The following is a 72,089-nucleotide window of genomic DNA, read 5'->3' as shown; positions in this document are numbered from 1 at the left end:
CAGCTTTCACAGGCATATGATGCAATTGAAAATACCATGGATTGGGTCAGGTGCACCTTACTATTCAAGGTGACATCTTTGCTTTTCAACACTTTAAAGCAGATTTGTCCAATGCAATGTGTCTTTCGATTTCTTGACTGCTGCTTCCATGGGTGTTGATTATGGATCCAAGTAAAATGAAATTCTTGATAACTTCAATCTTTTCTCTGTTTATAATGATGTGGCTTATTGGTCCGGTTGTGAAGATTTTTGTTTTCTTTATGTTGAGGTAGAATCCATGCTGATGGCTGTGGTCTTTGATCTTCATTAGTAAGTGCTTCAAGTCCTCTTCACTTTCAGCAAGCAAGGTTGTTCTATCTGCATAATGCAGGTTAATGAGTCTTCCTCCAATTCTGATGCCTTGTTCTTCTTCATATAGTCCAGCTTCTCAGATTATTTGCTCAGCATACAGATTGAATAGGTATGGTGAAAGGATACAACCCTGATGCACACCTTTCTTGACTTTAAACCACTCAGTATCCTCCTGTTCTGTCCAAACAACTGCCTCTTGATCTGTGTACAGGCTCCTTATGAGCACAATTAAGTGTTCTGGAATTCCCATTCTTCACAATGTTATCCATAATTTGTTATGATCCACACAGTTGAATGCCTTTGCATAGTCAATAAAACACAGGTAAATATCCTTTTGGTATTCTCTGCTTTCAGCTAGGATCCACCTGACATCAGCAATAATATCCCTGGTTCCACATCCTCTTCTGAATTTTGGCCTGAATTTCTGGAAGTTCCCTGTTGATATACTGCTTCAGCTGCTTCTGAATGATCTTCAGCAAAATTTTGCTTGCATGTGATAGTAATGATATTGTTCGATAATTTCCGCATTTGGTTGGATCACCTTTCTTGGGAATAGGCATAAATATGGATCTCTTCCAGTTTTTTGGCCAGGTAACTGTTTCCAAATTTCTTGGCATAGACAAGTGAGCACTTCCAGCACTGCATCTGTTTGTTGAGACATCTCAAATGATATTCCGTCAATTCCTGGAGCCTTTTTCACCAATGTCTTCAATGTAGCTTGGACTTCTTCCTTAGCACCATCAGTTCCTGATCATATGCTCTCTCTTGAAATGGTTCATTATCAACTAATTCTTTTTGGCATAATGACTCTGTGTATTCCTTCCATCTTCTTTTGATGCTTCCTGCCCCATTAAATATTTTCCCCATAGAATCCTTCACTATTGCAACTCGAGGCTTGAATTTTTTCTTCAGTTCTTTCAGCTTGAGAAAAGCCAAGCAAGTTCTTCCCTTTTGGTTTCCTATCTCTAGATCTTTGCATATATCATTATAATACTTTACTTTGTCTTCTTGAACCACCCTTTGAAATCTTTTGTTCAGTTCTTCTACTTCATCATTTCTTCCTTTCACTTTAGCTGCTCAATGTTCGACAGCAAGTTTCAGAGTCTTCTCTGACATCCATCTTGGTCTTTTTTTTTTTCTTTCCTTTCTTTTCAATGACCTCTTGCTTTCTTCATGTATGATGTCCTCAGTGTTATCCACAACTCATCTGGTCTTCAGTCGTTAGTGTTCAAGGCATCAAATCTATTCTTGAGATGGTCTCTAAGCTCAGGTGTGATATACTCCATGTCGTGTTTTGGCTCTCGTGGACTTGCTCTGATTTTCTTCAGTTTCAGCTTGAACCTGAATAGGAGTAATTGATGGTCTGTTCTACAGCCGGCCCCTGGCCTTGTTCTGACTGATAATATTGAGCTTTTCCATTGTCTCTTTCCACAGGTGTAGTTGACTTGATTCCTGTGTATTCCATCTGGTGAGATCCATGTATGCAGTCGCCGTTTATGTTGTTGAAAACAGGTATTTGCAATGAAGAAGCAGTTGGTCTTGCAAAATTCTATGATGCGATCTCCAGCAGCATTTTTATCACCGAGGCCATATTTTCCAACTACCGATCCTTTTTTTCTTTCCAATCTCCACATTCCAATCACGAGTAATTATCAGTGCATCCTGATTTCATGTTTGATCAATTTCAGACCACAGAAGCTGATAAAAATCTTCTATTTCGTCATCTTTGACCTTAGTGGATGGTGAATAAATTTGAATAATAGTCATATTAACTGGTCTTCCTTGTAGGCGTATGGATATTATCCCATCACTGACAGCGTTGTACTTCAGGATGGACCTTGAAATGTTCTTTTTGACAATGAATGCAACACCATTCTCCTTCAAGGTATCATTCCCAGCATAGTAGACTATATGATTGTCTGATTCAAAATGGTCAATACCAGTCCATTTCAGCTCACTAATGCCTAGGATATCGATGTTTATGACAATTTCATTTTTGATGGTTTCTAATTTTCCTAGATTCATAGTTCGTACATTCCAGGTTCCAATTATAAATGGATGTTTGCAGCTGTTTCTTCTCATTTTCAGTCATGCCACTTCAGTAAATGAAGGTCCCGAAAGCTCTTCTCCTTCCATGTCATTAAGGTCAACTCTACTTTGAGGAGGCAGCTCTTCCCCAGTAGTCTTTTGAGTGCCTTCCAACCTGGGGGGCTAATCTCCCGGCACTGTATCAGACAGTGTTCCACTGTTATTCATACGGTTTTCACTGGCTAATTCTTTTCAGAAGTAGACTGCCAGGGTGCTTCCTCCTAGTCTGTCTTAGTCTGGAAGCTCAGCTGAAACCTGTCCTCCATTGGTGACCCTGCTGGTATCTGAATACCAGTGGTATAGCTCCCAGCATCGCCGCAACACACAAGCCCCCACAGTACAACAAACTGACAGACATGTGCGGGTATTAGCAATTAGAGAGACAGAAATCAAAACCACAATGAGATACTATCTCACTCCAACATTACTGGCACTAATCAAAAAAAACAGAAAATAACAAATGTTAGCAAGGATGTGAGGAGATTGGAACTCTTATACGCTGCTGGTGGGAATGTAAAATGGTACAACCATTATGAAAAATGGTATGGTGCTTCCTCAAAAAGCTAGAAATACTATATGATCCAGCAATCCCACTCCTAGGCATATACCCTAAAGAAATAAGAGCCGTGACATGAATAGACACCCATGTTCATTGCAGCATAATTCACAATAGCAAAAAGGTGGAAGCAACCTAAGTGCCCATTAACAGATGAATGGACTAACAAACTGTGGTATATACAAACCATGTAATACTATGCAAGGATAAAGAATAGTGACTAATCAGTGAAACATCTCACAACATGGATAAATCTGGAGGACGTTATGCTGAGTGAAATAACTCAATCACAAAAGAATATATATATATATATATATATATATGGTGTGAGACCACTTTTATAAAGTAACAATAAAATGTTTACATATAGGAAAACACAGGGAAAAAAAGACTCTTTGACCAGGGATTGGTGGAGAAGGAGGGAAAATTATCAAATAGCAGACACGAGTTAATACTGGTGAAGGGAAATGCAATACACAGTAAGTCAAAAGTCAGCACAACATGACCAAAGCAAGAGAGGACACTGAGAGGAACACAGTAATAAAGGACTATTATGGAAGCCCTGGTGGCGCAGTGATTAAGAGTCCAAGTTGCTAATGAAAAAGTTGACAGTTGGAATCTACCAGCCACTCCTTGGAAACCCCATGGGGCAGTTCTACTCTGTCCTATAGAGTCGCTATGAGTCGGAATTGACTCTATGGCAATGGGTTTTCATAGGACTGATGTAAAGATTAAATGAATTCACATCAAAATAGCTCCTGGCACATGGTAAAGGCTCAGTAAATGTTATCTATGGTTTTTATTTGTTTGTGTGTTCTATGGTAACTATTAAAGCATAGACAATCCTGCAACAATAGAATTAACAAACAGTAATCTACAAATTGATACATAGATAGATATGCCAAGAGGTGAGGGAGAGGTTAAGGGGATACACCACTGGGCGATATAGATTCAGAAGTGGAAATTTCTAAATACATGACTTCAGGTGCTCATATATTAATATAGACAATAGAGCACACGAGTGGCACAGTCAGAGAAACCTCTTAGACATAACTAAACACCTCATGGGATGAAGTTTCCAGGCTTGAAGGCAAAGGACCATAGACTCCAGGGACATCTACATCAATTGGTACAATATAGTAGTTCTTAAAGACAGTGTTGTACATCCTACTTTGGTGAGTAGCATCTGGGGTTTTAAAATCTAGTGAGTGGTTGCCTAAGATCTAACTATCAGGTAGGGAAGAATACTGAACACTCAAGAGAGCAATTCATTCAAAGGACTAATATGCCACATGAACCATAACCTCTAAGACTCCTAGGCCAGAAAACTAGATGGTACCTTGCTACCACTACCTACCACTCTAACTGGGGTTACAATAGAGAGTTCCAAACAGAGTGGGAGAAAAATGTAGAACAAATTATCAGATTCACGAAAAAGACCAGACTTAACCGGTCTCGCAGAGACTGGAGAAACCCCCTAGACTCTGGCCTCCAGACACCCTAATTCAGACTTAAAGCCACTCTCGAAGTTCATCTTCAATCAACCAAAGACTGTTGTTGTTGTCAGGTGCTGTCCAGTCAGTTCCGACTCAAAGATACCCTATATACAGAAGGAAACACTGTCTGGTCCTATGCCATCCTCAAGATTGTTGTTATGCTTGAGCCCATTGTTGCAGCTACTGTGTCAATCCATCTTGTTGAGGGTCTTCCTCTTTTTCACTGACCCTCTACGTCCTTCTCCAGGGACTGATTCCTCCTGATATCATGTCCAAAGTAAGATGGAATCTGGCCATCCTAGCTTCTAAGGAGCATTCTGGCTGTATTCTTCCAAGGTGGATTTGTTCATTCTTCTGGAAGTCCACAGTATACTCAATATTCTTCCCCAACACCACAATTCAAAGATGTCAATTCTTCTTCAGTCTTCCTTATTCATTGTTCAGCTTTCACATGCATATGAGGTGATTGAAAACACCATGACTTGGGTCAGGTGCACCTTAGTCCTCAAAGTGACATCTTTGCTTTTTAACACTTTAAAGAGGTCTTTTGCAGCAGATTTGCCCAATGCAATATGCTGTTCAATTTCTTGACTGCTGCTTCCATAGGTGTTGATTGTGGATCCAAGCAAAATGAAATCCTTGACAATTTCAGTCTTTTCTCCATTTATCATGATATTGGAAACCCTGGTGGTGTAGCAGTTAAATGCTACAGCTGCTAACCATAGGGTTGGCAGTTCGAATCCGCCAACTCCTTGGAAACTCTATAGGACAGTTCTACTCTGTCCTTTAGGGTCGCTATGAGTCAGAATCGACTCGATGGCACTGGGTGTGGGGGTAGTATCATGATATTGCTTATTGAGGTGTAATCCATACTGAAGGCTGTAGTCTTTGATCTTCATCAGTAAGTCCTTCAACTCCTCTTCACTTTCAGCAACTAAGGTTGTGTCATCTGCATATCACAGGTTATTAATGAGTCTTCCTCCAATCCTGATGCCCCATTCTTCTTCAGATAGTCCAGCTTCTCAAATTATTTGCTTAGCATACAGACTGAATTAAGTATAGTGAAAGGACACAAACCTAACGCACGTCTTCTCTGACCATGCAGTATCCCCTTGTTCTGTTCAAATGACTGCCTCTTGATCTATGTACAGGTTTCTTATGAGCGTGGTTAAATGCTCTGGAATTTCCATTCTTCACTATGTTACCCATAATCTGTTAGGATCCACACAGTCAAATGCCTTTGCATAGTCAATAAAACACAGGTAAACATCTTTCTGCTATTCTCTGCTTTTAGCCAAGATCCATTTGACATCAGCAATAATGTGCCAAAGATTAGACAGGCCTATAGAACAAACAATAACACACATGCTTCTTAGATCAATCAAGTATACAAAATCAAGTGGGCAACATCTGCCCAGGAACAAAGATGAGAAATAAGAAGGGGACAGGAAAACCGGACAGATGGTCATGGTGAACCCAGATTAGAAAGAGAAAGGAGGAGAGTGCTGACAAAATGTGAGATTGCAGCCAATGCCATGAAAGAATTTGTATATAAATTTTTGAATGAAAAACGAATTTGCTTTGTAAACTTTCAACTAAATCACAATTAAAAAAAAAAAAATACTCGGAGGTCATGGTCCCCGGACCTTCTGTTAGCCCAAGACAGAACCATTCCTAAAGCTAACTCTTCAAACAGGGATTAGACTAGACTATGAGATAGACAACGATACTGCTGAAGAATGAGACTCTTGGATCAAGTAGACACATGAGACTATGTTGGCATCTCCTGTCTGAAGGGGAGATGAGAGGGTAGAGAGGGTCAGAAGCTGGCCGAATGGACTCGAAAAGAAATAGAGGAGGAAAGGAGTGTGCTTCTCATTAGGGGGAGAGCAATTAGGAGTATATAGCACGTGTTTATAAATTTTTGTATGAAAGTCCGACTTGATTTGTAAACTTTCACTTAAAGCACAATAAAGTAAATAAAATAAAGAAATCAAAGACATACTGCATTGGGCAAATCTGCTGCAAAAGACCTCTTTAAGGTGTTGAAAAGCAAAGAAGAGGTCACTTTGAGGACTAAGTTCTGCCTGACCCAAGCCATGGTATTTTCAATTGCCTCATATGAATGTGAAAGCTGGACAATGAGTAAGGAAGACCGAAGAAGAATTGATGCCTTTAAATTATGGTGTTGGGGAAGAACATTGACTATTCCATGGACTTCCAGAAGAACAAACAAATCTCTCTTTGAAGTACAGCCAGAGTGCTCCTTGGAAGCAAGGATGGCAAAACTTTGTCTCACACACTTTGGACGTGTTATCAGGAGAGGCCAGTCCCTGGAGAAGGACATCAGGCTTGGTAAGGTGGAGGGTCAGCGAAAAAAAGAAAGACCCTCAATGAGATGAATTGACACAGTGGCTGCAACACTGGGCTCAAACATAGCAACCATTGTGAGGATGGCACAGGACAGGGCAGTGTTTCATTCTGTTGTACATGAGGTCTTCATGCAGAACTGACTCAATGGCACCTAACAATACCTGAATCACAATTCATAGATCTTTCCATCCTTTTATCATAAATCTGTGATAACAGTTCTTCCTGTGAGATTTATAAAAATAAATAAACTATGTCTTTCTAAAGGGCTCTAAATCCATGGAAAGTTTAAATCATTGCCTGGCTCTAGTCACACCTGGCTCTCATTCTCAAACCCTTGTTTGCTTTGGAATCCAGAGACTGGAGTAATCTACTCAAAGTAAAGGAAGGAAACCACAGAGTGTTTATAAGCCAAAGGGCAAAAGGAGTTTTTCCTTCACTTAGTTTAAATGTTAAAATAAAATTCTCTGTTATCCTGCATACTGAAGTATTGTCAGCAACTTTAGAAGGGAAGCAGACACTTTGATTACATATTTAAAATTAAAAATTGAAAGTAATTACCAGAAAGAGAAGAGAAATAAGCTTTATCATCTACAACCAATGGCTGCTATTAAGCCATATTCCTTAGGATTGTTTTTTTATTGATATTTTGCTCTCGTTTATGACATTTAAGTGAATTTCTGTATACCCAAATCTATACCAAAGCCAATTATTTCCCTCTGATCTCTTAAGACCCTAAGAACCCACCCAAAAATGCCAGAAAAATTCAAGTGATCCTCAGGTATATAGTGAAATTAATATTCCACAGAAAAATCTCATTAATGTTAAAAAAAAAAATTGCCAAGTCAACTTCAATTCATGGTAACTTGATAAGTGTCAGAGTAGAACTGTGCTGTATAGGGTTTTCATGGCTGATTTATCAGAAGTAGATCTCCAGGTCTTTCTTCCTAGGCCCCTTTGGTTGGACTGAAACTGCCAAATTTTCCGCTAGCAGCCGAGTGTGTAAAACATTTGCACCGCTCAGAGACACCAATGCCAAAATAATTCATTAAACCTTTTCCTGGCAAAACATATTGAAAAAGAATGATTTTGTGTGCATACCAGGACTGACATAAGCCGAATATAACTGCTGATGTTTCTAGATGAGCAACTGGTTAACTGGTGAAGAAAGAGAAAACACATTATCACTATTGAAAAAGCAGGTTTGTGGATTTCAGTTCAATACACTTCCGTGATACAAATGCTCTGCAAGTCATTTTGCACCATCCGCAGAAGGAAGAAAGTCCTCACGTTTCTGGTCAACAAAACTGGAAGTTGATTTCCAATCTGTTTCCAAGCTGTAATCCTATCTTCCATGAAAAACAATTTTTACTTTAAAGAGCTCAGGGTGATAGTTCCTTTTGGAGAAAATTTAGCTCTGTGGCTGGCTTGCTGTTTTAGGTACAAACCATCTTAGATATCAGCAATAAGCTGAGGAACCTTATTCCTGTTTGGCTTACAGAGAAGGAAACAATAAAAGCATCTCCACAGATCTTACAACTCTCTGAGTTCCAAAGAGCAGCAAATGTGATTCCCAGGACTATAGTCTTACAAAGCTCGCCTTCCCTGACAGATTTAACTTTTCAGTTTTCTTGGATATTAGCAATAAAAGCATTACGTGTAAACGTCCTTAAGATTTGGGCAAAGCTGTCACAGGATTCAAAATATACAGTCCCTATGGGCAAATGGCTTTTCATGTGGTTGAACTGGGCAAGCAGTTACGGGAGTGTGCAGGAAATAAAGAAAAAAGACTCAGAATAATAGAGGTAAGGCAGAATCATCAAGAAACGAATTTAAGTTTTAAACACATGATTCCTTAGGCAGGCAGTTTCAAGTTGGGTAATTCAAGCTGAGGTGTTTTTTGACTTTGGGCCTCTTCAGGGAAAAACACAACAGCAGCAAAGGACAAAGGAAAGGGCTTGGGGCTAGGGGTGAATACAGAAAGTCTGCAGTTTTAATACCCAGCTTCACCACTCCCTGGCCGGGAAACTTGGGCAATAATACTAAATGGGTAATAATAATAGCTAAGAGTCACGGAAGCTTAAAGTGTGTCAGTCACTATTCTAATTGTTTTACATATAAAACTTATTTAATTCTTTGAGGTAGTGAAGTATTTAAAAGGATGTTCTGGAGCCACATTGCTTAGGTTAAAAAAGCTGTCTTCCATTCAAGCAGCTAATAGACACAGGAGGAAACGCTCGTGATTACTAGCCATTAGAGAAATGCAAATCAAAACCACAATGAGATACCATCTCACCCCCGGCACTACTGGCACAAATCAAAAAAAAACAGAAAATAAAAAATGTTGGAGAGGCTGTGGGAAGACTGGAACTCTTAGCACTGCTGGTAGGAATGCATAATGGTAGAACCATTTTGGAAAATGATATGGTGCTTCCTTAGAAAGCTATAAATAGAAATCCCACTCCTAGGAATAGATCCTAGAGAAATAAGAGCCATCACACAAATAGACATATGCATACCCATGTTCATTGCAGCTTTGTTCACAATAGCAAAAAGATGGAAACAACCTAGATGCCCAACAACAGATGAATGGATAAACAAACTATGGTACATACACACAATGGAGTACCACGCAATGGTAAAGAACAATGATGAATCTGCAAAGCATCTCACAACGTGGATGAATCTGGAGGGCATTATGCTGAGTGAAATAAGTCAATCACAGAAGGACAAACACAGGACTACTATAAAAAACTGACGAAAAGGTTTACACACAAAAAGAAATAATCTTTGATGGTTATGAGGGAGGGCAGGAATGAGAATGGAAAAACACTAAATAGACAAGAGGTAAGCAGTAACTTTGGTGAAGGGTAAGACAATACACAATACTGGGGAAGCCGGCACACCTTGTACAAATCAAGGTCATGGAAGCTCCATAGACACATCCAAACTCCTTGAGGGATGGAATTGCTGGGCCGAGGGCTATGGGGACCATGGTCTCAGGGAACATCTAGCTCATTTGGCATAACATAGTTTATAAAGAAAATGTTCTACATTCGACTGTGATGAGTAGCGTCTGGGGTCTTAAAAGCCTGTGAGAGGCCCTCTAAGACACTCCACTGGCCTCACCCCTTTGGGAGCAAGGGAGAATGGAGAAAACTAAAGACACAGGGAATAGATAAGTCTGAAGGACTAATGGACCACAACTACCATGTCCTCCACCAGACTGAGTCCAGTACAACTAGATGGTGCCCGGCTACCAACACTGACTGCTCTGACAGGGATCACAATAGAGGCCCCCCAGACAGAGCTGGAGAAAAATGTAGAACAAAATTCTATCTCACAAAAAAAGACCAGACTTGCTGGCCTGACAGAGACTGGAGAAACCCTGAAAGTACGGCCCCAGACACTCTTTTAGCACAGTAATAAGGCCACTCCCGAGGTTCACCCTTCAGCCAAGGATTAGACAGACCAATAAAACAAAACGAGGCTAAAGGGGCACACCAGATCAGGGGCAAGGACTAGAAAGCAGAAGGGGACAGGAAAGCTGGAAATAGGGAACCCAAGGTCAAGAAGGAAGAGTGTTGACATGTCATGGGGTCGTTAACCAATGTCATAAAACAATATGTGTACCTACTATTTAAAGAGAAGCTAGTTTGTTCTGTAAATCTTCACCTAAAGTACAATAAAAAAACAAAGAAAGAAAGTCAGACCAAAAAAAAAAAACCTCTGGCTTATACCTACTAGTTATATGATCCTAAGCAAGTTCCTCTTCTGTATAACAATCAAACAGTGGTATATAGCTCCTAAAGTTATGCACTTAGAACAGTGTTCGGTACAAAGTAGGCACTCCATAAATGTTTGCTGTTCTTATTCTGGAGCCCTAGGGGGTCAGTGGTTAAGAGTTCAGCTACTAACCAAAAGGTTGGTAGTTCCAATCCACCAGCTGCTCCTTGGAAACCCCATGGGGCAGTTCTACTGTCCTACAGGGTCACTATGAGTCAACAGCAATGGGTTTAGTTTTTTGAGTTTATTCTTATTCCAATTCTACAGATAGGAAACTCAGGCACAGAGAGTCTGCTTGCTAAAGTTGAGATGATTAATAGCTAACTAATGAGCCTATGGAACTAGCCCTGGTGGCACAGTGGTTAAGCACTCAGCTGCTAACTGAAAGATCAATGGTTCAAATACACCAGTTGCTCTGAGGAAGAAAGATGTGGCAGTCGGCTTCCATAAAAGTCACAGCTTTAGAAACTCTGTGGGGCAGCTCTACCCTGTCCTGTAGGGTTGCTATGAGTCAAAATTACTCTACGGCAATGGCTTTTTGTTTATTTGTTTGGTTTAATGAGCCTATAATATCTGGCACTTGTTAATATTTATACACAATTAAAAAAACCAAACCTACTGCCCGAGTCAATCCCAACTCATAGTGACCTGTAGACATGAGAGCTATTGTTTTTTATTCTATAATGAACAAAGAGATGACTGTGAAAACAACACTCTCCCTTTTTATTCAAAATTGCACTTTGCCTAAACTGAATATACTTCCTTCCACAGATTTCCAATATAAAACATTTAGATAGCTGTCAACTGTTACCTTTTCCTTCCTCTTGCATTCCTGGTCATAAATCCAGACCACACAGCAGAATTGAATTGAGACCCACAATCTGAAACAGCTATTATATTAAAGCATCTTTCCAATAACAATCCGTTTACTGATCTATAAAATGGGCAACCCAAACAGGTCCCCATATGGGGTCCACTTAGAGGATGAATTCTCTGCTGTCCAGATTTTCTGGCTCTCTGGTTAGGCAGCCTCAGAAGCTTGGCATTGAGCAAAGAAGAAAGCCATCTCTTAGAGACAGACTCCCCTTAACCAGGCTTATCACTAAGGCCCATGTATGAAACCATAATGCCAGTTGGTTAATTTACACCAACTGATCACTTTACAAGGAGGAATATCACACAAAGTAGGCCCAAATGTGGACCAATCTGCATGGAAAACCAGCTGATAATTAGAAGGCTAATTTGTGAATGTAGAATTAGATGGAAGGCAAATAGAACCATCCCAGAGTAATTAGAATCAAGGCTTGCATCCCTGTTGGCATGGTGGTTAAGTGCTCAGCTGCTAACTGAAAGGTCAGCTGTTCAAACCCACCAGCTGTTCCCCAGGAGAAAGATGTTGCAGTTTTGCTCCCATAAAGATTACAGCCTTAAAAATTTTATGGGGGCAGTTCTACTCTGCTCTATGGGGTGGCTGTGAGTCAGAATTCACTCAATGGCTCAATTGATATTAAGACTAGATGTGTCAAGTCCTTTGCTTGGCAGACAGCCCCTCTGAAACATAGTTTACCTTACTCCAAGGCTAATTAGCTTCCTTTCTGAAGGACGCATTCTTTGTCTCTGCAATTAACTTCAATCCTATTAGAGCCACGTCGTTGGGGCCTAGAAGTCATTCCATCCTTTACAAAAATTTGCCTCTATAATCCAACTTCTTAATATACTGGTTTCACAATTCAGTTCTCTTAGAAGACAATCTGCTTCCCAAGGTTCTAAGTTCATAGGAGGTGTTATGGATTGAATTGTGTCCTCCCAAAAATGTGTATCAACTTGGCTAGGCCAGGATTCCCAGTATTGTGTGGTTGTCCACTATTTTGTCATCTGATGTAATTATCCTGTTTTCCAAATCCTAAATGCAAGATTATATCTTGAGTCGATCTCTTTTGACATATAAAAGAGAGAATCGAGCAGAGAGGACGGGGACCTCATACCACCAAGAAAGAAGGACTGGGAGAATAGCGTGTCCTTTGGACCCAGGGTCCTTGTGCTGAGAAACAACTTAATTGGGGAAGACTGATGACAAGTACCTTCCCCTAGAGCCAACAGAGAGAGAAAGCCTTGCCCTGGAGCTGGCGCCCTGAATTTGGACTTCTAGCCTCCTAAACTATGAGAGAATAAATTTCTGCTTCTTAAAGCCATCCACTTGTGGTATTTCTGTTATAGAAGCACTAGACGGGAAGGTACATCCCCATTTCTCCCAAATGCTACCTACAATAAGATAATCACCTATGCTAACACAAAACAAACCCTCCAATAATGTATCCCCCTTTTTAATGCTCATCTTCTAGAGGTCAACAGCACTCTTACCTACCTGTGACACCTACCTGGATGTAGCATTTATACACAGGTGTATGAGAGGTATTCTAAGTGGCACACAATCGAGCCTTTACTGTATTGCTTTTACTATATTAATTGTTGTTGCTAGCTGCCATCAAATTGAGTTGGGCCCTGACTCATAGGGACCCCATGCACAACAGAACCCAACCTGCCCAGTCCTGTACCATCCCCATGATCAGTTACAGATCAGACCATTGTTATCCACAGGGTTTTCATTAGCTGATTTTTGCAAGGAGAGTGCCAGGCCTTTCTTCCTGGTCCTTCTTAGTCTGGAAGCTCTGCCAAAACCTGTTCAACATCATAGCGACACACAAGCCTCCACTGACAGACGGCTGGTGGCTATGCATAAGGTGCGTTGGCAAGGAACAAAACCCAGGTATCCAGCATGGAAGGTAAGAATTATACCACTAAACCACCACTGTTCTGGTTGCATTCCATTTATGTCAAGGGATAGTGGTTTTTCATTTATAGCAGTGAATTAAATTTCCTTTTTAAATAAGTTTATTAAAATTTTAAAAAATAAGTCAAATTAGAGAAAGCTAATTTTTTTTTTTTTTTTTTTAATCAGCAGTACAAGAGCTCCTTGGATAAGTCAAAAATTGTGAAAATGATTTTGAGGTGACTAAAGCTTGAGAAGGTCTGGACCAGCCCAAGCAGAGTGGTGCTAAGGCCCCAAGATCCCAAGAAGGAGGTCCTGGAAGTCAGAGAGGATTCAGGCTGGTTTTTAAAGCTTGAGAAGGTCTGGACCAGCCCAAGCAGAGTGGTGCTAAGGCCCCAAGATCCCAAGAGGAGGTCCTGGAAGTCAGAGAGGATTCAGGCTGGTGCTTCAGTGAGTTCAGGTGGCTTGAGATGAGGATTTATGCTCGTGTCACTATTGTCTCCCTTTTGAGTGGCTTCAAGACCTCTAGGGACAAACCGGATCCCTGGAAAAGGAATAAAGATGGAGGAGGAGACGGTTGTGGGCAGAGGGGAGGGGACAAGATATGAAAGAAACTTGAGCAAATGACACAGAGTATCTCTCAATGGCAATCTGGGCACCAATGGTATCCTCTGTTCACCCCAACTAAGACCGCTCTTTGGGGAAAGCCAAAACAGCCCAGTGCTTTTCTTAGAGTCTCATTTTTCTCTAAGAACTAAGGAGAATCCGGCTGTAAAATGATCATTTTGAGAAACAAAAGAATTAAAATAATGAATCTCCTTGTACTTGCAACTTTGCTCAGTCACTGTCACAGGTGGCTTTTGGAGATGAGGCACAACAATAGAGTAATTGTTCCTAGAAAAAGACAGCGACACTCTGCAAACTTAAACCCAATACTTCTCACTCCAGGCACTGTGTTTTTCTAAGCAAAATCTTTGCAGTGCAGCTGGATGGCACAGATGATATATTCTTCTTATAAACCAGAATGGGTTTATTTCCTTCCCCATCCTCCCTCCCCAGTCTCATATTCAAACTAACCCTTAGGAGATTTTAAAACGCTTATGGAATTTATTCTATGCCATGTTTTCTCTCCTGTTTCTCTCAATAGTCCCAGTGTGTTGTAGCTTAGGATTTGGTCAAACTAACTTCTAAGTAAAGCCCCTAAATTCAACTCCTGGTACCCTCACTACAGACTCCTCCTTTAATATACACATTGTCTGTGCCCAAGCTCTCAAGAGAGGCCTCCTGCAAAATTCCTAGATTCATTAAAAGAGTGAGGAGAAGGGAGAGAAGTCAAGCCTCTTTAGACCTGCAAATCAGTCTGAACAATGGAAGGGCAAAAGAATAGAGATTCAGACAGTGAGAGGTGGCCAGACCCCCGTGTTAGACAAAGATGGGTATGGGGGAGAAAGGACCGACAAACCTGCACACTATGGGTAGAGCCTTGGGCAGATGAAGAAAAGGATTCTAAACCAGGAACTTGCAGGGTCACAAGAGGTGGCTCTGGAGAGCACGTGGTTCAAATGGGCACTGAATGAAAGTTTGTGATGGAATAGATCAATAAATGGTTACCTAAAATGAAGGGGCCACAGCAGGCCCAGGAGAGAGAAGATAGGGTGCTAGCTGCCCAGAAGCTTAGTCTTATGCTTCCCCAGCCTCAGTCAAAATTGGGTTGAAGGATAGAAGACACATGCAGGTATCTCAGGGACCCTTTGTCCAGATCCGTGTATTAGACCAATCTGAGAAAAACCTCTCCTCCTACATTTTACGATAGAACCCAGAAACCCAGTGGTCTCTATTGTGTTGAATTTTGTAAGAATGTGATATATGATAACTTCATCTGAACTAGTAAAAATCCCATAAGAATTAGTTTGGTTATTATCGTAGCATTCATTGCTTCAGGGAACATTTACTGAGAAACTACTACACACCCCATGGTACTTGGTCCTGCATTGTGATGTGGCAGACAGAGAGTGATGGGTGAAAGGCCAGGAAATATGAATCCTAGTCCTGGCTCAGAAACTAACTGACTTTGAGAAAGGGCATTCCAAGCAGAGAATAACTCATGAGCCATCAGAGAGAGACAAGAAACACTGTATGAGTTCATGAAACTATAAGCAGCACGGTGATGTTTCAGTAAAAGTACCAGGGAGGGGTGGCAAGACTTTAGGCTAATACATACTAAGTGCTCAGTAAATATTTGTTGAATGAATGAATGAATGAGAGATAGGCAAGAACAGGTCACAAAGAATCTTATAGTCTGTGCTAAGGAACTTGGATTTGTCTCACAGGCAATGGAGAGCCACTGATGGGTTTATAAAAGTTTGTTCAGACTTAGATTTTAGCTAAGTGCTATGCTGGAAATGGAAAATTAATTTGGAGGGTGTCATGGATTGAATTATGTCCCCCCCCCCCAAAAAAATGCGTGTAACAATTTGGCTGGCCATGATTCCGGGTATTGTGTGATTTTCCTATATGTTGTAAATCCTGCCTCTATGATGTTAACGAGGGAGGATGGGTGGGTGTTGTATTAGTGAGGCAGACTCAACCTACAGGATTGGATTGTGTCTTGAGGCAATCTCTTGAGATATAAAAGACAGAAGCGAGCAGAGAGACAGGGGGACCCCATACCACCAAGACAGTGGTACCGGGAGCAGAGGGCGTCCTTTGGACCCGGGGTCCCTGTGCAGAGAAGCTCCTAGTCCAGAGGAAGATTGATGAGAAGTCCTGACACCCTGAATTTGGACTTCTAGACTATTTTACTGTGAAGAAATAAATTTCTCTTTGTTAAAGCCATCCACTTGTGGTATTTCCATTATAGCAGCACTAGATGACTAAGACAGAGGGGCAAGAAATGATACATAAGGGCCAGTCAAGTGACAATGGTCCTAGAGAGGGAGAAGAGAAAATGGCTTAGAGAAATCAGGGCTGAAACAGACAGCACCTGGTGAGAGATTAGATGAGGGGAGTTAGTGGAAGAATAAGTCAAAGTTGAATCACAGGCTTCTTGGGTAATAAAGTGCCTGGTAGGGACACCCTCTTATATAAAGGGTGCATAAAGAGCAAGTGCAGAAGAGAGCCTGGTAAGTTTTGGACACATTGAGTTTGAGGGGCCTGTGGAACATCCAGGTGGAAATAAACCATAGATAACACTCACTGACCCTTTACCATGTGCCAGGAGCTATTTTAACCCCCCTAAATTTTTTATATGTGTGAATTCATTTAATCTGCACATCCATCCTATGAAAACCCTTTGCCGTAGAGTCAATTCCAACACACAGCGACTCTATAGGACAGGGTAGAACTGCCCCATGGGTTTCCAAGGAGTGGCTGGTAGATCTGAACTTTCAAACTTTGGGTTAGCAGTCAAGCTCTTAACAACTGTACCACCAGGGCTCCTCAATCCCATGAGGTAGGGGCTATTCTTAACCTCTATGTTTAGACATTGAAAACGAGGTACAGCTTAAGTACTGCAAGGTCATAGAGCTGATAAGTGGCAGAGTCAGATTCAAACCTAGCCAGCCTGGCTCCAAATTCCCCACTCTTGACCTCTGTGCAAATGGGTATATCCTATGCTTAGAGAGGCTAAACAGGTATAAACTTGGTAATAACCGATGTGGAAGTAGTGGGATAGAAGGCAGTTTGAGAAGAGCTGTGAGCCTGGAAGGAGCCTTGGTTGTGCAGTGGTTAAGAGCTTGGCTGCTAATCAAAATGTCTGCAGTTCCAATCCACCAGCCACTCCTCGGAAACCCTATGGGGCAGTTCTACTCTGTCCTATAAGGCTGAGATGAGTCGGAATTGACTTGATGGCAACAGGTTTGGTTTTGGTTTTGGTGAGCCTAGGAAGGAATCTTGGAGGACACCAGTGTTTAAAGACAGGACTGATAAAAACAGACTAACAAGAGGTTTGAGAACCGAGAAAAAGTCGTGTCACGGGAGATAACAGAAGTTTTCAGGAAAAAGGTACAATCAACAACCTCAATCAGATAAGATCCAGTGAGACAAGGGCTGAAAACCATTCACTGGATTTGGCAAAACAAAGGTCACTGGTGGTCCCAGGAAGTGAGTTTCTGTGAAGATATGGGGCAGAAAGAGTCTAGTAATGAATGGAGGATGGAAATGGAGACAGCAAATGTCAACCCCTGCTCTCTTGGGAAACTTGGATAAGAAGGGGAAAAGAGAAATTGGATGTGGGTACTGGTAGTCAGCCCATCACCCTGTGGTCTACTAGTAAAGCAATTCTTTGTTTTCAAGAATGTTGCTTCCAATCTTAAAAGTCAATTGTGTCATAACTTGATCCAAATAACAGGTTTTTAGAAGTAATAAGCTTAGAAATCTGATTACAAAATTATACATATTGCTGTAGAAAATTTGGGGGATAGGGAAAAGAAGAAAATTGAAATCACGTATTGTTGTTGTTAGGTGTCGCCAAGTCGTTCCAACTCATACTGACCCCGTGTACAACAGAACAAACACTGCCTGGTCCTTCACCATCCTCACAATTGTTGTTATGCTTGAGCTCGTTGTTGCAGACATTGCGTCAATCCATCTCATGGAGGTTCTTCCTCTTTTTCGCTGACCCTCTACCAAGCATGATGTCCTTCTCCAGGGACTGTCCTTTCTGATAACAAATATGGAAGGTATTTGTGCCCATTCCAAAGAAAGGTGATCCAACAGAATGTGGAAATTATCTATCATTAATATCACAAGCAAGAAAAATCACCTATAAAAAACCCCGTTGCCGTCCAGTTGATTCTGACTCATAGCGACCCTATAGGGTAGAGTAGAACTGCCCCATAGGGTTTCCAAGGAGTGCCTGGTGGATTCGAACTGCTGACCATTTGGTTAGCAGCCAAACTCTTAACCACTACACCACCAGTTACCTATAGGTAACTACTGTTAACTATTAACAAATTGATATGTTTACCAGAAGTTTCTTTTTGTTAATTTATTCATAGATAAAACACTTTATTAGTCAGGACAAAAACCCACTTCAAATTATCTTAAGAAAAAAATACAATCTATCCACTCATATAACTGAGAAATCTGGTGAAGTGGGGGTGGGGAAAGATCTTACTTTAGACATAAATGGATCCAGAAGTTAAACAAGGTCACGCAAGGTCAAACAAAGTTATCATGACTTTTCTACTGCTCTGTGACTTGGTCTCATTCTCTCCTGATGAAGATAAGCTTCTTTCACACAGAGATGCTCTCAGGCAGCCCCCAGTCCATACCCTTCTAGCTCAGGGCCCCAAAAAGAAAGGCCTTTTCCCCTTCAGCTTCAGTATGGCCCAAAAACGTAAACAATTTGGCTTTTCGTATATTGGGAATGACAATCATCCTTATCCACAATGTGTTATGTGTAAAAATGTATCTGTCATATAGTGAGGACCCAGAGCCCTCATTCTATGTCTTCCAGTGGAAATAAAACACAAAAAAATAACCAAATTAATGGGTAGTTTAATTTTTTTAAGCCCACAAAAATGCAAGGATTCCATCAGATCTTGAATGCTGTTATTGTTTGGTGTTTTAACACATAGCTAGGGGCAGTAGTGTTTCTGCGGTAGAATTTTCACTTTCCACGTGGGAGACCCAGGTTTGACTTCCAGCCAATGCACTTCATATGCAGCCACCATCTATCTGTCTGTGGAGGCTTGCACATTGCTACGATGCTGAACAGGATTCAGTGGAGCTTCCAGACTGAGAAGGACTAGGAAGAAAGACCTGGTAATCTACGTCCAAAAATCAGCCAATGGATCACAACAATCTAATTCAAAACCGACCACAGGGATGGCATGGGACCGGGCAGCATTTTGTTCCATTGTGCGTGGGGTCACCAGGAGCCAGAGGCCAACTCAACAGCAGCTAACAATAACATAATACACAGTTAAATCCCAATCTATATTTTAATATATATCTGGCCTCCAAGCCAAACAAGATATACTACTTTTTATACTCATTTGTTGTCATACTTTTTTATATAATTTATTTAAAGTCAATTAAATAGCATATGTCACTTAAAGAGGGAAAAATTAAAACTGGTCTTTTATACTTTATAAATATTATTACAGAACATATTAAAATATATTTTGGTATAATCTTTAATAATATACCTCTCTTAAATTGATTTTTCTTTAACTTAACATCACTTCTTTATCAATTACTTTGCAAAAATAACACAATGAATTTTCTAATGCCTAAGAGGGTTATGAGATTACTACTGTGAAATGGGTTTGAGTTTTAAAAAATTAGAAACTACTTCTTGACACCAGGGTATAATTTCTGCCACTTCAAGACAAGTTCCATAACCTGGAGACCCCTATGAACAACTACAAGAATAAATCTGAGATTTTTCCATTCTGAGCTCTGACTCAGACCCCTTGCTGTATGACCAGCCAGTACAGGGACACAGCTCATGGCCTCACAGACGTGCTCAGCTGATGAGCCACTCTTTTAGGAGCTCAATGCCGTTTTCATTTGACTTTAATCCTTCATGGGTCTAGCACAGCCTACTTTGAAAAGCCAGGTTTGGTAAGATGTCTATGTGACTCATTCTCAGAAAGGGAAGAAAACATTTTAGCTTCCTACTTTGGTTACCTAGGACTCTAGAACTTACTGTAAACTCAACAACATCCAAAAGGAAGGTCTTTTCTCTCAATCCTTGGCTGACCCTGTCTTTCAGGTCCATGAATTTTCTCCCTCTTTCTGGCTTTGCATAGCTTTGGCTCTCCTTGAGATTCAGCCCTCAGTGGAACACTGAATTCAGGCAGGATAGTGGAGTGGCCTAGAGAGCTGTGGTGTCCAATGTGGCAGCCATTAGCCAAGTGTGACTATTGAGAACTTGAAACATGGCAACTGGGAAACTGAATTCTTTATTGTATTTGATATTAATTTAAAATTTATCTTAAAACTGATCCTTGATTCCATTATTGGAGAACTTCTGAGTGGGTTTGGAATACCTTGGGTATGTGAATCTACTTTTTCAACTGTAAATTTTATGAAATCTAAATACAGATCAATTGCTTCCAATGAAAATTCAGTATCCAAATTCAGATGTGTGGTAAGTGTGAAATACACGTCATATTTTGAAGACAGTACAAAAAGAATGTAAAATGTCTCATTAGTTATTTTTTATTTTAACAAGGCTAGCTCTAATCCAAAAAACACAAAATAATAAATGTTGGAGAGGTTGTGGAGAGACTGGAACACTTATGCACCGCTGGTGGGAATGTAAAATGGTGGAATCACTTTGGAAATCGATTTGACATTTCCTTAAAAAGCTAGGAATAGAAGTACCACATGATCCAGCAATCCCACTCCTTGGAATATATCCTAGAGAACTAAGAGCCCTCACACAAATAGATATATGCACACCCATGTTCACTGCAACACTGTTCACAGTAGCAAAAAGACAGAAACAACCTAGGTGCCCATCAACAGACAAATGTATAAATAAATCATGGTACATACATGCAATGGAATACTACTCAACATTAAAGAACAATGATGAATCCTCAAAACATTTTGCAACGTGGATGACTCTGGAAGGCATTATGCTGAGTGAAATTAGTTGCAAAAGGAAAAATTTTATACGAGACAACTATTATAAGAACTCAAGAAAGGGTTTAAACACAGAAGAAACCATTCTTTGATGGTTACGAGGGTAGGGAGGGAGGGAGAGGGGAATTCACTAACTAGACAGTAGACAAGAATCATCTTAGGTGAAGGGAATGACAACACACAATACAGGGGAAGTCAGCACAATTGGACTAAAGCAAAAGCTAAGACGTTTCCTGAACACAACCAAACACTTGAGCGACAGATTAGCTGGACTGGGGTCTGAGGACCACGGTTTTTGGGGACATTTAGGTCAACTGGCCTAACAAAGTTTATTAAGAAAATGTTCTGCATCCCACTTTAGTGAGTGGCATCTTGGGTCTTAAAACCTTGTGAGTGGCCATCTAAGATGCATCAGTTGGTCTCAACCCACTTGGAACAAAGGAAAATGAAGAACACCAAAGACACAAGGAAAATATTAGCTCCAGAGACAAAAGGGCCACATAAACCAGAGACTCCATCATCCTGAGACCAGAAAAACTAGATGGTGCCTGGCTACCACCAATGGCTGCCCTGATAGGGAACACAACACAGAGTCTCTGACAGAGCAGGAGAAAAGTGTGGAGCAGCACTCAAATTCACATAAAAAGACCAGATTTAACGGTCTGACTGAGACTGGAGGAACCTCAGAAGCCATAGCTCCCGGATGCTCTGTTAACACAGAACTAAAACCATTCCTGAAGCCTACTCTCGAGACAAAGGTTAGACTGGACTATAAAACATAAAATAATATTCTTGAAGAGTGTGCTTCTTAGTTCAAGCAGATACACGAGACCAAATGGGCAGCTCCCGTCCAGAGGCAGGATGAGAAGGCAAGAAGTGACAGGAGCTGCTTGAAGGGACCCGGGAAACCCAGGGTGGAAGGGGGAGTGTGCTGTCACATTATAGGAACTGCAACTAGTGTCCATAGCAATATGTGTATAAATTTTTGTATGAGAACTTGAGCTGTAAACTTTCACCTAAAGCACAATAAAAAATAATAATCATAATTTTTCTTTTGACAACAGTTTGGAATGACAATATTTTGGTTATACTGGGTTAAATAAGATATATCATTAAAATTAATTTCACGTGTTTCTTTTTAAATTTTCAATGTGGCTACTAAAACATTTTAAACTACATATGTGGTTTACGTTATATTTCTATCAAATGGTGCCAGTCTTCGGCATGGGTGACGGCATCAGAGACACTTGGGTCCAAACTCCAGCTCCATCATTTGCTAGTTGTGTGACCTTAAGCAATTTATTTAACCTCTCTAAGCCTCTGTGTACTCACCCGTAAACTGGAGAAAATATTACTGTCTTCTGAATAGGTCTGCAATGAATAAAAAGCTTACCACAGTGCCTGGTTAATAGTAAAATATTGTTGTTGTTGTTATTCTCTAACAGTCATCCAGATGCTTAGTAAAAGAATGCATCAAAATAAATGTTAGTTGTGTATTGTTTGGCTCTGATATTTCATGACCAGATAAAGTGACCTCAATTTCCAAAATATAAATAGGGACTTAAGGTCAGTTATAGAAATTTTTATCAAACTTGTGAATTTATTTACATGGAAAATTGCATGTTTTAGTTGATGAAATGTTAAAACATTAAAATTATTTGAACCCAGACTGCCCTGGAAAACGGTTTACTCCTAAAAAAATATTGGTACCCAATATCCCAAGGAACCAATGACAAACTCAACAATTCTCATTTAGATTTTATTTTGAAAGCTAAATATTTAATTATATCCACATTTTGGGGAGGTGGAAGGACTAAAAGTACTTATAGATAAATAGGGTGGATCTACATTAGGGACTTCTGTTTCCAGAAAGATTAAAAAATACTTTTCTCTATTCCTCCTGCTGAGTACAACTGAAAACACTGCACATTATATATAAAACAAAAATAAGAAGACTCTGAGAGGTGGAAAGAAGAAGGTAGACTGGCTAGGGACCTCAGTACCCAAAGAACAACATGGCAGTGAATTCCCTGGGTTTCCTTTTTGCCGCATATATCCTAGACTTGGAGCTGGAGAAGTTAGCCACACAGAAAAGCCAATGGGTGCAGACAAAGACAGCCCCAACCAAAACCTGCTCTCTCAATAAAAGCACCAAGAAAGGAGAAGCCTAGCAAGATAAAAAAAATTTAGACAATAACCACTCTACCCAAATACCAGAGAAAAAATGGTAGCCCCCACATCTACCCACACCAGCAAAGGCCAAGCAGGGATCCTAGACCACCACCCCTACACAGGAGTAATGAGGCACCTCTTCTCTTCCCCACTGGAGTGATATCAGAGGAAGCCTAGTGGAGAGGCAAGAATTCTGACAGAAGCAACAAGGACGCTACAACCCCAGTGGTATCAGTGGAGGCCACACGGAGGCTAGAACTCCTACCCCCACTGTCCTGGTTATCTAATACTACTACAACAGAAATACCACAAGTGAATGGCCTCAACAAAGAGAAGTTCACTCTCCCACAGTCCAGCAGACCAGAAGTCCAAATTTAGGGCACCAGCTCCAGTGGAAGGCCCTGTCTCTCTGTTGGCTCTGGAGGAAGGGTCCCCCCGACCCCTGCCACCAGTCCTCCCCTGGGCCGGGAGCATTGAAGGGTAGGAACCTCAGCTCCAAAGGTTGAGCTCCACTCCTAGCACTGCTCTCCAGGTAGTATGAGGTCCTCACGTCTCTTTGCTCACTTCTCTCTTACATATTTCAAAAGAGATTGGCTCAAGACTCTCTTATCTGGTAGATCTCATCAATATAACTGCTATTAATCCATCTCATTACATCATAGTGATAGGATTTACAACACATAGAGAAATCATATCAGATAACAAAATGGTAGACAATCACACAATACTCAGAATCATGACCTAGCCAAGTTGACAGATATTTTGGGGGGACACAATTCAATCCATGACACCCACCCAGCAGTAACAAGGAGGCTTTCTCCCCCCAGGTGTCAGTGGAGGTTGCCTGGAGAACCTAGACTTCTACCCCACCTGGCATTAACAAGGCAGTAACCTCCCTTACCCTAGTCAAAGTGGTATCAGAGGAAGCCAGATAAAAAAAGGTTGAAATAACACCCAGAGTCCATAACATAATACTCAGAATGACCACGTTTCAATAAAAAATCATCCTACTAAGAACCAGGATAACATCAACTTGAACAGAAAGACAATTAACAGATACCAACACTGAGATGTTAGAATTATTTAACCAAGATCTTAAAGCAACCATCATAGAAACAACTCAATGAGAAATTACCAACAAGTTTAAAACGAATTTAAAAATAGAAAGCCTCAGCAAAGAAACAAAAGATAGAAAGAACAAATGGAAATAATAGAAATGAAAAATACAATAACTGAAACAAAAAAACTTAGCAGATGAGTTGAACAACAGAATGGAAGGGACAGAGGAAAGAAAACAATGAACTTGAAGATAGAACAACAGAAATTACTCAATCTGAAAACCAAACACATAATAGATGAAAAGCATATGAACAAAGCCTCAGGGACCTGTGGGCTATATAACAAAAAACCCTAACATTTATGTCATCGTAGTCTGAGAAGGAGTGGAAAAAGAACACAAACTACTTCAAAAGCAAAAACTACCACAATTCGCCCAAAATAAAATCAATAATTTGAATAGCCCTCGAACTATTAAAGAGTAGTTCAGTGACAAAATTCTCAATTGCCATGTGGGAAACCTGGGTTTGACCCCCAGACAATACATCTCATGTACGACAACCACCCATCTGTCAGTGGAGGTTTGCATGTTGTTATGATGCTGAACAGGTTTCAGAGGAGCTTCCAGAAGAAGACAGGCTAGTAAGAAAAGGTTGCCAATCCACTTCCAAAAATCAGCCAGTGAAAACCCTATAGATCACAACAGTCTAATCCACAACTGATCGTGGGGATGGTGAAGGACCACGAAGAGTTTTTTTCTTCTGTGCACAAGGTTGGCATGAGTTGGGGTCCAAGTCAATGGCTACTAACAACAACGCAACAATTAAGAAAATTGCATTTGTAATTTAAAAAGAAAATCTCTAGGCCCACGTGGTTTCACTGGAGAAGTTTACCAAAGAAAAATTAACACCAATTCTACACAATCTCTTCAAGCAAATAGAAAGGGTGGGAGGACAAATGGATTATTTATTAGCTTATTAGTCCCCTTTGCTCATCCACAGCTGCCTTCTTTTGGTTCTGAAACATACAGCTTCCCCACTCAGGGCCTGAACCCACGCTGCCTCCTTTGCCCAGGACACTTCCCAATCACGTTGCCTCTCACCACACTAGTTCCCCCTCACCCGGTGGTCTGACTTAATGCAGCTCACAGGTTCTTCCTTGGGAAAGCACAAAATGAGGGAGGGCCCTTGTCTTGTTCATTTCTAACCTCTTGAAGCTTTCTCTGTGGCACTTATCACAATCTAAATTAATTATTTACAGTGACATGTCTAAGGTCTGCCTCTGCCTCTAGTCTAGCTGTAAACTATAAACTCCATGAGGGCAGGAACCTGGACTGCTATTTATTTACTCTCTATCTCTGGCTCTGAGCCCAGTACTTGGGACCCAGACATCGTCAGTCAGTATTTATAGAGTTACCAATAAATGAACATAGAAAAAGATTTGCAAAATTCACACCAACTTGTGAAATCGATCTATCAAGTGTCATAGACTGTGGTCAAAGCCTACTTTTATCTTTTGGCTGAATAGTATATAGCAGCTAATTCATCAATGATTTTATAGTCATTAGCTCAGGTTTAGAGCCCTGGTGGTACAGTGGTTAAAAACTCAGCTGCTAACCAAAAGGTCAGTTGCTGGAATTGACTCCTTGGAAACCTTATGGGGCAGTTCTCCTCCAGCCTGTATGGTTGCTATGAGTCGGAATCGACTCGACGGCAAAAGGTTTGATATGTAATAATAGCAGCTACCATTAACTATTTTCCTTTGTGTCTATTATCTCTAATCTTTACGACAACCTGCCAGGCTCAGAGAGGTTATGTAAAGTGTCCAAGACCACACAGTAAAGTCAAGACAGAAGCCCAAGTTTGCTTCTCTTCAGAGCTCAAGGTTTTACCTACTAAAGTGTTTCCCGTTAAGCAAATAAAATTTCTCAGAATCGAGAAACAATTTTGCAGCTGCAAAACTTGAGCAAGTTATTTAACCTCTTCAAGCCTCAGTTTCCTTATTTGTTACAAAGAGGTAAAAACGGCCTCCTCAGGGTGTTGCTAAAATATTAACAGCTAATGACCATAACAAGTTTACCAGGGAGCCTGGAACACAGTAGGTGAATGTTAACTCATAACAGCTCTTGCTCAATTCCATTGCCTTTTACTCACATCTGCTTTTGCAGGACTTCCAAGATGCCTATAAAAATCCTCTTCAAATATTTCTGCACCCCACACCACCACACCAGGGTTGGAAGGGTTCCAGGGAGGGGCAGTTCACATGTGTTCACAATTCAGTCCACTTGCCACAACCCTCCCCCTCCCCACCCTCCACTACACCCACGGTGCTCTTTCCCCCAAGCTTCGTTCCCTCACACCATTCACATATACTGTACTGCTCATCAAAACAGACTTTACTGCTCCTGGAGTCCCTGGGGCTTGGCCAGGAACATGTTATCTGAGATTGCTACTAGGCTGGCTGTTTTTCCCCCGTCTTCGTCCACTGAGCAGACCCTTCCAATGCAGACAAATCAATTCATGCTAATAGATGTGTGCAGGTTACCAGGCCCACCAGCTCTCTGGACATGCCCAAACATGACTGAATCCCAGCTTGGGCCCAACTTAGACACAAAACTGGGCACAATAGCAGAATTTGTCCTCACTTTATACTCTAGCTAAGTGCTTCTCTGGAACATATTCCTATTCCAGATATCAACTTCCGCTTGTCCTATTATTTCTCATTCTTATTTTATTAACATGTTTTGTTTTTCTCGTGGATATGTATTTTTAAAGGTTAATTTATTAAAACATTAATAAAATTTTTTAATTACCTAAATTCTATCACCCCGATATATTTTTACTTTTAGCAAATTGTCCCTTCCAAGTATACAAGCATTTTATATACACCTTATATTGATAACAGGTAGATAGACAGACAGACAGATAGATAGATACACATATGCTAACTAACCTAAAGGTTGGCAGTTCGAATCCACCAGCCCCTCCTTGGAAACCCTATGAGGCAGTCCTACTCTGTCCTATACGGTCGCTATGAGTCAGGATCAACTCAACTGCAATGGATTTGGTTTTTATCCATGAAATGGTTAGAAAATTTCATTTCTTTTCAATACTGATGCTGAATTTTCTCTAATTCTACCTGCTCTCCAGCCTGCTGACTTTCAAAAACAACAAAGTTTCTGATTAATTTGTAATCACCAGTTCCGTGTCATGGAATATTTAAACCAAATATATTTTTCATGCTACTTTCCATGTACTTTACTCATTGGTCCTTCTTGTCGGTAAAACAAATCATTTAATGTAGGAAAACTGTTTCTGTTTTAAATTGGAAAAAAAAAAATTGTGGAAACCTCCTCTTCCCTTTGGAAGCAAGCTGCAGAGCTGACTTATACTGAGTCATTGGAAGATAAATGACCACCCCCCATACACGGTGAGGCAGGCGCCGGGTGCTGTTTTTTCCAACCATGGTGACAGATTTGCAGTGGTCATCCACACTCTCTCGCCTGCTCCAAGGGCAGGTCAGGAGGACACTTTGAGCTGTGACTGGCCAGGTTAAAGTGCAAGTTGAGACCAGGAAATGAAGGAAAGTAGACTGAACAATAAGAAGATTGTATCTTTGGCCTTTTTCAACAGGGCCTCTGGCCTCAGACTCTCAGCTCTGCCACGTGGCCACACTGTGTGGTTTGGCAGTCATGACAGCCAAAATGTCAGCACTAACCAACAGAGCTTTTTCACTACTGTGCTGTTCCAATAGAGCTCAAAACATTCTCAATTCTTACATACCCTTTTGCATACACAGAAAAAATTCCATACAAATAAAATCTGAAAAGCGACACAGATCAATTCCTGGAATGAAAATAGACATCAATCCCTTAACAACAGGCCACAGGAGAATTAAATAGCCTTTTGAAGAAAAGTAATGTCAGAGTCCCTGGGTGGTGCAAACTGTTACCGCTCTCGGCTACTAACAAAAAAATCAGAGATTCAAATCCACCCAGAGGCGCCTCAGAAAAGAGCCCTGGTGATCTACTTCCAAAAAATCAGCCATGAAAATCCCTATGGAGTTCAATTCTACTCTAACACACACAGGATCACCATCCGTAGGAACTGACGCCACAGCAACTGTTTTTTTTTTTTTTTGGCGGGGGGGGGGGTGTTATTGTCAAAGGTCTGGTTCCCTGGAAGACAGAAGCTGAAATGGAGATTTGCATGCAAGAGTTTTATTGGGGAGGGCACCTGTGGGGAAAAGATAGCTGCCGATTCAGGCAGAGGGAGAGATTTGCAATCACAGCAAAGGCCTCAGCTGGTCCCAGGAGTGCTCTGGAGGCAAAGGGCCCAAACTTTCCTACCTACCCCACATCTGCCAGCCATTGAATTCAGGCTGCTCCTGGAAAAGGGACATGACCTTAGACAAGGCAGCTTCTCTTTGCCAGGGTTTGGGGGACAAGGCAAATGCTGTCAACCACTCACACCCTCAGTTTCCTCCCAAAGTGGGGGATCTGGGCAGCATACCCCAACGCCTACTACAAATGTTAGTTCACTCTCACCAGGTAAACCTATGTGTAGCCCCAAGAGACAGTAAAGGCCACTTGAAAAAAAAAAAAGAATGGGCTATTAAAAAGAAGGAAAAAAAATCATAGGCCACAACTTTTTGCCAGAGGTAAGACTTTATGTCACTACCAAGATAATGCAGTGTCTTATACGCAACACAGGACTGATCCTAGCTTCTGTGCCCCAAATTAAAAGGAACACAGCAACCAACCTCATGCCGGTTATTCACCCTTCTCTCTGCCCCTGCCAGCACATTTCGACTGCACCTGCCTCCTCCATGTCCAGTGAACACACTTTTCACCCGTCAAGCACACAGTGACCTCTCCCACCTCTGGACATCTCTAACACTTCCTGTCTGCATTCACCACAGCCCTTAACCCATACAACAGTGAAAATGGCTTGGGCTTTGAATCTGACATAATGGTTCAAATCCAGACTCTACCAATTACTAGCTGGGTAGCCTTGGGTAAGCTATTATACTCCCAGAGCCTCAATTTCTTCATATGAAAAATGAGGGTGTTAATTGCTCTTAGGTGCCCTCCAATAGATTTCAACTCATAGCGGCCCCATGTGGCAAAGTACTGCCCCGTAGGGTGACCTAGGCTGTAATTTTTACAGGAGGAGATTGCTAGATCTTTTCTGCCGCAGAGCAGCTGGTGGGTTCAAATCGCTAACCTTTCAGTTAACAGCTGAGGGCTGAACTGTTGTTCCACCAGGGCGCCTTTACCTATCTCAAAAAGAGATTATATATGCAAAGCCTTGTCCACTAGTAGGTGCTCAATAAAATTTCATGTCCTTTTCCTGACCTCCTACTGTTTGTTTCTTCTTCTCCTTCTTCTCCTTCACTTTGTCTTTGCCTTCCATTTCTCCTCCTCCTCCTTCTTCTTCTTATTGGTATTGTTCTTTCTCTCTTTTCCCAAATAAATAAACTCCTCAAAGGCCCCAAACTTTGAGGAGCTTATTTATTTTTAATCTCTTATGGTACCTAGTTCAGTGGTTGAGACATAGGAGTGTATCTCACCAGAATTTTGAGACCATCTCAAGAATAGATCTGACTCATTGAACACTAATGACTGAAGACCAGACTAGTTGTGGGATGACATCAAGGACATCATACATGAAGAAAGCAAACGATCCTTAAAAAGACAGGAAAGAAAGAAAAGAACAAAATGGATGTCAGAAAAGACTCTGAAAATTGCCCATGAACACAGAGTAGCTAAAGCAAATAGAAGAAATGTTGAAGTAGAAGAGCTGAACAGAAGATTTCAAAGGGCAGCTCGAGAAAACAAAGTATTATAATGAAATGTGCAAAGACCTGGAATTAGAAAACCAAAAGGAAAGAGCACATTCAGCATTTCACAAGCTGAAAGAAACTGAAGAAAAAATTCAAACCTCAACTTGCAATACTGAAGGATTCTTTGGGCAAGATATTGAATGATGCAGGAAGCATCAAAAGAAGATGAAAGGAATACACAGAATCATTGTACCAAAAAGAATTGGTCGATGTTCAATCATTTCAGGAGGTAGCATATGATCAAGAACCAATGGTACTGAAGGAGGAAGACCAACCTGCACTGGACCCCTTGTCATCGAGTGGATTCTGACATACAGTGACCCTATAAGATAGAGTAGAACTGCCCCTATAAGGTTTCTGGAGGTATTGGTGAAAAACAAGTCTCCAGGAATTGGTGGAATAACCAATAGAGATGTTTCAACAAACGGATGCAATGCTGCAAGCACTCACGCATCTATGTCAAGAAACTTGAAAGGCAGCTACCTAACCAACCAACTGGAAAAGACCCATAATTGTGTCCATTCCAAAGACAGGTGATCCAACAGAATGCAGAAATTATCCAACAATATCAATAATACCACATGCAGTAAAATTTTGGTGAAGATAATTCAAAAATGGTTGCAGCAGTACATCAACAGGGAACTTCCAGAAATTCAATCCAGATTCAGAAAAGGACATGGAACCAGGGATATGCTGATGCCAGATGGATCTTGGCTAAAAGCAGAGAATACTGGAAGGATGGTGCAAACAGTTAATGTGCTCACCTAATAACCAGCTGGCAGTTCCAGTCCATCCAGAAGTCCCTTGGAAGAAAGGCCTGGCAATCTACTTCTGCAAGATCAGCCATTGAAAGCCCTGTGGAGCACAGTTCTATTCTGTCACACATGAGGTCTCCATGAGTTGGAGTCAACTCCATGGGAACTGGCCTGGTTTCAATTTTCAATTGAATTTTCTCTACCCCTTCTAAATCTCCAGGGAAAAATAATCAAGGCATCATCAAGGTTACCGCATTTCTTTTTTCCTTCGGTGTGGGTACAAAATAGGTCCCTGGGTGCAGCAAACAGTTTGCACTGAACTACTAACCCAAAAGGTGGCAGTTCAAACCCACCTAGTACTGCCATGGAAGCAAGGCCTAGCAATCTACTTCCATAAAGTTTTCAGCCAAGAAAAAGCTATGGAGCAGTTCTACTCTGTAACACATGGGGTTGCCACGAATCAGAATCGACTCTTTGAGTTTGGTTTGTTTTTTGAGCACAATATTCTTGCCCCCTGGACTATGGGCCCAGAATAACAGCTCTTTTGGCCATTCAACCAATTTCTCCAGGGGACTCTATCTAATCCCTTGCCGGTTGTCACAGGTGCCTGCCTCCCCGAGGTAAACACATTACTAAAAAGTTATATGTGAATGAGATATTGGCGGATCAAATAATACCTTCCCGATGACTTTCCTCCTGACTCCATAGTGTTTTTATCATGGCGTCTATCTCTTGGAGGCCACAAGTGAATCACTTTTGTAAAGTGAAGAATTCTTTTTAAAGTGAGCAAATTCCCCCACCTATTTTCTGTTTTCAACAAGACAGGCAACTAATAAAGGCCCAGGTCACACAACTAGTAACAGTGGAGCCTGATCACAAACCCAGCTAAGTCTGATTCTGGAGCCCATGTTCTTAACCACTATCCTTAAATAAGGGGGATGGGTAGCCTTATCTAAACCTCCATTTCCCTGTGGCTCCTGGTGACCTGGGTCCAGAACTGAGCTTTATGATGAGAATGGGGTGAGCAGGGAGAGTAAGCACCTAACCCATGTCAAACCTGGCCAGTGACAGAAGGCAGCTGGATCTCTGGGTGAGTGATACTTGGAAACCAGGGAGGTAGAGAGGGCCTGAAAACTTACTAGTCACACACAAAGCTAATGAGGTGGGAGCATGGTTTCAGTATGAGTGAGTCAATTTGCCCTTGCTTCAGGATATTTGCTTGATATTACCTCCCTCTTCCTTGCATTACTAGCCCCTGGGTGGTGCAAATGATTGAGTGCTCAACTACAAACTAAAGGGTTATCGGTTTGAACCTCTGCTGAGACACCTCATAAGACAGGCTTGGCGATCTGCTTCTGAAAGGTCATAGCCTTGACAACCGTATGGAATGTTCCTATTCTGCACACATGGGTAGACTCAGCAGCAGCTAACAGCAGTCTTTGCATTAGGGTGTCAAGTCTGACTTTTTCCATAAACTGTTTTCCTTTACCAGCTACCCTCAGTCTCCTTAAACTTTCTCGGGATAGAGGTTCTAAGGACTGCAAGGGCTACGTGTAAATTTCACCATAAAATTGTTCTCCATTTTTCACCTTCGCTCCCCAAAAGACACATCCAAGAGCTCAAGGATAGGATAATAGATATCCTCAGGCTTTGTGGGTGGCCTCCCAGGTACACATTTATTTGGTTCCCATGACATATCCCTTTTAGGTCATCTACCAGCTTTAACTGGGGCAGTTCTACTCTGTCCTATAGGGTCGCTATGAGTCGGAATCGACTCGACGGCACTGGGTGGGTTTGGGACCAACTTTAAATTCTGATTCATTTTCACATATTGCTACCATATCTCCTCTCTTGACTCCCTACATCCCAACGAAAGCATCATTTGGCATGGGTAAGGGTTCTCTCAAGAAGGGGAAACATTTTCTGGTGCCTCCCCTGAGCCAGAAGGTGTGCTGATGATTTATATATGTTATTCCACTGCCTCCTTCCAATAACCCCTTATTAGGATTTGGCACAAAGAAATGCCAATTCATACTTGCCCTCAGTCTGCCAGCCCATGTGGTAGGTACTGGTCATGAAGGGGTGAATCAAGCCAGATGGTACCCCCTCCCCCCGCCCCACCCCACTGGCCTCAAGGAGCAACGGGTCTGGCAGTTGGAAACACTTATATTTTCATTGCTTCAGTTGATCCCAGGCAACCTGGAACAAATGCGTCTCTACAGGGAAGGATCAAAGTAGAGGATCAGACGAAATCATATTCATACCTTCAGGGTCCTCCATATATAAAACCAACCAAACCAATCCCGTTGCTGTTCAGTAGACTCTGACTCACGGGGACCCTATGTGTTACAGAGTAGAACTGCTCCACAGGGTTTTCTTGGCATATCACCAGACCTTTCTTCCACGATGCCGCTGGGTAGGTTCAGGCCACCAACCTTCATGTTTGTAACCAAGTGCAAACCATTTGCACCACCAAGGACCTCCCTCCGTATATACTTTCCTTTTATACCAGCATACTTAGTGCCAAGCGCTTGCCTATTTTACATATGTTAACTCCCTTTAGCCTAAAGAAGCCTAAGAGGAGATGCGATTAATTGGATGGAGTTAAGTACAATGTAAAATGCAAACTGTAAGACATGGTGAAATTATTAAGGCTTAATAAGCTCAGTTGAAAGGACAGAGGAGCTGAATTTAGACACAGTGGCTGCAACAATGGGCTCAAGCATAGCAACAATTGTGAGGTTTGCGCTGGACTGGCAGTGTTTCGTTCTGTTGTAGGTAGGGTCGCTGTGAGTCAGAGCTGACTCGGCGGCACCTAACAACATCCTCACCCAAACTTAAAATGTGAAAAAAAAAGTCATACTCTCACAAAAAATGGCTAAAGGCTCACTCCGTTTCTAGAGTGCTTCATGGAAGCCATGAAAGCTAGAGCCATTAAACATAACAATATTTGGATTAATAATAATAAAAAAAAAACCCAAACCCACTACCATCAAATCGATTCCGACTCATATATAAGACACGGTAGAACTGTGTTTTCCAAGGAATGACTGGTGGATTCCAACAACTGACCTTTGGGTTAGCAGTCAAACCCTTAATTACTGTGCCTCCAGGGCTCCGGATTCATAATAAATCCATTGCGTCGAGTCGATTCTGACTCACAGTGACTGAGAGTAGAACTGCCCCATAGAGTTTCCAAGGAGGGCCTGGTGGATTCAAACTGTCAACCTTTTGGTTAGCAGCTGTAGCACTTAACCACTATGCCACCATGGTTTCCAAATTAATAATGGTTTATATAGAATTTATTGAACAGCTTCTGTGTCCCAGAATCATATGTATTCAGTCTTATTTGTGCATAGCCTGGTACTTAGGAAAGGACTCTGGGTGCACATTGCTTTAATAGGAATTTCAGGTCTTCGTTTACTATACACGGAACCTTGGGAAAATTTCTTACTTCTCCACGCTGGAGGTTCCTCATCTGCAGAGTGGGGATAATAATCGTATCCATCTCATAGGGTTGTTGTAAGGATTCATTGAGTTAGTAGTATGTGTAAAGCATTTAGAACAGTGCCTAGTACTTACTGAGAGCAATAGAAGTGCTTGCTGTTCATATTAAAGTACCACAGCAACCTTGTTATTGTCATACATCTTTACACATGAAGAACCACCACCCGCCTGTCAGTTTGCTGCACTATGGTGGTACCGTAGTGGCTTGTGTATTGTTAGGACACTATAAGTTATACCACCAGTATCTCAAATGCCAGCAGAGCCACCCACGGTGCATAGGTTTCAGGGGAACTTCCAGGCTAAGAAGAAGGTCCTGGTGATCTGCTTCTGAAGATTAGCCAGTGAAAACCCCATGGATCACCACCGAATATTGTCCCGTATAGTGCCAGAAGACGAACCCCCGGGTTGTAGGGCACTACACAGCAGCCGCTACGATGCGCTCCAGCTTACCTACGATCGGGAGGATAACGCAGGACAGTGCACCATTTTGTTCTTGTTATATGTAAGGTTGTCATAGTCAGAGCTCAGAGCTGACCCAATGGCACCTAACATATGAGGAAACTGAGGCTTAGACCAATTAAGTAAACTTGCCCTAGATTAAGTAAACTTGCACCGAACCCAAACACAGCATGGTGGGGTTTCAAACCTAGGTGTGTCAGATTCCCGAGTTTGAGCTCCGAAAGAGCCTGTGGTGATCTCTACTCCCACTTGCAGCAGAGGAAAGTCAAACACAGGCTGATGAAGTCATCTCATGGTGCTCACTAAGTCCAGAGTCAAGAGGCCACTGCCCCGAGCATGCTCAGCCGAAACTTCCTTCCCTGACCTTTGTGCCCTTGGAGAGCCAATCCCATGCAGCCTGGAATAAAAGGACAGGAAAGGTCTTTAGGTTGGGATAGCAACAGAAATGAGTCAAACAAACTCACCCCAGAGTGGGGGACGGACTGTTTATCTCTAGGGAATCAATGCTAAAGATGACTACAGTCAAGAACCTGAGCTCCTGACTTTTGTAAACAATCAGCCCTGGCCAGGCAAGGATCAAAGTGCGTGGTAGGCCTGGCCTGCCTCAGCACGCCCTGCTGCTCACATCCCTCAGGCAACAGATTTCAACATTCAGATACATGCTCCACAGGACAGGATGCCAGGGTCGGGGGTGTTCCTGAGAGAGGCCATCAGGGGATGAACGCGCAGGAAGAGGGATTTACGGATCCTCTTAGCCATCCCTCTTCTGTCTCCACTCGGAGGATTAAGTGATGCTTTGTGAACACCAAGAGCCATCTTCAAAACACTCTTGTTAACAGAGGCCTGGCAACCAAAACTAAAGTAACTGCTATGAATCATTCTTTCTTAATCCCTGGGGGAAAACACAGGGGACGCTCTTGGACTTGGGCCCACTCAGAAGGTCTGGATTCGAATCCTGATTCTGTCCATTGTATGTGATCTTGGAAAGATTCCCTGAGCCACAGTCCCTCATCTGTAAAATGGAGATGACAATATTCAGCTCTGAGAACTGTTTAGAGGACTAGAATGAGATAGTGCATAACAAAGACCAAATCTTCATCTGATCCAGTCGTATCCCAAAAATGTGATTTTTTTCTCCCCATGCCCCACCTCTTCTTAAAAATCCTTCCCCAAGGCAGAATTAGGTGTCTCTCCTCTTTCATTGTACCTACAGTTGATTTGTTCTTCTCAATTTTTATTCCTAGACCTTGGAGAAGTAGCCAGCCCATGGGGTGCTTGGTAAACATCTATGTGGGTTCTGTTTTGCTATAATTTATGTGCTTCCTGTGAGCTCCCAAGAGTAGGAACCATGTCAGCAGCACCAAGCACCCCCCTCCCCAGAAAAACCAAACCAGTTACTGTTGAGTTGATTCCAGCTCATAGAGATCCTACAAGATGGAGTAGAACTACCCCACAGGGCTTCCAAGGAGCAGCTGGTGGATTCAAACTGCCAGCCTTTGATTAGCAGCCGAGCTCTTAACCACTGTGCCACCAGGGCTCCTGATGTATAGGCTGCATTACTAAGTTGCCTCTCCCATTTTGTAAGGTACACAAAATCATCCGACTTCAGCAGCCAGGCAGGTGACACAAATGAGCCAAAGTAAAACAAGGTGGTAAGGTCTGTGACAAACTGGATGGTGTCCCCTTTCAGTCATTCAGATTCAGCTAAACAAAATACACTTTTCTGGCCAAACAAAACAAGCTGTCCACAGGAAGTACCCCTCAGGCCATAAGTTTGCCACCATAAACAGAGCTTTGCGATTCATAAGTAATTTCTCCTACATCATTTCATTTGATATTTCAGCAATGAGTTCATTTTACAGGCATCTGACAGATGAAGAAACTGAGGCTGAAACACAGTGATTTGTCCAAGGACACAGAGCTAGTGAGTACCAGACCAGGGATTTGAATCCACGTCTTCTAACATCAATCCAGAATGCCTGCTTCTCTTCACACCACACATTGTCCCAAATATGCTGCTGTTTTTCACCCCCACAGTTTTTCCAAGACATAAACAAACCCCATCAAAAGGTTAAACCTGTGCCAGGAAATGATTACACTCCAATGACTGCATGGGTCATAGTCCATCCAACTGAGACGGGTGCCCTTGGAAACAGTAGCTCCTTTACAACTAGAGAAACATGTTTTAGTCAGCCATCTGCACAGGGAGTCATGGCAGAAGGGTGCCAGGCAGAAAGATAAGCAGAGTGGTAGGAGGAACTCCATACCCAAATAAGCCCTGAGGAACCAGGCTACTTGTATGCATGCAAAGAAGCTTTAAAAGAACTCAGTTTGTAAAGAGAGCAAGAAAAACAAGGTAGAATCTTAGCAACTAGAGTAAACAAGTATTCGATTTCCACAGGTTAACACTATCCAGCAGAAATATAATTTGAGCCACATATGTAACTAAATTTCCTAAATGACCACATTAAAAAAATAAAAAGATACAGGTGAAATTAATTTGCATAATACATTTTGTTTAACCCAATATATCAAAAACATTACTTTGACATATAAGCATTAAAAAAATTATTAATGAGCTATTTTACATATTTTTTTATACAAAGTCTTTGAAATCTGATGTATATTTTACACTTCAGCTCATCTCAGTTGCAGTAGCCACATTTCAAATGTGCAATAGTCACATGTGGCTGCCATATTGGATAACAATGATCTTGGTCAAAGAAACTCATAAAGGTCTCAATTTCTGGTGCAGCGGAAGTGAGTGACGTAAGTTGAAGGCTAGATCCAACAGTGCTCTTCAAGGCCACAGGGAGACCTTATTCTCAGTCCTGTTGGTCTAATTCCAAGACTGCTCTTTCTGGGCCACTTTCAAACTTTGCCATTATTTAAGGGGCAGCCATGTCAATTTCCAGCCAAACGCTCTGCAAAGCCAATAGAAGCCATTGTGTTTGGCTCCCAGTTTTTGCCATGCAAGAGTGCAGTCCTCAGCATGTCCCCTTTCAAGTACCTGTTACTCTTGTTGGAAACCTTGGTGGCATAGTAGTTAAGTGCTACAGCTGCTAACCAAAAGGTTGGCAGTTTGAATCTACCAGGTGCTCCTTGGAAACTCTATGGGGTAGTTCTATTCTGTCCCATAGACTTGCTATGAGTCGGAATTGACTAGCTGGCAATGGGTTTGGGTTTTTTTTTATTACTCTTGTTCTCTCTTCAGCAGTGGCTGCCCAAGTTCACAGAGCAAATTACACAGTGTGAGCGCCCCTGATGATTAAAAGCCTGTGTGTAAAGACTACAATAGCCACATTTGCATGTCTGAATAATGAGATTCTTATCTCCATTATATGGCAATGGGGTCAAAAGTGATAGTGCTATTAAGTGTTTACACAGAAAACACCATTTTCTACCACCCCCTCCCCCTCCCCCCTTTCTCTCAGTCTCTCTCTATTGAGCTGGTTTCAAAGAAGCCAAAGCTAGAAAAGGCAACCAGAGGCCACTAAGTAGCTCTCCCCATACTGAGGCCCCCAACAACCCTCCCAAATAGAAGTTTACCATAGCAAGAGATTTCCACCAGCTTCAACAAATTCAATGACTTCTTCAGAAGGGACCTCACAGACAATTCAATCCAACCCCTTGGTTTCACAAGGGAAGAAACTGCAGACTGAAGAGGTGAGACAATTTGTCCAAGGTCACATAGATAAACAGGACTAGAAGACAGAGGACTCCAGCAATTACCCATTCCTCCTCTTGTTCTTGCCCTCTGGCGCCTGGCTGCAGCTTTGGAATAACAGCATCCCATCTTCCAATCTAATTATATATTGTGCATTCTGGTCACACACCCATTTTTCTGCTGAAGAGAGGGAGAAACGGACTGAAATTATAATCTGATTCTCCAAACACAAAGACCTTTTCAGTTGACTACAGAAATGAGTCCTTAATAGCCATTGAATCAACAAACATCAATTTTTGCAACAATGAAATAAATATATGGGGAGATAGTTCTGGTTATGATGGGTTATAAAACAGGGGAAGGGAAAGCTGTGATTAAGTGTTTGTGTGGTTCTGCTTCCCGCAATGACACATTTACCCATCAGCCGTGTGGCAGTGATATTTTTTATGCCAAGGGTAAGATTTAGGTAAATATCCAAAGGGACCCTTTTTAAAAACAGATCATCAGTGTAGCAACCCTACAACACATACCAGGGAGTGCTTCACTAGCAATGCTGCAGTATGTAGGGGAGAAAAACTCTCTTCAATGAAATTCTTGCCCATCAGTGCTTTAGTGGCGGAACAAATAACCACAGACAGCGTAAAGGTTAAGTACCTCTGCATAAAAAGGGAGACCAAGTAAGGGGATTTGTCAAGTATATGGTGGCATCAGCTGAATGTGGTACTTCAATGAACAATGAACAGCTGTAATGCTGAATTCCATTAATAAGCATGATGATGAAATGGACCGAAGTGGAGCATTATTATTTATTATGTACTCAAATGTACTATTTGTGATATATCTGAAAACTACCGAGTGCCATAAAATAGCTAGAAGGGTCCATTACCCCCTTATTGCATCAATAATCAAAGGTTGTGTGCTAGGAGTCAAAGTTTAAGAAGCTCCTAGGTAGCAGAAAACACAAGAAAATTGGGACATATTTGGGAAAAGGGGCTATGAAATCCATTGAATCTCCATTTAAACGTCTCCGGGTTCAGGGTGAACATGGTCTTCTTGTTATGAGTTGAAAACCCTGGTGGTGTAGTGGTTAAGAGCTATGACTGCTAACTAAAAGGTCAGCAGTGTAAATCTACCAGGCAATCACTGGAAACCCTACAGGGCAGTTCTACTCTGTCCTATAGGGTCACTATGAGTCGGAATCAACTCAATGGCAGCTGGTTTGGTTATGAGTTACCATACTTCTACATGCACTGTTGCATTTGTAATTTTCATTACACATTTTTAAAAAAAGATAGTTACCATTGAGTCAACTCCAACTCATGGTGACCACCTTAGTGTCAGAGTAGAACTGTGCTCCACAGGGTTTTCAATGGCTGATATTTTTTGGAAGTAGATCAGCAGGGCTTTTTTCTGAGGCACCTCTGGGTGGGCTGGAACCTCTAACCTTTTAGTAAGCAGTCAGGTGCATTAACCATTTCCACCACCCAGGGACTCCTTGTTACACATAGTCATTATCTGCCTTCTCCATGAAGACTGTAAGTTATAAGCAAGGCAGGTGCCTATGTGCATAACCCAACTCATTTACTGACTTAAAATGTACCTACACAGCATATCCTAGGAGTTAGGCGATGTGTGTGGATTAGAGCAGAGAACAAGCCAATGCTGCCCTTGTGTAGCTTACAACTGAATAGGGGGAAATAGAGCACAAGCAAGTAAACAAACAAGCAATTGGATTTTAGACAGCAATATGTACTCTGCAAAAAGGAAAGAATAATGAGATAGACAGCAAATGGATGGAAGGCTGGTCAGAGAAGCCCTCTCCAAGAAAATGAGTTTCAGAAACCTGAATATCAAAAAATTCTGGGGAAAAAGTACTCCAGGCAGTGGGAAGAGCTGGTGTAAAGGCCCTGAGGTAGGAACTAGTCACTGTGTTTGGAACCTAGTGAGTAGGGGGAACATGAGGCCAAGGAGGTATACTGGGGCCAGACCACGGGTTTGGCACATAGTGAATGCTCAATAAGCACTTGTTGAATGAATTAATTATGAATGGGCACATGTCAGCTATAAAGGCAGGTGACATGTAATTCTTTCTGCTTTGTGCAAAACTGCAGGTGACCAGCAGCATACAAAAGCAAAGGCTAGAAATTCAAAACTTCAAGAGAACCACAGCATGTAAATAAGGTAAGCTCTTGACACTCACAGGATATGAAAGTGAGATATTCGAGGCAGTCTATAAAAAAATAGTAAACCCTAAATTACTGCAAAGGAATGTTGAGATGAGAGAGATAAAAGCAGACTGACATCATGTGGGGCAGGCTCCCGAAGGCAGGATGTGAGCTGGGCCTTGAATCATGAACAGGAATGTACTAGGTGGATGAACGAGTTAGGGAGGCATTCCAGGAAAATCAGTCTTATTATCCCGGTGGAACTGCCACTTTTGTTTCTAGGCCTTTATATAAATTCATATGCTTATTACACAGGCAAGGGGGGACAATCGATCACATACATGGAGTTTTGAAGTGAGCATCAAAACTTCATGAACTATAAAGAATATGTTCTACATTCTACTTTGGTAAGTAGTGTCTAGGGCCTTAAAAGCCTGTGAGTGGCCATCTAGGATACTCCACTGGTCTCACCGCTTCGGGAGCACGGAAGAATAAAGAAAATTAAAGACGCAAGGGAAAGATTAGTCCAAAGAACTAATGGATTACATGTAACATGGCCTCTACCAGACTGAGTCCAGCACAACAAGATGGTGCTCAGCTACCACCACTGACTGCTCTCACAGGGGTCACAATAGAGGGTTCCAGACAGAGCTGGAAAAAAATGTAGAACAAAATTCCAACTCAAAAAGAAAGACCAGACTTGCTAGCCTGACAGAGACTGGAGAAACCCTGAGAGTATGGCCCCCGGACACCCTTTTGGCTCCATAATAAGGCCACTCCTGAGGCTGACCCTTCAGCCAAAGACTGAACAGCCCCATGGAAAAAAAAACAAGAGTAAAGGGGCACACCAGCCCTGGGGCAGAGATTGGAAGGTAGGAGGGGACAGGAAAGCTGGTAATAGGAACCCAGGGTGGAGAAGGGAGAATGTTGACATGTCGTGGGGCTGTTAACCAATGTCATACAACAATGTGTGTACTATTTGATGAGAAACTAGTTTGTCCTGTAAACCTTCATCTAAAGTTCAATTTTAAAAATTTAAAAATAAATAAATCTTGCCTTTATCTTTCTAAAAAAAAAACTTCATGACTTCGTGAAATTCATAGGCTCTGGCTCGAGTAGCCCTGGTACAATGGTTAAGAGCTCAGGCTGCTAACCAAAAGGTCAGCAATTTGAGTCCACCAGCCACTCCTTGGAAACCCTATGGAGCAGTTCTACTCTGTTCTATAGGGTCACTCTGAGTCAGAATTGACTGGACAGCAACAGATTTGGTTTTTGGAGGGGGTTTGTTTGTTTTGTTTTTGTCTTGAGTAGGGAATGACCTATCTTCAGTTTATTTTATAGTGAAATTAATGAGAGTTGTGGACCTATAACGTATGTTCTAATTCTCTCATTTTCTGGAAACTCATTAGCATGTTATTTTGTTGTAGTTCCTATTTAGCACTTTCTTAATTAAATCCTTTTGGAAGTTGTCCAGGATAATCCAACCTCATATTATAAAGTCTGTAGTATATGAGTAATAGCACCATTGCCCAACCAATAAACCTAACCAGAAACTAGGTGTCAGCCTTTATACCACCCTTTGTCTGCTAACCAAAAGGTCAGCAGTTCAAATCTACCAGGCGCTCCTTGGAAACTCTATGCCGCATTCTACTCTGTCCTATAGGTTCGCTATAAGTCAGAATCGACTCGATGGCAATGGGTGGTTGGGTTTGTCTCATTATTCCCTCCCCTGGACTAATCAAACAAGTCCTGCCAATTCTGTCTCTTAAATAACTCTCATATCTCTCTGTTCTGTGCCTTTATCACCACTACTCCCTTCTTGAGCTCCTTGTCATTTCTTGCCTAAAGGCTAGGCTGCAATCTTTACAGGAGCAGATCACCAGGTCTTTCTCTCATGGAGCAGCTGGTGGGTTTGAACCACAACCTTTTGTTTGGCAGCCAAGCACTTAACCACTGCTCCACCAGAGCTCCTTTCTTCTATCGTAAAATGCATTAAATCTTTGGAAGTCAGAGAAATGTTCTTTTTCTCACGTCATATTCATTCTAGATGACACTTGAGGTTTCCAAGTCTTAACAGTCTAGGAGCCTGTGAAGTCATGAAGAAAGTATATGCCTGTGCTATTACTAAACAAGAGATTAGCAAATGTTAGCACAATATTAGAATCCTGGTGTATGACGTGTTTTATCTGCCATTTTGACTAAGGGTGTTTGGATTCTGAATTTTTAACACAAAATGTTACTTGTTGGCAAGGATGTGGACAAACTGAAACTCTCGTCCATTGCTGGTGAGGCTGTAAAATGATGCAGCTGCAATGGAAAACAGTTTGGCAGTTCTTCAAAAAGTTAAGTATAGAACTACCTTATGATGCAGTAATCCATTCCTAACACATACCCAAAAGACTTGAAAGCAGGGACTCAAACACATACTTGTGCACCAATGTCCATTACAGCATTATTCACAATTGCCACAAGGTGGAAACAACCCAAGTGTCTAATGAAAGATTAATAGATAAATAAAACCTGGTATATCTACACAATGTAATATTATTCAGCCCTAAGGAGAAAAGAAGTTCTGATCTATGCTACAACACTTATGCTGTATGTCTCAGTTACCTGGCGCTGCTGTAACACAAATACCACAAGTGAGTGACTTTAAAGGACAGGAACTTATTTTATCACAGTTCTGGAGACTGAAAATCCAAACCAGGTCTCAGCAGTTCAGTTCTTTTCTTGTTGGTAGCCCCAGGTGGTCTTTGATTCCTTGGCTTGTAGACCATCCTTACACGGCATCTGTCTTCCCCTGTGTGTGCATGCCTCTGTATCTAATCTGCTTTTTCTGTAATTCAGAAGTGATTAGGTTTAGAACACACCCTACGATGATATGGCCTAACATAACAAACTCCTAGTTCTCCACACGTGATTACATCCACAGGTACGGGGGTTAGGGTTCCAACACATACTTCGAGGAACAAAATTCAATTCATAACACTGAGTGACATAAGTCAGTCACAAAAGGACAAATACTGTATAATGCCACTTACATGAAATATTGGGAATAGGCAAATGCATAGAAACCAAAGTTTATTAGTAGTTAACAGAAGTGGGTGAGAGGGGGAAATGAAAGGGTATTGCTTAAGGGGTACTAAGTTTCCATTAAAAGTGATGTAAAAATTTAAAAACAGATAGGGATCCTTCACCACAGACAGTTTGACAATCACTGTCATCAGGATCAAAAGAGTGGCCCTTCTAGAATATAAGCATCCTGACATCTGGAGCTTCATCTGTTTTGTGCGCCACTGTATCCCCAGCACCTAGGACAGTGCCTGGCACACCATAATAGGTGCTTGATAAATATTGGACAAGGAGCCCTGGTGGTACAATGGTTAAGTGCTCAGCTGCTAACCGAAAGGTTGGCAGTTCGTATCCACAAGCCACTCCTTGGAAACCCTGTGGGGTAGCTCTACTCTGTCCTATAGGGTCGCTATGAATCTGAATCGACTCGACAGAGATGAGTTTGGTTTGATTTCCACTATTATTACCATACATAGTTGTAAAGTGTACCTGCATGAGGTGCTCATAAATGTTTCTGCTATTAGCTACCCAAAATGACATGTAGCTTACTTCATCTTATTAAGATAAACACATTTTATATTCCTGCCAAATGTAAGAGCTCTAGCCTTTTAAAACTGTCTCACTATGTTAAGGCCACCAGGTATTTTTGGTAAATTCTAAGATATCTATTTGTTTACAGTTTTTCATGAATTTACATACTATCTCTTATAAATTTGCTTATTACAGTCCAAAATCCCCAACTTCAAGTGTAGCATGCAGCCCATGGACTAGTGCAACAAGCATGTAGAAGTTCCAGTTCTGTCATTCGCGCATGCACCCACCCATCCCCAATCCCAAACAAAGTTTTTGTAGAGTGAATCTCCTCAAGCCTGTGGCAGCCACACCTCGGGCGGGTCCTCAGGCACTGCAAGGACACCTGTAACAGCCAGACTACCCTGGAATGGCTCTCACTGCGTTTATATCCTAGTACCATATTCAAGGGTGACTAGAAGAAATACAGTCAACCAGCTCTAGCTACGGAAAACATCTTCCCTCCACAAACATGGTTTGTCATCTCATACTTCCACACCTCTGGTTGTGTTCTGCCTTCAGCTTGGAATAAGTTTCCTTTCAGTATCTGCCTACTGAAGCCATAGTCATCCTTCAAGAGCAGATGCCAATGCCACTTCTATGGCAGCTTCCCAGATCTCTGATAGTCAGAACAAATGAAAACTACAAAACCTTATACTATTGTCGAGACGGGGTTCACGATGACCAGAAAAAGATCACACACACACTGTGTCAGTGCATAAACCAAAAAAACAAACCTGTTGCCATCAAGTTGATTCCAATTCATAGCGACCCTATAGGACAGAGTAGAACTGCCCCACAGAGTTTCCAAGGAGCGCCTTGTGGAGTCAAACTGCCGACCTTTTGGTTAGCAGCCATAGCACTTAACCACTACGCCACCGGGGTTTCCCTATTAGTGTACGGGAAACGCTTTACTCACATAGAGAAGAGACAGAACCAGATCAGCTTCTCTAGTTGGCACCGGTCTCCCGTGGCCAGCAGACTCATCCTGCATATGGCCAGTGCAGGACAGATGTTCTACATTCCCCACTTTTGTGTGGTAGTACAAGAGACACCCGATGGGAGCAAATACAGAAAAGGGGCTCACCAGGCAATAATGCAGATGACACAACCTTGCTTGCTAAAAGCAAAGAGCACTTGAAGCACTTACTGATGATGATCAAAAACTACAGCCCTCAAAAGGGATTACACCTTCACATAAAACAAAAATCCTCACAACTAGGCCAATAAGCAACATCATGGTAAACGGAGAAAAGATTGAAGTTGTCGAGGATTTCATTTTACTTGGACCCACAATCAACACCCGTGGAAGCAGCAGTCAAGAAATCAAATGATATATTGCATTGGGCAAATATGCTGCAAAAGACCTCTTTAAAGTAGACTTGAGGACTAAGGTGCACCTGACCCAAGCCATAATATTTTCAATTCCCTCCTATGCATATAAAACCTAGACAATGAATAAGGAACACTGAAGCAGAATTGATGCATCTGAACTATGGTGTTGACGAAGAATATTGAATACACCATGGACTGCCAGAAGAAGGAACAAATCTGTCTTGAAAGAAGTACAGCCAGAGTGCTTCTTAAAAGCGAGGATGGTGAGACTTTGTCTTAAGTACTTCGGACATGTTATCTGCAGGGACCAATCCCTGGAGAAGGACATCATGCTTGATAAAGTAGAGGGTAAGCAAAAAAGATGAAAGCCCTCAATGAGATGGATTGACACAGTGGCTACAACAATGGGCTCAAACATAGCAATGACCGTGAGGATGTCATATGACTGGGCAGTCAGTGTCTTGTTCTGTTGTACATAGGATCGCTATGAGTCAGAAATGACTCAACGACACCTAACAACAACAGGTGCCATATGGTGCCTCCAATGTGCAAGAGACAGAAAAGTTACTGTGAGCCCAGAACAAGGGAAAAACTTCTCTGATAATGACAAGGAACTGGGAGAGAGAAGGTGACCCAATTCCAGCCTCCTTATTAGAGAACGTTCTGGGCCCAAAGCCGTTACTTAGGCAGCCTGGATGGGAAGTGTAGAGGCAGACCATTTCCCCAATAAGTATCATTCTTGTTCAATACCTATCTTGTTCACTAAGCTGACCCCAGAGCAACTACCAAAGTATCTTGTACAATTCGGAAAAAAAAAGATACCAAATAATATTCTATAGGAAAGTACTGATCTGACATCTACAAGTTATTCTTTGTTTAATTTTCCACCTTCCCCCACTACCCTAAATTCCATGAAAGGGGATCTTAACTGTCTTGTTCACTAGCCAGGCACTGGCACTAGCCAATCAGTTGTTGTCAAGTCAATTCTGACTCATGGCAACTCCATGTGTGTCAGAGAATTGTGCTCCATAGGGTTTTTTATGGCTGATTTTTCAGAAATAGATTGCCAGGCCTTTCTTCTGCAGCTCTTCTGGGTGGACTCAAGTCACCAACTTTTCAGTTAACAGCTAAGCGTGTTAACCATTTGTACTACCTAGGGACTAGGCATTGGCATTGTTGTTGCATGCCATTGAGTTGATTTTGAATTATAGCGACCCTATAGGACAGAGTAGAATTGCCCCATAGGGTTTCTTAGGCTGTAATCTTTATGGGAGCAGATCACTAGGTCTTTTCTCCCACTGAGCAGCTGGTGAGTTTGAATCACCCACCTTTCAGTTAGCAGTTAAGCACTTAACCATGGCACCACTGCGGCTCCTTTAGTATTGGGACTCCAAACCAAATCCATTGCCATCAAGTCCAGTTGATTCCAACTTATAGCGACCCTACAGGACAGAGTAGAACTACTCCATATTGTTTCCAAGACTGTGATCTTTACAAAAGAAGACTGCCACATCTTTCTCCCAGCATCGGCACTACCCATTGCTGTCCAGTCGATTCCAACTCAGAGCGACCCTATAGGACAGAGTAGAACTGCCCCATAGAGTTTCCAAGGAGCAGTTGGTAGATTCAAACTGCAGACCTTTTGTTTAGCAGCCAAGCTCTTAACCACTGCACTACCAGCATACCCCAATGGCACTAAAAACCTAAATACCAAACCCATTGCCATTAAGTCGATTCCAACTCAGAGTGACCCTAAAGGACGAGTAGAACTGCCCCATAGGGTTTCCAAGGAGTGGCTGGTGGATTCGAACTATCGTCCTTTTGGTTAGCAGCCATAGCGCTTAACCACTGTGCCACCAGGTCTCTAAATACATATTGATTGAATAAATGGATAAATGAATGATTGAGGGATGAAGACAGGCATGAACTTCATAAAATGGGGCCATCTGGTGTTATTCTAATCTAAAAAAAATTTTTTTTTTTAATAATAATCTTATTTTAATGATCTCATTTCTCACCACAAAAATGAGGGGCGAGTTGTCAAAATTACCCTACCCAAACCTCAAAAATCAAGTTATTCTTTCCCAAAATCAAAAGTAGAGTTATATATCAGGATAATGTCACATACAACATACTGATAAACTATGAGGGCTATTAAAAAAGCTAATCTATTTTTTTCTTCTTCTTCTTGCTTTCTTTAGATAATTTTAAATTATCTTTTCCTTCTAGGAGAAAGGGTTCCATTTGTTTAAGACATATCTCTACTATTTTTCCAATGCCATTAGGGTCATCCATTGTCTGTAACATCTAAGGATTTTATCTATCTTGGATGACAATGGTTCCCCCTGATCAGAGTATCAACAAGCCGCAATGTCCTGGGTAATACTAAATGCTTGGGCTCAGATCATAAACCCTAGCTGTAGACTGAGGTTATCTAAAGATCAGGAAGCAGCTAAACCAAGGTTACTAGCCAGTTGTTTTAACTGCCCGTGGGCATGGGTGTTAACCTACCAGACACCTGAAAGAAGGGCTCCAAGAAAGTAACTTGAAGGTCACTCTACCTACATGTTCACTCACCTCATTTATTTACAGAGTGTTCATAAATCACTAAGGTTCCAGGAAGTCATAGACACTAATTCTAGTAAGGACCATAGAAAGAGTCTAGACAAGGGGTTTCAAACCCAAAGGCCTACAGGGGCCAGGCAGGTTATTTAACTGAAAGAAGATAGCTAAGAGGGAACTGGGAAGAGCAGCAAAGAACAGAAACATGAAAGAAGGGAGCAGACACTCAGCAACTGGCATATGAAGTCCAATATGCCCCATGTCTTAGTCAGGGTTCTACAGAAATACACAACCAGTGAGATGTATACATATAGAGAGGTTTGCTTCCAAGGATTGGCTCACACAATTGTTGAGGCAGGAAAGTCCAAAATCCACACGACAGGCAACAGGCTGAGATTTCTGCCAGCTCACAGGATTACAGGAGGCTGGCAAGTCTAAAATTTGCAGGCCAGGCAGCAGGCTGGAGATTTCTGCAGGCTTGCAGCCCAAGATCCATAGGTCAAGCATGGGAAGAGTGCAGAATCATGAGAGAGAGAGCAAGTTCTGCCAAAATATCTATTTATAGTCTGAATGCAAAACAAATCCTAAGGAAGCTCCCCTTTTGCCTGATTGATTACATTATAGAAGGTGATTACATTACATTACATTACATTACATTACATTACATTACATTACATTACATTACATTACATTACATTACATTACATTACATTACATTACATTACATTACATTACATTACATTACATTACATTACATTACATTACATTACATTACATTACATTACATTACATTACATTACATTACATTACATTACATTACAGAATAGCAACAACTCTAGGATTTGGCCAAACCACTGGGAATCATAGCTTAGCCAAGTCGACACAAAATTAACTATGACGCTCAATCTTCTGTTTTTCAGAATTTTGTAAAACGAAAAACAAAAACACTGCACAGGCACAATGTATGCTTACAAATAGTACGTGCCTCAGAGGACCTATGTTTGGTGACCTGATCTGTATCTAACACCGTCATCTTATAGACAAGAACCAAAGCCTAGATCACAAAGTCACACACCACAGTCGCACATGGCAGGCTGGTACCTGAGACAGAACAAAAAAAGAGGTCCTCTACACCACAGGCCATTGGGACATTTCTTAGTACACTTACCACAGCCCAAACCTCTGATTTGTAAGAGGTTCCAACTTGCTGGAAATTAACACCTGGGCTGGTGACTGGGGGTTGGTAGGGAGGGTCCAGGGAGAGTTCAAAAACCAAGAGAGCAAGGCAGAGTTAGGCTGAAAGGAACTTCCTCGGCCCACTGCCTCCTTCTTTCTCAAGAGGTAGGAATAGGGGGCTGGAAATCTATTCATTATCAGCTTAACAACAGACAAAGAGAAGCCTGTCTGCCACATTAGTCACTGCTTGGAGGTCTGTGACTTCTAGCTACACTACTGCTCTCTACCCCAAAGTGACTTCTCTTTGAAGTTATTTGTGAAATGGAATGTGACCCTCCAGCTGGGCAGGGCCAAGGGCATGTGGGGAACATGAGTAGACTATTAAATCTGTATTTCTGCCTGGTCCTGTCCTGTGGGTTCCCAAGAGATCATATGGCAACAAGAACTTGAAAATGGTTGCTATTTGGGGTACCACTTTTGGAGGAGGAAAAATGGGGAACATTCTTGAGAAGAAATAGAAAACATGTGAAGACATCCAACTTAGAAAAGGGAATGGACTTTCTCCTTCTTGGCGAGTCTCACAAGCTGACTTGCTGATTACCCCAGGAATGGAGTATTTTGCCCCTAACTTGATGTGTTTTCTAGGTGAAATCCTGTACCTCCTCTACCCCGGTTTGTCTCTTTGTGATACTGAGAAAAAGTTACATGTACACAAGTTTCCCTGTCTTGCTGTTTGTTGATTGTAGCATTTAGTCACACTAAATTGGCATGAATTGCATTTCCACACTATCTTGCCTTGCCTGGTGCCCTCTGCGGTGCTAGCCTCTCAGCCAAAGCCAGCTGTCTTTGGTTGTTCAGGAACTGAGAATCTGAGGAGAATCTTTCGAGGCAATAGCAATTGTAAGAAACTGAAAAATCTCATTCTCTTTGGTCAATAGATCAATTTGAAGTTTCTTGTCACCTGGAGGAAATCCTGGTGCCCTACTGGTTAAGAGCTAAGGCTGCTAACCAAAAGGTTGGCAGTTCGAATCCACCAGGCACCCCTTGGAAACTCTATGGGGAGTTCTACTCTGTCCTATAGGGTCACTATGAGTCGGAATCGACAGCAATGGGTTTGGTTTTGTTTGGGTTTTTTTTTTTTTTTTGGTCACCTGGAACAAACCAACAAACAACTGTAAGCGCTGATCATAGTTTATGTTGCTGCAAAAATTGCTACTTCCTTCTTCCCCTGTGGTTGGGGGTTAAGGGTGGTGCAGAGGAAGGTTGGAAGAGGTAGTCAATATTTGAAAACACTTGGAGGATCCTCAGATAAAACTGCTAACTACACCCAATGGCCTGCTGCCAGCTGTATTACCTACACTCCAGGGTTGGGCATTTATGGTTTTATGACAAAGCCATGATTTAAGACAAGTTTGAATGATGCCTTTTTAATGCCATGGCTGGAGCTGGCATTACTCAGTTTTCTGTTTCCTTAACCATCAAATGTCCTCCGTGGAATAAGCTCAGGAGAGTTTGTATGTTTGAAAAGTGATTACTGTAGCCAGTAAATGGTCAAGTGTGGAGCACCACTTATTAGAAAGGAGTGCCCAGGTTTGTGAGTATTTTAACTTATGTTGTCTGATATGTAATCAGGATTCAGCCAAAAATGTGGCTGTTATACAAACTCCTAGTTCAGAGCAAAGGCCATGTCTCACTTGTCTTTGTATTCCCAGCACCTAATGCAAGACCTGGCCCAGGACAGGAACCTCCCAGTTCCTGGTTAACTCCTAATCATCTTCCAGTTCATTCACTCATTTGACAAATGCTGATCAAGCACACAACATGCACAAGGCATTGTCCCAGTACTGGGGGACAATGAAGGACAAGATAAGCCAGGTCCCTGCCCTCAGGACACTTATAGCCTAGAGGAGTTTTATCTGCTGCAGGAAGCTTCCCATTCCCCACTACTCACTCCGCACAGCTTCCTAAAAACTGAGTGCCTATCCAAAAGATAAAGGAGCCCTGGTGGTGCAATGAGTAAGCACTCGGCTACTAACCTAAAGGTTGGTGGTTCAAACCCACCCAGCAACTCCACGGGAAAAAGACTAGGCAATCTTCTTCTGTAAAGATTACAGCCAAGAAAGCCTTATGGAACAGTTCTACTCTGTCACATGGGGTCACTATGAGTCAGAATTAACTCGATGGCACCCAACAACAACAACAATCCATAAGACATGAAGCATTAATGGTTCAGTGGTGAATTCTGACCTTCCAAGCAGGAGACCCAGGTTTGATTCCCAGCCAATGCACCTCAGGAGCAGCCACCACCCCTCTGTCAGTCAAAGCGTGCGTGTTGCTGTGAAGCTGAACAGAGTTCAGCAGAGCTTCTAGGCTAAGAAGGACTAGGAGGAAAAGCCTAGTGATCTACTTCCAAAAACTGGCCAATGAAAGCCCTAAGAATCACAACAGTTTGATCTGTAAATGATCATGAAGGTGGCACAGGACCAGGTAGTATTTTATTCTGTTGTGCATGCGGTCACCATGAGTGGGGGACTGACTTGACAGCAGCTAGCAACTACATTTACTATGTGGTACTATAATTATCTGCATGAATGTCTCAAGTTCCCAACCAAACCCACTGCCATCAAGTCAATTCTGGCTCATAGCAACCCCTACAGAACAGAATAGAACTGCCCGATAGGGTTTCCAAGGCTGTAAATCTTTTACAGAAGCAGACTGCCATATCTTTCTCCTGTGGAGCAGCCAGTGGGCTCAAACTGCGGACCTTTCTGTTAGCAGCCAAGCGCTTTAACCATTGTGCAACCAGTGCTCCTTGTCTCCTAGTACAGGAAGTATGGATTACTCATCTTTGTAGCCCCAGTGTCTAGAACACAGCATGGCCCTCTGGAGGAGCTCCACAGATGCTTCTTGAATTATTGAGTCCACACTTCCTCTCTGGCTTCCACTGAGACATCCGTGAGACTTGCAGGTTAGAATGTGCAATGTTGTTCTCTTGGCATATCCCACGTGTTAACCAGCTGCTTGGTCATTGACCATTCACTGACCTGGCTGTCCTACTAGACTGTAAGTTCCCAAGAGCAAGGACAATACCTTATTTACTTGTGTATCCCAACACACACAGCAATGATAGGCACTCCATAAATGTTTGTTAGATTGTTAAACAATTACAGGAATGGATTAATTAAAATGAAAGATGCTAAGATATAAAAATGATACCAAATTATACTTCTTAAGGTAGAGTCCTAAAGAGTGATATGATATTATTCTGATATCTGTGATTTAGTGTTGGGGTAATAGTAGTGGTACTCCTAACTTAGAGTGAAATCTTACCAGAGAAATAGAAAAATCTATCAAAAGTTGAACCATTATGGTTTCTGCTATACCAGATTATGCAGTCGAGAGACACTTTAACCCATCTTCACTTAACCAACTCACTGGATTAATACAGGTCTTCATTTCCTCTCTAATATACACTGATTTTTCACCAGACACCCACTAAAGGGGTGCAGCTGGTAGGATCCCCATTCGTGTGTCTGAGAACTTCCACTCCCATTGGGTGGGCTGTTTGCTTTCCAAGACTTGGTTAAATTTCTTCCCATTCCTGTTTATGTCAGTCATAATTGTTATTATAATTTCATAGTTGAATTAAACATTATATAAACCAATGAGATAGGAATACAAAACGAGTGTTATTATTTTTATGGAAACTAAGTTGAATGTTTTGGGGAAAGTTGAAAAAACCAAACCTTAAAAATATTGTCAGATTAGGTGTGAGCTAGTCAACTCTAAAAGACTGGAGGGAGAAAATCTACTAAGATTCTGAACTTGAAACTAGAAATTGCAGATAACAATTATGAGAACAGTTTGTGCAAAAGAGACAATGCAGAACTTGAATCAACAGACCCATATTAAAAGAAAGAAAACACTTGTGGCTTCAATGAAAAAGAGACAAATGAATTTGTTATTTGTCGTGAACTTTATGAAAAATATTTCAGGCTTATAGGTATCATATCATTCTTTGTAATTACAAACTTTCACAGATTTTTTTCAATTTACTGATTACTGGTCTAGGGATTGGAAACCCTGGTGGCATATGGTTAAGAGTTCGACTGCTAACCAAAAGTTTGGCATTTCAAATCCATCAGGTGTTCCCTTGGAAACCCTATGGGGCAGTTCTACTCTGTCTTATAGGGTCGCTGAGTCAGAATGGACTCAACGGCCACAGGTTTAGTTTTGGTTTTGGTCTACAGATTTGGAATAGATCTACTACACACTGAATTAGTTAAAGTTCCATCTGAAAGTAGTAACTCACCAGGAAGGTCCCTGTAATCACATTCTCCTAGCCTCCTACTCTAATGACTAGAATAATATAGGATGGTTCCAGCCACATTTCCATCTTATCACTTCCTCTAATGCCCTGAATAAGGTAGGAGAATCTAACCAACCTTAAGGCATTTATGTCTCTGTTACTATATCTTCCAAAAAGGATTTTTTTAATCTAACATTAAAATGAAAATAAGAAATGACACCCTGGTGGTGTAGTGGTTAAGTGCTACAGCTGCTAACCAAAGGGTCAGCAGTCTGAATCCACCAGGCGCTCCTTGGAAACTCTATGGGGCAGTTCTACTCTGTCCTATAGGGTTGGTATGAGTCGGAATCGACTCGACAGCACTGGGGCTGGTATTATCTTAAATAGATGCCCTCTGTAAAGAACTTAATTTCAGAATGGGAAAATGGGGGCCTTTTGTTGTGTGCCTTCTGAGGGCAGGTGATTTCCTATCTAATTTCATGTAATCTTTACAAACACCCCTGGAAGGTTGAGTTCAGTGACTCCATATTATAGATGAGGAAACAGAAGCCCACAAGGTCACACAAGCAGTACTAGAGAAGTGCCACTGTGAGCCAACATACTTTCCAAGCCACCAAATTATCTCTGATGATTTGTAACAGCTCTGGCACCCCTTTTCAGAAATTAACCAATAGGGTGGCTATGTATTGTGTTTCTTTTTCAAGAAGCACCATACCTTTCAAAGAGAGATTTTTTTGTTCCATTGTTGCTATGTGTCCAAGCCAAACAGCTCCTATGCCCTCCTCCAACACAAGCTGAGAATGCTGAGAGTCTAGGAGAAGGTCCTATGCTTGTCTAGAAATTCTCTAGGCTATCCCTCCACTTCCAACACTTTCTCTCCTTTCCCCCGCCCTTCCCTCTCTCTCCCTAATTTCCATGGTTTCCAGCCTTGTCTGTGAGTCTCTTGCTCAGGCTTTGGCTTCGCTCAGGAATGGTGCCTCTCAGTCTCCCCACTTTGAATTCAAGCAGTACAGCCTCTTGGGGAGACTTACTCATTTCCCACCATCAGTCCAAGCTCCCAGCACAATAAATTTCAAATTCCAGTCAGGAAGGGTATACCAAGGCAAGGGAGATAGTACACTATTGGAACAATCACCTGTTCTGTTTTGCTTTGTTTGTTTTTATCGGCTAAATAGAATTGTATTGCAAGGCAACCTAAAAACAACAACTCATTGTTGTCAAGTTGATTCTGACTCATAGAGACCCTATAGAACAGAGTAGAACTGCCTCATATGGTTTCCAAGGAGCAGCTGGTGTATTAGAACTGCCAACCTTTTGGTTAGCAGCCGAACTCTTAACCACTGCACCATGCTGCTATATAGGATGTCCTCTCCTTACACAGGTAAAGTCTTACCATGGCTGATCCTTGCTGACACAATACCTTCTGTTTTGTATCCTCTATTATTAGCATATGGCCAGGATCCAGCAAAGCCTTACCCTGAAATTGCCAGGAGAATCACAAAATTAATCTAAAGATGCAAAGTACTCATCAAGTGTTGATCACAAAATTCTTTGGTGTCATCTTAACTGAATTTCTCAGACATTCTAACTGAAGTCAGGAGTAAGGCATAAATCACTGTCACCAAACTGCGCTTAGCATTTAATCATTTATCATTTGAAAGATGGTTGAAGCGGGATGGTTTTTAATGCATCTTTTTAAATACATCACAAATTCAAGGGCAGATGCATGGAACTATGGAAGTCTAGGGAACACCAAGGCAGGATTTTGGTAGGACTGAAACACAGGGGAGACTGATGGAGATGAAGCTGGAATGAGTGTGTGGTGGCAGGAGCTAAATGCTGAGACACTCATTTGCATATGTTGCATCTTTCATTACGGAAATCTGACGAGTTTATCAGTTTCTAAAGGTGAGCAAAGCGGAATGATTAGGGACATTGTAGTAGTTAAGTAAGCTGTTGCTTAGAAACATTTCTGGTACAAAAGCATCTTTTCTTTCCAACCGGGCTTTGTTCTACCCTGGGGTATCAGATTCCGTGTCCTCCTGTGACTGAGAACTGCAGTGCTGTCCTCTGGAGCAGGCGCACGTGAGGCCGCTCAAGTGGTCTGTCTGTTCAGCTACAAGTGCACTAATCCCAGATCCAAACATGCTCTGCTCCACGCAGCTGCGCCTCACTGCCACGAACCTGCTCTGCTGGTTTATGCTTGCTTCTTCCAGAAAGGAGAAACATTTAGACACTGTTGAAAGAGAGAGAGTGCTCTGCTTGTCTTTAGTATACTGCATAGATGCAAATGCGATTTCTCATAAGGTCGCTTTGTACTTTACAATGCCCAAAGGGAAAGAGCCCCTTAATGAATTGTATTTAGCTGGGAACCCCCAAACTCAATTGTGCCTCAGTATTTATCAATAATGTTAATTTTTTCTAATTCTAAAAGAATTACATACACTGCAGAAAATATGGACATTAGAGGAAATACAGAGAATAAAATTACAGTAAATCAACCATTTAGAGAGAACCACTATTAATATTTTGGAGTATTCCCTTCTAGTCTTTATTCTATGAGCACACGCAAATTCAGACACTCAGCACCGACCACAGCGTCTGAAACAGCTATGTTCTCAATAAATGTTAAATGAATAAATGAATGACTGAGTTTATGTTTATTTTAAACATTGTGAAGCATACATACAGTACTGATTTTTTTTTTTTTTTTTACTTAATATAGTAGCCATAACTTCCTGTTTTTATATAGATTTTCTAAACTTTTTTTATGGGTTCGCAAAACTATTGTATGGAATATTACTGACCTGAACATCTCATACATAAACCTATGTTTACATCTCTAGAGATTTCCTTAGGCTAGATTCTTAGATATGGAATTTATAGGTGAGAGAGAATAAACTTTTTTTTTAAGGTACCTGATATCATCAGTGTTTATGAACTTTCCAGAATGAAGTGCTACTTCACATGCAACCCAGCAAGCAGCCCCCTCCTCATCTGCTGGGTGACCCTCTTGGATAGACCTTGATCTCATTATCCCCTCAGACCTCAGGACAACTACCTTTCTCCAGCATCCTTGGATCACCAGAGCCTGGGTGAGGTGGGCTAAGCTTGAGCTCAGCTGATCTGGTCCTCCACAAAGGCTCAAAGGAGAGCTCTCATCTCTGCTATTGTGTTCCATTAATTTCCACTTAAGCATTGTCTTTAATATTTTTCTATTTATACTAACCATATCTATTCTAAACAGATTCTGTGTCACAGAGCCTTTTTTTTTTTTCCATATTGTGTGCAGTTTGAGGTGATTGGGCTTTAAAAGTGTGGTTTTGTCCTCCCTCTAAACACACTTTGTGCTAAAACATACTATTTGAATCATATCAGCTTGCATTCTGCGTCTTTAGTAATACGGTGATACGTGCCATTTCAACTCCATTCATCAAACGTGTGTGTTACTGTGCTATGGTCAGGATTTTTTTTTTTTTTAATGATTAAAGCCCTGCCTTATTGGATTGAATTGTGTCCCTTCAAAATATGTGTTGGAATCCTATACACTATACCTGTGGATGTGATCTAATGTAATGTAATGCAATGAAATTACCTTACTCGTAATCATATTCTATAATGTAATGTAATGACCTTCTATAGTGCAATTTCACATAATGTAATCAGGTAGTTGAGGTCATGCCAGTGTAGGGTGGATCCTAAACCTAATCACTTCTGAGTTATATATAGAGTGGTGTAGGACCAGAGACACACACAGAGGAAGACAGATGACAGTAGTCTGCAAGCAAAGAATCACTGGCAGACACCAGAAACTAGGAAAGGATTCCAAAAGGAATTGACATGGCCAAGGCCCTGATTTGGACTTTTAGCCTCCAGAACTGTGAGAAAGTAAATTTCTCTTCCTTAAAGCCACTCACTTATGCTATTTCTGTTACAGCAGCACTAGGAAACTAAGATAGTGACCATCCTGTTTACATTTGCAACACCCCCTTCCTTGCTGTTTATTTCTTTTCATAGCAGTTATCGCCATTTCATCTACTACATATTTTGCTTATGCCTTGTTAACTGTTTGTTGCATCCCACTAGAAGAGTAACCATAACAGAGTCATCCATTTATTAAGTCCTTCACGGATACCTCCATGTGCCCAGAATGGTGCTAAGCACGGGATGGGTAGGCGACTACAAGTAGGTATAAGTCTGCTATTCAGAAGCTTCCAACTGAATTAGAAACACAAAATACTTAAGCAAAGATACAAAGTATTGCATCATTTTTAAACAGTGAAAGAAGTGAGGCAGGATAAATCTGGTGTGCTCCAGAGGAAATGAAGAGAACAGACTGTGTGAATTGAGGGAACAAGCTGGTAAGAAGGAGAGGAGGTTTAAAGGCAGGTTGGAACTTGATGAAGGAATTGAAGGCAGAAGCACTTGGCTCATCCCATAAGCAATGCAGGTTTTTGAGCAAGAGAATGGCATGATGCAACGGTTGAGAAAGATTAGTTGTATGGGCATAGAGTGAATGTCACAAATGATGACGATGACAGGGTGGGTGAGAGGAAGCTGATCAGGGAGGTCAATTGGGGCTGAGACAAGGAAGGTGATAAATCAGAAGGGACAAAGGGTGGGGGATGGTCTGGGGAGGCGCAGCTAAAGAACTCAGAGTCAAAATGCATTCACCCTTTAGGGGCCACTGAGCTTCCGTTGGAAAACCTGATGGCTTAGTGGTTAAGCGCTATGGCTGCTAACCAAAAGGTCGGCAGTTTGAATTCACCAGGCGCTCCTGGGAAACTTCATGGGGTAGTCCTACTCTGTCCTATCGGGTCGAGTCGCTATGACCTGGAATGGACTCAACAACAGTGGGTGGAGCTTCTGTTAAAGGTGATGGAAAAATTCAGGAACAGGTAATAATGATGGTCCAACAACATGATGAACACACTTACGTCACTGATCTGTACACGTGAAGATTGTAGAAATGGCATATGTTTTGTTAACTATATATTTACCACAATTTAAAAAGAATTTTTTTTAATGTATTAGCCTTGAATTGGCAATTCTCAAAATGAAATTTTAAGATCATCAGCCATTAGAGAGGATCTTGTTAATGGGCTACAGGAGACTCTGAGGTTGGCTGCCCAAAGAATGAGGGGTAGGGAGCAGGAGATACATAAAGCACAAGATAAAGCCAGCAAAGTGAAACCAATTTAAAGAGCCAAGATAAAGAGGAATAAAAATGAGACAAGAAAAAAAAAAAAAAGAGAGAGAGAGAATCGCTATTTTAGATAAATCCCATATGGATTATGCTCTTAATTTACTTAAACCAGATGGCTGGGCCCAGGACCCACTGATTTATTACTGTCCTGCCATTCAGAGCCAGAACCGTCCTTAGGTTCCTAAGCAACTCTGATGGAAACTGTCAGATTACATGAAATTTCTTGATGAGACCATGAAAATGATCCAAATACCCAAAATTGTGTATCCTAGACCTCAACTGCCAGCTCTTGATCCTCCCTACTTGTGGCAGATGGGTGGACCTTCCCCTATTTGCAAGCAATACGGTGGGAGTTCTAGGAATAAGAACTACCAAAATAAAGAATGAAGGAGGATTTGGAAGAAAGCTTTAGAAAATGGTATTTAAGATTCTCATTGTGCCCTGTATTTCCCAAATTTTCTACAAAGCCTTTAAAAAGAAGCATTTAAACTTCTTTGGCAATTAAGCATAGTCCCCAGATGGCACAAATGGTTTGCAATTGGCTGCCAACCTAAAGGTTGGCAGTTCAAACCTACCAAGCGGCATCACAGAAGAAAAGGCCTAAGGATCTGCTTCCATAAAGATTACAGCCAAAAAAAAAACCCTATGGAGCCGTTCTACTCTGTAACACATTGGTTCATCATGAGTCTGAATAAACTTGAAGGCACAGGTTTGGTTTTTGGTTTGGCAATCAAGCAGCAGCCTCAAAATCAACATACTCCATCTAGTAAACTGAGTTACATTTGAGATAACATGGGAGGATTGAAAAAGCATAGACAGAATCAAGAGTTAGATTGGCTCATAATCAGAAGAGGGAAGTATAATAATATAACAAAATATAATATAATTTTATAATATAAAATTATATAACAAAAGCAATAATCAATCTTTGTGGGGGAGTTATTACATGCCAGGTCTTGTAGGAACTATTTGGTCTGTAGGTCACACAGCTAGTAAGTAACACTTATGAACCAGTCTTATGGATCTGCCAAGGTATAAGAACGGAGCTGGTCAGAGACAGTGAAGGGCAGCAAGCCATGAATACCAGAACAGAGCATGCAAAGACTTCCCTGTGGCATTTCTTTTGATCAGAGCTTAGAGGTAAAGCTAATACAAGAAGCTATTGCCTAGTGCAGAAGGGAACGTTTGGCGAATGCATTGTGGTACCCCTGGATTGGGCCCTGGAAGAGAAAAAGGACACAGTGAAATCTGAATAAAGCCTGGGGTCTTGTTAATAGTAACGTATCAATTGGCTTGTTAGTGGTGATAAATGTACTATAGTAATGCTAGATGTGGGTCAGGAATATAGGGGAACCCTTTGTAGTATCTTTGCAACTTTTCTGTAAATCTATAATTATTCCAAGATAAAAAGTTTGTTCCAACAAGGAGAAGAAAGGAGCTCTTGTGACATGTTTACAAATACTCTTCAGAACAGTATTATTTAACAGGAAAATGGCAAGGGTAGTCATGCATTTCTGTGGTTGGTTGGTCGTATTTCTTGGCAGACAAGATTATTTTTTTCCATCTAACTTTTATTTATTTTGTTGTTCTTGTTAAGAATATACATAGCAAAACATACACCAATTCAACAGTTTCTACATTCTATATTGATCATATATAAATTATATACATTGATTATATGTAACGACATTGATTATATTCTTCGAATTGTGCAATCATTCTCACCCTCCTTTTCTAGGTTGTTCCCCCCTCATCAACATAAACTCACTGCCCCAGAAGGTTCCTATCTAATCTTTCAAGTTTCTGTTGTCAGTTTGATCCCATATGGATAGTTCTGAAAAGAGCATAATGATCAAGGCAGATCTTTTTTACTAGTTAAGCTAAACTACTGTTTTTACTGTTTGGTTTTAAAGAAGACTTCAGGGGATATTTTTGGTTTAAGGTTTGAGATTATCACAGGGCAACAGCTTCAAGGGCTCATCCACTCTCTCCATGGCTCTGGAAAGTCTAGAATCTATGGGAATTTGGAATTCTGTGCTGCATTTTCCCCCTTTTGATCAGGATTCTTCTAAGGAATCTTTGGTCAAAATATTCAGTAACAGTAGCAGGCACCATCCAGTTTTTGGTCTCATGGTAAAAGAGGCAATTGTTCATGGAGGGTAATTAGCTACACATGCCAAACCCTCCTCCTACTCCTGATTCGCCTTCTCCTTCCATTGCTCCATGTGTGTCCCTTGGACTTTGGCTTGCTAGCTTTTAAGACTCCAGGCACTATGCGATGAACTAGGAGGTAGAAGAGAAGCATTAAACATGTTATTAGGCCAGTTAACTGGGATGAAACTTGAAACCATGACCCTAAACCTCCAAACCAAGGAACCAAATCTCACAAGATGTTTGGTTGTACATATGCAGGCTCAGCAGCTGCTCTTTTATTTTGTCATTGGAGTAAATATATCTATCACAGAACTTTTGCCAATTCAACTTTTTACAGGAGTACAACTTATTGACAACAATTATAAGAATCAGTTGTGATTATTAATCAATGCAATACTTCCTTAATCAATCTTAATCAACATGATGTTTACATCACCATTAAACCCTTTTTCCCCCTCCCATCTACCCCTGATAACCACTAAGAAACTTTGTTCTCCATACATTTGCCTTTTCTTGACTTTTTATATAAGTGAGGTCCCATAATAATTGTCCTTTTGTGATTGGCTTATTTCACTCAGCGTAATATCTTCAAACTCCATCCATACCACAGCATGTACCAAGACTTCATTTCTCCTACTGGCTGAGTGGTATGTACCACATTTTGTTTATCCATCCATCTGTTGATGGGCGTTTTAGTTGTTTCCACATTTTGGCTACTGTGAATACTGCTACAATGAACATTGGTGTTCAAGTCTTTGCTTGAGCCTCTGCTTCCAAGTCTTTGGGTTACATACCTAGGTGTGAAATTGCTGGGTCATACGATGATTACATTTTTTGCTTTTTGAGGAACTGACACACTCTTTTCCACAACAGCTGTACCATTTTGCATTCCCACCAGCAATGGATAAGGGTTCCAATTTCCCCACATCCTTATCAACATTTGTTATTTTCTTTTCTTTTCTTTTCTTTTCTTTTCTTTTCTTTTCTTTTCTTTTCTTTTCTTTTCTTTTTTCTTAGCCATCCTAAAAAAATCCTAGTAGGAGAGAAATGGCATTTCATTATGATTTTGATTTGAATTTCTCTGATGGCTAATGACATCGAGCATCTTCTCATGTGTTTGGTGGACATTTGAATGCCCGCTTTAGTGACGTGACTATTCAAGCCCTTTGCCCATTTTGTGATTGGGCTATTTGTGTTTTTGTTGTTAAGTCGTTGAAGTTTATACATATTTTGTTATTAGATTCTTGTCAGATATATGATTTTTGAAGACATTCTCCCAGTTGGTAGCTTGCCTTCTCAATTTTTTGGTAAAGTCTTTTGATAAACAAATTTTTAATTTTTGAGGTCCCATTTATTTAGTTTGTCTTTTGCTGTTTGTGCTTTTGTTATTATGTTAGATAATCCATTGTTGAAAGCTAGGCCTGACAGCATTGCCCCTGCTTGTTCCTGTAAGAATTTTATAGTTTTAATTTGCACATTTAGGTCCTTAAAACATTTTGAATTTGTTTTTGCGTATGGTCTGAGGCATGGATCCTGTTTCATTTTTCATTGTGGAAATCCAATTTTCCCAGCACCATTTATTGAAGAGACCCTTCTTTCCCCATCGAATGGACTTAGCACCCTTGTCAAAACAATTGACCATAAATGTGTGGGTTTATTTCTGCTCTCTCAATTCTATTCCATTGGTCTATGTGTCTATTGTTATGCCAGTACCAGGTTGTTTTGATTACTGTGGCTGTACAGTATGTTTTAAAATCAGGAAGTATGAGTCATCCTACTTTGTTCTTCTCTTTCAACATTTCTTTAGCTATTTGAGGACTCTTGGCATTCAATATAAAGTTGAGGACTTTTTTTTTTTATAATTTCTGTAAAGAAGACTGTTAGGATTTTGATTGGTGCAGACAGGATTATTACTCATGACAGTCACAACAACCAACATTATTGAGTACTTACAATATTTGGGAAACCCTGGTGGCATAGTGGTTAAGAGGTCAGCTGCTAACCAAAAGGTCAGCAGTTTGCACCTACCAGGTGCTCCTTGGAAACCCTATGGGGCAGTTCTACTCTGTCCTATACGGTCGGTATGAGTCAGAATGACTCAACGGCAATGGGTATCATATTTGAGTCCACCCAAGGGTACCTCAGAAGGCAGGTCCAGTGATCTATTTCCCTTAGAGCTGCTATAACAGAAATACCACAAGTGGATGACTTTATCAAACAGAAGTTTATTTTCTCACAGACTGGTAAGCTAGAAGTCCAAATTCAGGGCACCAGCTCCAGGGGAAGGCTTTTTCTCTCTGTCAGCTCTGTAGGAAAGTCCTTGTCATCAATCTTCCCTTAGTCTAGGAGCTTCTCTACATAGGAACCCTGGGTCCAAAGGACACACTCTTCTCCCAGGGCTGCTTTCTTGGTGGTATGAGGTACCTATGTCTCTCTGCTCACTTCTCTCTTCTGTATCTCAAAAGAGATTGTTTTAAGACACAATCTAATCTTGCAGATTGAGTCCTGCTTCATTGATATAACTGCTGCTAATTCCATCTCATTAACATCATAGAGACAGGATTTACAACACATGGTAAAATTACATCAGATGACAAAATGATGGACAATCACACAATACTAGGAATCATGGCATAGCCAAGTTGACAGATATTTTGCGAGGATATAATTCAATCCATGACAGCCATTGAAAACCCTATGGAGCACAGTTCTATTCTGACACACATGAGATCATCATGACTCAGAACTGACTTGACAACAACTGGTTTTATAGTATTACAACCTCTGCCCTAAGGACATTACATACATGCCCACATGTCATCTGTTATGGATTGAATTGTGTTCCCCAAAAATGTGTGTCAACTTGGGTATGATATTAATGAGGCAGGATTAGAGGCAGTTATGTTAATGTGGCAGAACTCAATGTACAGGATTAGATTGTATCTTGAGTCAATCCCTTTTGAGATATAAAAGACAGAAGCAAGCAGAGAGAGAGAAGGACCTCGTACTGCCAAGAAAGAAGAACGTGGAGTAGAGCGTGTCCTTTGGACCCAGGGTCCCTGCACTGAGAAGCTCCTAAACCAGGGAAAGACTGATGACAAGAACCTTCCCCCGGAGCTGACAGAGAAAGCCTTCCCCTGGAGCTGGCACCCTGAATTTGGACATCTAGCCTCCTAGGCTGTGAGAGAATAAATTCTTTTTGTTAAAGCCACCCACTTTTGGTGTTTCTGTTACAGCAGCACTAGATAACTAAGACATTATCTTCAAGACAACATTTACAAACTAAACAGGTGCAATTACTATCCCAATGTACAGATAAGAAAAGAACTTAGAATAGTGCCTGGAATCTGGTATGTGCTCAAAAAATTAGATCTTTTTATTAAAGAGGCTAAGAAACTGGCCCAGATTGTGGTCAACAGAGTCACAATCCAAATTCAGACCAGTTTGTCTTCCATCCCTAAAAAGCCTTCCCATCCCAACCTTGGAAACCCTAGGGGTGTAGTCATTAAGTGCTACGGCTGCTAACCAAAAGGTCGGCAGTTCAAATCCACCAGGCGCTCCTTGGAAACTCTATGGGGCAGTTCTACTCTGTCCTATAGGGTCACTATGAGTCGGAATCGACTTGACAGCAGTGGGTTTTGGTTTTTGGTATCCCGACCTTGCCACTAACTAACTTTATGACGTTGGGCAAGTTTCAAAACCGAAAGAAAGTTGAAGTAGATTTAAAAGTCTGTTAAAAGATGCCTGATACCAACTTAAGTACAAAGACCAGACAATCAATTGTTAAATATTTGGAAATGGTTGAATTGAATTTAAGTGAAGAATTTGAAAATATCCAGGCTGTCTAGTGCTGTACTGGGGTCATTAGGAAAAGACTGAAAACTATCTTTATTAAAATCCTTGGGTGCACCTGTGCATATGAGAACCAAATAAGAGCAAGCAGAGACAATACAAGGAAACTGTTAACCCACAGTAACTCTGGGAGCCACTAGAAAAACGTGTTTCCAGATTTCCCTTGGAATCAAATGACTTCCGTTCATTGGACCAGGCAGATTCCCATAAAGAGAAGAATTTCCTTAGGAAGGCAGGGTGGAAAGGACAAATTATGAAGATAGGCCTTCTGCTAACTGATGTTGAGGGTGAAAATGACTAAGGGGAGAAGGAAAAAGCTAGTGGTCTGAAGCCCTTGCTGGTCCACATTCACTAGACTCCATAGAGTCTTTACTTTGCACTTTCTTAGCGTTGGGTATAATGCTCTGGGAAAGGATACAAAGAAGAAAAATGAAAACAATGCCTGCCTTCAGTGAATTTACATCTAGTAGTATATTACTGAATCTACTTCCAAAAAATTAGCCATTGAAAACCCTATGGAGCATAGTTTTACTCTAACACACATGGGGTCTCCATGAATCGGAATCAACTCAATGGCAACTGGTAACTGATACATGTATTGCTATGTGTTGTTATGATGTTGAATAGGTTTCAGTGAGGCTTCCAGACTAAGACAGACTAGGAAGAAAGTCCTGAAGATCTGCTTCTGAAAATCAGCCAGTGAAAACCCTGTGGATCACAACAGGCCAATCTACAACCGATCATGGGGATGGCGCAGGACTGGGCGGCATTTTGTCCCATTGTGCATAGGATTTCCATGAGATGGAGGCCACTTGACAGCAGCTAACAACAACAAGTATATTTCAACAGAGAAACATACAGTAAACACATGGTACAGTGTAAGAGTTGGAGTCTTAATCTCAACTCTACCACTCCCTTCATGTCTCAGCCAAGATATAGGCTGTCTTTGGACCTCAGTAAAGTAGCCCTGGTGATGCAGTGGTTAAGCGCTTGACTGCCAACTGAAAGGTCAGCGGTTTGAACCAACCAGCCACTCTGCAGAAAGATGTGGCAGTTTGCTTTCATAAAGATTAAAAAAAAAAAAAAAAAAAAAAACCTGTTGCTGTTGAGTGGATTCCCACTCATAGAGACTACAGCTTTGGAAACCCCATGGGGTAGTTCTACTCTGTCCTATAGTGTTGTTATGAGTCAAAATCCACTCAACAGCAATGGGTTGGCCCTCAGTAAGAATAATAATAATTTAACATCTGCCTGGGAAGATTGTTGTGAAGATTAAAAATGAGGGAAACACCTAGAATGACTTCTGGCACAGAAAGTACACAGGAATCCCATCGTAAATCCATTTCACTATTTTTATTTTATTTATTTTTTGCCCCCAGCAAAAAGAGAAAAAAATCCCTTACTCACAGCCCACTTATTAAACTCTTCAGCTCTTCATCTCAGACTACATCTTGGCCTCAACTGTTATAGTGAAAGGGACAGCACAGCAGAAAAACTAAGAGAGGTATTTTTTATTTCAGAGCCTCCAGGCACTCAGGTCTAAGCAATTTAAGGACCCCTGAGGGGAAACTTCAGAACCTTACCACATTATCATCTTACCCAACCCATCCCCAACCCAAGCACAAAGACAGGGGTGTTGAAATCCAGCCCACACACTGCTGACACAAAGCTGCTTAGACCCAGAGAAAGTGGCAGCCCTTTTCTAATTCATCTGCCCAGACCTGGAGTCACCATTTTCACACAAAAACAAGAAATATGATAGCAGCAGCCTTGCCTTTCCTCACCCCCACACCTGCCTAAAATGTGACACCCTCGCACTTCTATATCCAAAACAGGTTGAGAAAACAACAAAACCCTAAGCTTGGAGTCAGTCATATAATTGATTCATTTAGTCAACAAATATTTATCCAGCCCCTACTGTGTGCTCTGGAACATTGTCTTCTCCCTGGCTCTGCCTTTAGTCTCTTTGTTCCACCATTCCTTACTGGCCCTGCAGGCCTCTAGTTTATAGTCTGTTTACTGCTCCTTAGCCCACCTTAGGACATGCAGGTCAACGATCCCTTTCTTCCAGAACGGAAAATTGTTCTACACTCCCTGTTGTGGATTTAATTGTGTCCCCCACTTCCCCTGGCCCCAAATAAGTGTTGGAATTCTAACCCCCTAAAACCCCTATACCTGTGAATATAATCCGTTTGGGAATGGATTTTCTTAGTTGTATTTATGAGGTAATATCAGGATAAGGTCTTAAACCTACTCACTTTTGAGATATAAAAAGCGCAGATTAACGACAGAGAAGCAAGCACAAATAATGCAGGCCATGTAGATGCTGGTTTACAGAAACTGAAAGGGCTTTTCCCCCAGAGGACAAAGAGCCTTCCCCTAGAGGCAGTGCCCTGAATTTGGACATTTATGAGAAAATAAATTTCTGCTCTAGGCCATGCACTTTTGGTATTTCTGCTAGTGTAGCACTGGGAAACTAAGACAATCTATAACCATCACTTGCTCTGGATTGAATTATAGACAAGTATTTCTGTTACAGCAGCACTAAAAAAAAAAAACTAAGACACACCCTCTGCCCCAGATTTCCCCTTTTTCTTCATGGCTTAATTCAATGGCCTTAATCCCTTCGTGGTTCATCTCTTCTTTCTTCTCTTCCCCAGAATCAGTACCATGAATGTCTGATCTCAACTCATCCACTCAGCAGCCCCTGTATAGACCATTTTACAGGTCAGCATATAGGACTGAAGGAACCCTGGTGGTTAAGAGCTATGGCTGCTAACCAAAAGGTTGGCAGTTTGAATCCACCAGGCACTCCTTGGAAACCCTATGGGACAGTTCTACTGTGTCCTTTAGGGTCACTATGAGTTGGAATCAACTCAACAACAACGGGTTTGGTTTTTGGTTATATGGACTGAAAGAATTTAACTTGTGCCTGTGGTGATCCAACCAGTGAGTAGTTCAATGCTACAAATTCCACAAATATAAGAATGGTAACAATAATAGCTAGTACTTGAAACTGACTTTATGGACAGGTAGTAGTTATTAGTAGTGACCAAGTCTAAGGATTGACCACAGGAGTGAGTGGCATGAGGTAGGGTAAGGGGAAAAGTCATTGGAGGAGGGAATTCCAAAGAATAATGCAAGACCAGATATTGAAAGCAGAATCTCTGAGCATAAAACAAACAAGACGTATGACAAAAGTAGTATGGGAGGAAGCTAAAACCTTGAAGAAATGAGGGTGTTTGTGGCGGGGGGGGAGGAGCCCTGGTAGAGCAGCGGTTAAAGCATTTGTCAGTGGTTCAAGCCCACCAGCCACTCCGAAGGTGAAAGTTGTGGCCATCTGCCTCCAAAAAAGATTTACAGCCTTGGAAATCCTATGGGGCAGTCTATTCTGTCCTATAGGGTCAATATGAGTCAGAATGTCAGTGGGTTTGGTTTTTGGTGGGTTGGAGGAAAAAGGTAGAATATAATCTGATGACAAGAATGTCAGAGTCGGTGGAGGAAGTTGAGGAGGGGGAGGGAAATGGTCTGGAAGCAGTAATGAGGGTACCCACTCCACCTCCAGACCTAGTGGTTTGAGGAGCATGGCAGAAAAGTCAGTAGCTGCCTGCAAAAGAATCAGCGTCCTTGGGAAAGCCAGGTCTCCACTGACATGAGAAGGCAAACAAAACATTCAGAGAAGTGAGATATTGAAGGGATGCTGCTGAGGACACTGCGCAAGCGTTTCAGAAATTGAGGCGGGCTTAGGGATTGAGGTTAGAACAGGGGATAGACAAGGCCAGGTGGCGATCAGAGTCCATAGAATGAGAGATGACCTGAAAGGCCTGGGCTGACATAAACTTGAACAGCATGCTGGGATTAGTCCCAGGGTCCCAGGGCAGATAGCAGCGGCACAGCTGTGCCTCAGAAGGTCTGTTTATCTGCCATGAAAAACCCTATGGAGCACAATTCTACTCTGACACACATGCTGTCAACGTGAGTCAGAGTCAACTTAAGGGCAACTGGTTTTTTTTATCATCGCTACCAGAAAATAATTGAGATTTGCCTATGGCAATGAGTCTGCATGAATGGGCCATAAATTGAAAAGCTACGTGATATTTTATTTTCACATTATTTGACTAGTCTTTGGTCTTCCCCAAGTGAAACTTATTGCTTTTGGCCAGACAAGTTTGCACAATTTACACAGCAAAGGGTGAATATAATATTATCTTTAACATAAGTTGCAAAATTTCAAAACAGATCTAAGTTAGTGATTATCCGAAAGTAAAAAAGAAGAAACATTTTTAAGAGGATAATTCTAATCCCTCTTTAACAGAAATGTCTGAAATCACTTCTGGTATTTGGGGTGATGGGTACAAAGAGAGAATTGCATTGGTGGGACCTCCCTGACCCTTGTATCTAAATTGGCCACACTCCCTTTATATCAACATTTGTTGGGTGCCTAAATGTTATCTCATGTAACCCACATAACAATTCACAAGCTAATAATTTCCATTTTACAGACAAGAACTCTAAAGCTCAGGAAGATAAAATAACTTGCCCATGTCCCACAGCTAGTAAGTGGTGGAAGCAGAATTAAAGTAACTGCCTTTTCCATTAGAGCACGATGCAACTGTATTTTCAAGAATTTTAAAAACTCAAAAGAGCTATTCGTGTTGTAGATACTAGACAGTACATATCCCTCTTACCTCTTCCAGTAACTTTCAGGGGGGGACCACTAGTTGGTTAGACCCAAGAAACTTTTTACACGGCTGTAGATTTAGAACACAGATTGAAAAAGAACTCCCACTCAGGAATTCTACAAATTACAAACAAGTTTAACAAGCTGAAGTCTGGTTATGTTTGGCACAAGGACCAGATTGCAGCTTAACTTCAGGCGTTGTGTTAAAAATGGGCTTAAGCTACAAAGTATCCTCTTAAAAAAAAAAAAAAAAAGACATCATCAACTCATAGAGATGGACTGCTACTCAGATGTATAACATTTATTCATCTTAAAATAAATCTAGAATGACGTTTTATAAACACAAAAAGGTTAAAACAGGGGTGATTGGAGACAACTATAGTCATATATCAACCTCAATCCGTATCTAGGAAATTCAAATAAAAACTGTAGAACTCCTAATGCTTGTCATATAAACTCTGGGTTTTTTGAAACACAGTTTAAAAACCCAAATCAATTAAAATTATTCATTAGAAATCCTTTGCATGGCTGTATTACTATTTGAGTAATTCGCTATGTAGGGGCATTTGGTTATTTCTATTTTTCTCCAGTGTAAATAACGTAATTAATACCCTTGTACATATATTTTGGCATACTTTTTTTTTTTTTACTATTTCCTTAGAATAAATTCCTTGAATTGCTGCATCGAAACATAGATACACTTTTCATGCTTTTACTAGATAACTCCAAAATACCCTCCACATATTCAAATACAGAGCTGAAATTTCTAGCTCCATGAAAAGTTTCTAGGGTTCTTCTCAAAGTAGTTAAGAGGGAAAGGAATAGATTTGGGACCAGAAGCCTGGATTTGAACCCTAGCTCTACCATTTCTTAGCTGTGGGACTTTGGGCCACTTTACTAAACATTTCTGTTATTCTGTGTCATGGATTGAACTGTGTCCCCCCAAAAATATGTATCAATTTGGCGAGGCCATGATTCCCAGTATTGTGTGATTGTCCACCATTTTGTCATCTGATGTGATTTTCCTATATGTTGTAAATCCTATCACTATAATGTTAATGAGATGGATTAGTAGCAGTTATGTTGATGAAAATCTACAAGATTAGGCTGTATCTTAAGACAATTTCCTTTGAGATATAAAAGAGAGAAGCAAACAGACAGACGGGGAACCTCATACCACCAAGAAAGCAGTGCCAGGAAAAGAGTACATCCTTTGGACCCAGGATTTCTGCCCAGAGAAGCTCCTGGACCAAAGGAAGATTGATGACAAGGACCTTCCTCCAGAGCCAACAGAGACAGAAACCTGGCTTTCTGAATTCGGACTTCTAGTCTATTAGACTGTGAGAGAATAAACTTCTGTTTGTTGAAGTCATCCACTTGTGGTATTTCTGTTATCAGCAATAGATAACCAAGACATTCTGTTTCCTTTTCTATATATTGCGGATAATATTAGCACCTAATTCATGGGGTTATTGTAAAAAATAAATGAATTAATCTTGTAAAGTTCTTAGAATAGGGCCTCACACATAGTAAGCCTTATATAAGCATTCACTACTGTAATTATTCCTAGTTTTTAGATTTTAGGATTTTAAAACTAGTTTAAAAAAAAATAGAGAATCAATTTGTATTTTTTTTACATTTCCCAAATAAAAACATGAAAAAAAAAAGTGCTTTGTACTCTAACCAACATTGCATAGAACAAAAGGTATTTTTTTAATAATTTTTATTGTGCTTTAAAGTTTACAAATCAAGTCAGTCTCTCACACAAAAACCCATATACACCTTGCTAAAAAAAAAAGCACTCCCAATTACTCTCCCCCTAATGAGAGCCTGCTCTCTCCCTCCACTCTCTCTTTTCCTGTCCTTTTTGCCAGCTTCTAACCCTCTCCGCCCTCTCATCTCCCCTCCAGGCAGGAGATGCCAACATAGTCTCAAGTATCCACCTGATCCAAGAAGCTCACTCTTCACCAGCAACCCTCTCCAAGCCATTGTCCAGTCCAATCCATGTCTGAAGAGTTGGCTTCGGGAATGGTTCCTGTCCTGGGCCAACAGAAGGTCTGGGGGCCATGACCACCAGGGTCCTTCCAGTCTCAGTCAGACCGTTAAGTCTAGTCTTATGAGAATTTGGGGTCTGCATCCCACTGCTCTCCTGCTCCCTCGGGAGTTCTCTGTTGTGTTCCCTGTCAGGTCAGTCATAGGTTGTAGCCGGGCACCAACGAGTTCTTCTGGTTCATGTGGGCCTTTCTGTCTCTTGGGCTCATAATCACCTTGTGTCCTTGGTGTTCTTCATTCTCCTTTGATCCAGGTGGGTTGAGACCAACTGATGCATCTTAGATGGCTGCTTGCTTGCGTTTAAGGCCCCAGATGCCATTCTTCAAAGTGGGATGCAGAATGTTTTCTTAATAGATTTTGTTCAGCCAATTGACTTAGATGTCCCCTGAAACCATGGTCCCCAGACCCCTGCCCCTGCTACACTGGCCTTCGAAGCATTCAGTTTATTCAGGAAACTGCTTTGCTTTTGGTTTAGTCCA

The 72,089-nt window shown here is 41.3% G+C and overlaps 1 long non-coding RNA gene across 3 annotated transcripts; it reads right to left on the bottom strand.

Annotated features, from left to right (window-relative positions):
- Positions 1-17,503: 17,503 nt before the first annotated feature.
- Positions 17,504-55,888, bottom strand: LOC111753184 (uncharacterized). 3 transcript variants are annotated; one of them, XR_010321725.1, is made up of 5 exons: positions 55,059-55,888; positions 43,255-43,477; positions 38,359-38,656; positions 34,997-35,206; positions 32,965-34,895 (listed from the first exon to the last, which is right to left on the bottom strand). It is a non-coding gene; the product is annotated as an uncharacterized LOC111753184 (long non-coding RNA). The 3 variants fall into 3 exon arrangements; XR_002788071.2 differs by lacking the exons at positions 32,965-34,895; positions 34,997-35,206 and adding an exon at positions 17,504-18,077 and having other exon boundaries at positions 55,059-55,884; XR_010321724.1 differs by having other exon boundaries at positions 32,965-35,206; positions 55,059-55,887.
- Positions 55,889-72,089: the final 16,201 nt, after the last annotated feature.

The sequence above is a fragment of the Loxodonta africana genome, chromosome 4 (genome assembly GCF_030014295.1).
Source record: "Loxodonta africana isolate mLoxAfr1 chromosome 4, mLoxAfr1.hap2, whole genome shotgun sequence".
In the NCBI taxonomy this organism is placed as follows: domain Eukaryota; kingdom Metazoa; phylum Chordata; class Mammalia; order Proboscidea; family Elephantidae; genus Loxodonta; species Loxodonta africana.
This window is presented reverse-complemented; position numbering and strand designations above follow the sequence as displayed.